This window comes from Saimiri boliviensis, chromosome 19 (genome assembly GCF_048565385.1).
Source record: "Saimiri boliviensis isolate mSaiBol1 chromosome 19, mSaiBol1.pri, whole genome shotgun sequence".
Classification (NCBI taxonomy): Eukaryota; Metazoa; Chordata; class Mammalia; order Primates; family Cebidae; genus Saimiri; species Saimiri boliviensis.
The window spans coordinates 3703483-3775571 of record NC_133467.1 but is presented as its reverse complement, the minus strand read 5'-3'; the positions used below and the strand labels follow the sequence as shown (position 1 = coordinate 3775571).

The 72089-nt window shown below is 34.7% G+C and overlaps 1 protein-coding gene across 1 annotated transcript; it reads left to right on the top strand.

Annotated features, from left to right (window-relative positions):
• The first annotated feature begins 28427 nt into the window (after positions 1 to 28427).
• RGS21 (regulator of G protein signaling 21) lies at positions 28428 to 59172 on the top strand. The gene is made up of 4 exons (XM_074390175.1): positions 28428 to 28491; positions 42089 to 42199; positions 46853 to 47019; positions 58969 to 59172. The coding sequence occupies exons 1-4, from the start codon at positions 28428 to 28430 to the stop codon at positions 59170 to 59172; spliced, it is 546 nt and encodes a 181-aa protein (XP_074246276.1).
• Positions 59173 to 72089: the final 12917 nt, after the last annotated feature.

Below are 72089 nucleotides of genomic sequence, written 5' to 3'. Positions count from 1 at the left end.
TTCAACCTCTTTCCCTCACGCCGCTGTAAGTCTCTGGTGCTTATTTGTTCCCATATTGATGCCATGTGTACCCAATGTGAAGTTACCACATATAAGTGAGAACATGCGGTTTTGGTTTTTCACGTCTGCATTAATTCGCTTGGGATAACGGCTTTCTGCTGCAATCACGTTGCTGCAAAGGACATGGTTTTGTTCTTTATTTGCCTGTGTGGTATTCCATGGGGTATAGGTACAGTATTTTCTTGATCCAGTTCACTGCTGATGGTAACCTAGGTTGATTCCACGTCTTTGCTACTGTGAACCGTGCTGCAATCACCATAGGAGTGCAGGTGTCTTTATGGTAGAACAACTTGTTTTCCTGTGGGTATATGCCCAGTAATGGGACTGCTGGGTCCAAGAGTAGTTCTGTTTTCAGTTCTGTGAGAAATCTTCAGTTTTCCAAACTGAAAAATACTATTTTTAACCTACTTTTATTTCATGACTTCTGCTTTCACTGGCTTTAATAGTATCTTTTCTCATTGGGAGGCCATGGTGGTAAAATCACTTGAGGCCCAAATTTCAAAACCAGCCTGGGCAACATAGTGAGACCCTGTCTCTATAAAAATAAAAAAAAAATTATCCAAGCATGGTGGCATGCATCTATAGTCCTAGGCACTCAGGAGATGAGGTTGAAGGATTGTTTGAGCCTAAGAGTCCAAGGTTGCAATGAGCAATGTTTGTGCCACTGCATGCCAGCCTCGGTGACAAAGAGAGATTCTGTCTCTAAATTTTATTTTTTTTTAAGTGTGATTTTCTAAATGTGGTCTCTCAATTGCTTTTGCTAATGAGAAACTCATCATCTCACATTTCACAGAGCTCCAAAAATATTTTCTAAGACAGGGTCTTGACCATTTAATTATCTTCACTTTCCTTCTGTCAAAATTTAAGTTTATTAATTTTCAGGAGGTCACCATAGGCTAAATATAAGCGAAATATTTCTGCATTCAACAGTTATTTTTCCTTTATGTTGTAAGAAACCTCAAGAGAAACATGACACACACCTAGAGAACAAGAAGGTAAAATTTTAAAGTAAAATAATTAGTTTTCCTAACAATTTTTACTTCTATTTCTATATACACATTAACAAATGTGTATATATAGTAGACATCAAGTTTGTGCGTGTGTATAGTATACACACGTGATATGTATGCAGTTAATTCTTGAGCAAAATGAGTTTGAGCTGCATGGATCCACTTATATCCAGATTTTTTTCTATAGAAGCTACACTGAGGGTGCCCGCTTCTCCTGCCTTCCCACCTCCTCTACCTCTTCCGTCTCTGCCACCACTCAGACAGCAAAACCAACGCCTCCTCGTCATCCTCCTCCTCAGCCTACTCAAAGTGATGACTACAAGGATGAAGACCTTTATGGTGATTCATTTCCACTTAATATATCTTTTCTCCTCTTAAAATATATCTTCTCTTTCTTATGATTACCTTAATAACATTTTGTTTTCTCTAACTTATTATGATAATACATTATATGGTACGTATAGCATACCAATTATGTGTTAATCAACTGTTTATGTTATCGGTAAGGTTTTCAGTCAACAGTAAGGAATCAGTAGTTAAGGTTTCAGGCGGTCAGAGGTTATACATGAATTTTTGACTATGCAATTGATCAGCACTCCTAACACCTGCATTGTTCAAGTGTCATATGTACATCTATTTATCTAGTTTACAGAATGTATGTATACTACACATATACAATTGCACATAAAATTTATGTATACTATTTGTAAATACACATATATGTGTTACATATACTTATACAGAACCATGTTTCTTACATTTATATCAATATATATCATGAAAAAATCCTAGCACCATTACAATTGTATTTTCAGCTTTCGAGTGCAGAAAACTAAGGGAATGTATATAAGCTGAGTCTCTCAGATCCCAACCACAGTAACAACTTCAAGTCTGAGAAGATTTTTCAGTATTCACCTTTTTTCTTCTGTATAGTCATCAACTCAGGACATCCCTCTAGATAATACAATGTTTCTAGAAATAATATTGAAAACTTTGAAAGGAGCACTTAAGTTTTTTAGTCTCTATAACAAATAATTTCTACATATATTTAGCTATGTTGTTATCACTGATGATAAGAAAACCTCATCAGAAATATTGAAGCTCCTCACAGGTGATCATAGCTGAGAAGAACAGCCTAAAGCTCTTTTTTTAAAGGTCTACAGACTATAGGTGAAGGAAATGATTTACATTCGTTCAAGTTTGAAAAACAAATGGAAAAGAGAAGATGTGATTTTTGGCTAAGCTTAAATTGTGTACTCATTTTCCTCCCATTATTTTAGCCATAGAACTTAAGCAAATTGTATTCTAAAAAAAAAATCTGGGAGAAGATGAAGTGAACGTAGTCCATACAGCTGCGTGTGTCATTAAGTGAATGTCATATTAGAACTAAATAAGCAACGAAAATAGGACCACAAGAATCTCATTTAAAATGCTTTCTTATAAGGAAGTTTCTCTTATTATCTACTGCTATTGTATGCACTTATAACACAAAATACAAGCAATCTGTAAGTATTTGTGGAATTAAGTAATACCTTTTTACAAAATATTATTGACAAGAAAGCAGAAATGATATATTTTCTACTAGAGAAATACTCCTTTCCAGGGAATCTGGCTATTTTAGTTGTTTTTCATGAAAGGATTCAGTTATCTACAAGAAATTGAAAGTAAAGAATTATCACCAGGAAGCATTTAAACACATAGGTAACAGGAGTCTTGATCTGACTTGTTTGGTTGTATGTGTATATAATACAGGGTACATGTGCATGTATATGGTATAAACACAGGCATTATAGTGTTTAATGACCCTTATTTATTTAAAAAAGAGAAAAAAAATAAAAATAGAGTTAGATTCCCTCAGAATTAAGAGCTAGCAAAAAGTTTGATCCTTATTCTAATATGCCTGATTGAAGCAGGTAAAAAAACAAAACACACTAAAAAAATAAAAAATATAATAAAAAAAAATAAAAAAACCTCTGTGTTCCATTGTGTTTCTCTCATGATGTTATCTTTAAAAAAATTTAGAGCTTAGTTTTGTGCTTGAAATGGCTTTGTTTAGTGCAGCATATCGAACAGAGTCATCTCACTTCGGCCTTCATCAACACAGTCCTGTTCTTTCACAAACGTAACATGATATAGACACCGGTTAAAAACGTAAATGAGTCAACAAGGAAAGCCTTCTGCCTACCATACAGAGTCTACAGGAATCTTTTACCTGGAATAGCCAAGTGTTCATGAAGTTATAGAAAATGTATCAGTGTGATTCTGTTAACAATTATGAAAAAAGCAATCAGTTCAATTTCCAAGTAAGTATTTACTGAAGTATATATAGCGTCTACACAGAAAAGTAGACAAATCGCAGTTATTTTATAAAGTGCACATTCCTATGTAAAACCATACAGATCAAGAGAAAATTGCCATCTTTCTAGAAGCCTCCCTCATGACCTCCTTCAGTCAATACTTCTAACGGTATCATTGCTTCTACCTCCATTGACTAGTTTTGACTGCTTTTGAATTGTATATAAATAAATTTAAATTATAATATTTACTTCTGACTAGGTTTTTGGTATACATATGTTGACACAGAGTGTTGTTCTGTTGCTCAGGCTGTATCATGACTCACTGCAACCTTCACCTCTTGGTTTCAAGTGATTCTCGTGCCTCAGCCTCTGGGGTAGCGGGGACTACAGGCATGCATAACCATGCTCAGCTAATTTTTTTTTTTTTTTTGGAGAGATGGTGTTTCGTCATGCTAGCCAGATTGGTCTCAAACTCTTGGCCTCAAGCAATCCTCCCATGCTGGCCTCCCAAAATGCATGGATTACAGGCATCAGCCACCCTGCCCAGCCTCAGTATAATCTGTAATGCATTCATGTTGTTACATGGGGCAAGAGGTCATTCTTTCCCGTTGCTGTTTTCTTTGTGTGACTATTTCACAATGCATATATTCTTTCTTCCATAAATGAACATTTGGGCTGTTTCTAGTATAGTATTTTTGCAAATAACATTGCTGATGAAATTCTGATGCATATCTTTTGGTATACACATGCATGCAATTGTTTTGGATAGATACCTAGGAATGAAATTACCAGGTCATAATGTTGGCAGGTGTTCAGCTGAAAAAGATACTTCCAACCAGTTTTCCAAGATGGTTCTAACAATGTACACTTCCATCAAATTGTGTGAGGGTTCCTGTTGCTCCACAAACTTGTTTTTCAATTGTAGACATCATGGTTGGTATATAGCGATTTAATTTTTATTTCTCTACTAACCAATATTGGTGAGAATTATGTTTATTGACTATTTAATATCTTCTAGGATAAAATGTGCTTGCTTTTTTCCCCCTTTGTAATATTGGGTTATATGCTTTCTTCTTGATTTGTAAGCATTCCCTATATATGCTGCATGCACACCTTCTGTCAGACTAAGTATTGCAAATATGTTCTCCGACTCCGTGTCTTGAACTTCCTTTTACCCAGTGAGATTGATTGATTGATTGATCGATTGGTTTGAGATAGAGTCTCTCTCTGTTGCCCGGGTTGGAGTGCAGTGACATGACCATGGCTCACTGCAGCCTCAACCTCCCAGACTCAAGTGAAACTTCCACCTCAGCCTCCTGAGTAGCTGGGACTACTGGTGCATGCCACCACACTGTGCAAATTTTTAAATTTTTGTAGAGACAGGATTTCATTTTGTTGCCCAGGCTAGTATCAAACTCCTGGGCCAAAGCAATCCTCCCACCTTTGCCTCCGAAAGCACTGGGATCACCATACCCAGCTGATTTTTTTTTTCAATTATTTTATAGATAGAAAAAGAAAGAGAAAGAAACCTTCTTTACGTAGCAACAGCTGGCCATAGAGAAAAAATAAGACATGTTAAGTTTCTCCTATCTAGTAGGAGTTCAATACATATATTTAGTTCTGTTCAATAAAATCTGTATCAAAGTATTTTGCCTCATTAGTTTTTGCAGTATAGTAACAGTAACATTCTAGAAGAAATAATCGATTAGGAGCATCTTTGAAATACCTCAGAGGTTTGCGAATTTCCCACTGACAAAGAATAGAAGCACAGTCCCAGTCTTGAGATTTTTGAAGACCTGTTAGCAAGTATTTTTTAAAACTATAAATCCACAGGAATATAACATATATTGTTTATTTTCAACATTGATTTTAACTCTGGAAGATACTATTAAGGAAATGAACATTGAGAAAAAATATTAAGTGGTAGAACAAAAATGGAAAAACAATCGTATCTCATTGGAGGTACTTAGGACTTTGGAACAAGAATATTGACGTTAAAAGCAATGTTCACAATCATCCTTAAAATATATAAGATGATGCATCTTTTGAGTAATGATACGCAATTGCCATTTATAATTTAAAAAATAAAACTTACAAACTGCCTTGGAAATTGTATTGGATTAAAGTGAGTCGACTGAAACCTTGATAAAAGTCTTCAACAGCAAGCATGAGTGTGAATAAAATACTATACGTATGAACAATTTCTTTTGCACTTTGAAAATTGCATGGTTGGAGGAATATATGCATAAATCTATATAAACAAAGCAACCATTTAAAAAAGTCATTTTGATTTGAATACTTCCTATAGCCCTTAAATTTCAATAGTTTCAGTATATTAGGGAATCTATTAACATTTCCTCTTGTCAACTCTATCACGTCATAATATATATAACTTCTCAAGGTAAAATAATAAAAAGGATCATTTAAGAAATGAGACACTCCTTAAAGGCTAGCCTTTTAAGAGCGGCATAAAACAAGTGTGTCTGCAATGATTTCACTCGTATGGTCAGCCACTGACATCTATTGGCAAAAATAAGCAGGCAAGCTTTGGTTAACTTACGAGAGCAGGTAAGATTTCCTTTCATTTCTGTGGGAACACAGTAGATGTATATGTTTATGGAATACATGAGCTATTTTGATAGAGTCACAGTTTCATTTTTTCATGCACACCCACAGGCTGTTCATTCCTCTTCTGCCGTCCGTTCTCCCTAACTTCTCTCTCCCACTGAGAACTGCTTCCTTCCTTGACTTTTTAATCTAGTGACCTCTTTCCAGTATTTTAATATGTCTAGATAATAATGCATTATAAAGGTGCCATTACGTCAGCTAGCCTCTGGGGGTAAGATCATTCATTTATACATTTAATAAATATTTTTAAGAATCTCAGCCGGGGGCAGTACTGGCTGTAATCCCAGCCCTCTGGGAGGCCAAGGCAGATCACAATGTCAGGAGTTCAAGACTAGCCTGGCCAACGTGGTGAAACCCTGTCTCTACTTAAAAATAAATAAATAGATAAACATTAGCCGGGCATGGTGGCATGTGCCTGTAATCCCAGCTACTCAGGGACGCTGAGGCAGGAGAATTGCTTGAACCCAGTACGTGGAGGTTGCAGTGAGCCGAGATCACACCACTGCATTTGAGCCTGGGTTACAGAGCAAGACCCACGTCTCAAAAAGAAAAAAAGAAAAAGAAATCTCTACATTCTATAAACTGTTTTAGGTACTATGATACAAAAGTTAACAATACAAAGAAAAATCTAAGTTTACCTGGAGTTTTTCATTCAAATAGTCAAGCAGTAAGAGAGAAAATAAACAGAAAAATAAACTAAATGGTACAGTACAGCAGTTGGTAATAAGTGCTATTATATGTTATGGGTAAAGTGGGGAAGGGGAAAAAGTCAATTAGGAAGGAGAAGCCACAGTGTGTTGGCCATGTCAGGCGTGCTGGTCAGAGAAGCCTTCGTTTGACATTTAAGTAAATCAGGTACGCTAGTAAGCCATGGGAAGAGCTGACGAAGGAATACTCAGAAAGAAGGAAAAGCCAATGTAAAGATGCTGGGGAGAAGGACGCAGGGACAAGGACGCAGGGACAAGGACTCCTGGACAGCTGGAAAGGCAGCAAGTGGACCAATGTGGTGAGAGGAAGCAAACAAGACGTCGTGTAATGGGAAACCGTATCAGAGAGCTGGATGGGGACACTTTCCGTAGGGATGCTCAGCCCTCTCCAGGACACAGCATTTTTTTTTTTTTTTTTTTAGATGAACTCTCACTCTGTTGACCAGCCCAGAGTACAGTGGCAAGATCTTGGCTCACTGCAACCTCCACCTCCCAGGTTCAAATGATTCCCCTGCCTCAGTAGCTGGGATTGCAGATGCCCACCACTACGTCCCATTAATTTTTTATATTTTTAGGAGAGACAGCGTTTCACCATGTTGGCCAGCTGGTGTCCAACTCCTAACCTCAAGCGATCTGCCCTCTTCAGCCTCCAAAAGTGCTGGGATTACAGGGGGAGCCACCGTACCCAGGTGACAGAGCTTTAACTCTGAGCAAGATGGACAGCCAGGGAAGGTGTGCGTGGAGGAGTGATACAATCTGACTTGCACTTTAAAATTATCCCTCAAGTGGCCACACTGAGAATACACCACAGGGTTAAAAACCAAAAAGCACAGAGCTAGCTCCGACCGCTGGAGTAATCCAGGGAAGAGGCGGTTTAGACTTGAACCAGTGTAATGAGGACAGAGGTGAGTGAGTCGAGACATGAGTGTATTTTGCAAGTGGAATCAAACGGGTTCGATAACTGAATGGAAGGGGCCATCAAATATTCTTTCATGGGGGCAAAGAAACGGTCTGTCAACAAAGCCAAAATGACTTCCTCTCTGCAAGTGCAGAAAAACAACAATGGGATAGCCCAAGATTATTCTTTACTTCTTTGCACTTAAATATGTGATAAGTTAATTTAATAAAAGACTCTCATAACATTCTGAACTGAAAACATTGAATTACTTTTTCATAAGATGTCTATAACCATGTGTGTTACAAATGGAAAAATCTATTATCTTTTCAAGTATATTTTAGCTACATTACAAAACACATGATTTCAATTTATCATAACATTATAATATTGTTTTCCATGAGCATTTGATAAATGCTTTTCAAAGCCTCTTCCTCAAGTCATAAGACATTAATTATTAGATCCCCATTTCCATTAACTATAAAATTCTAATTGATAAGACTACTTAAACAAATACAATGTGGCAGTCTAATTAGAGCATCAATACTATATCCAAATTTAGATCACCAAGGAGATATAGACCTTCAATAATAACATCTTTTGGTACTGTTTGTAATTTGGATACTTGATTTATTTCAAAGGTATCTGTTGACTAAGTTAACTGATAGCCACCTCTGCATCGATTATGAGATCCAGACATGCAATCAGCAGCTCCATATGAGACACTCTGGGTGGCACACTCTAATTTCCTTGTAATTCCTCCAACTGTTTTTATATATCTAAAATTGCCCATATATTCTCTGGCAAGCTATTGCTTCATCTACAATATTCAGAACGTCTTATAACAGTTCTAAATTCTGTCCTTCAAAACAATTCCTTGAACTTTCTGGCAAAATAATTTTTATTCAAAAGCCTATTTATTTACTGTTTTTATTATACCTTTCCTTCTATGATACTGTTTCCTTGGACAATTAATTCAAATTCATTCTTTCCTCTCTCTGAACACTATACTGACTTTAATTTTACATGACTAAATTATTCAATTCTAAGTGCAGCTATCTTGGAAATTAATAGACTTATTTTACAGAGTATTTCCAATTAAAATAATTCTGTTTAAAACTGCAGTGTGTGTGCATGTGTGTGTAGTCTTGTAAGGAGCATTCAAACTTTATTTTTCCTTTCTTGTTTCTGACCTTCCATTTTCAATATCCTTTGCCTCTCACTGGATTGTGAATGTGCCCTTTCCTTACGTCTGAAAATCTTTCAACCTTCACCATTCATTCTAAGAATCAGCAATATGTTACGTTTTTATAGAACCTTTCTTCCAGGGAACAGAGACTGTTTCATATATATTACCACATTCATCCTTAAAATTTCTCTCACAACACCCATAGCCCTGGCTAAACTATGCCTCAGTTGAAACCTCAATCTGTATCTTTAGTTCTTTCTTCCTTGACTGCCTTTCCTAGAAACTTTGTAAATCACACTTTTAGAATCCTGCATCTGTAGAAAATATGCATAATTCTATCATTCAGGTGACCTTTCTTTCTAACCCTGCCCTCAGAATTCACCATTTCTATTTCAAAAATCTGCCACAGGCTACCTAGTAGGTGTTAGGTTACTAACATCTTACTACTTACTTCTCTCTGTAACTTCTTTTTCCTTCATGTTAGTGAAACAATCCGACTTGATAACATTCTGCGATTACCTTCTTTTTTAAACTACATCACTTAAATTTTCTCTAAACTGCATTTGCGTCCCTTTTACACTTGATCTTAGCCAAAAGGCTGAGAAGCGATATCATGTTTTAAATTTTATTTTTAATGTTCAGATGAAACTTATGTATTAAACTAGTTTCCATAGAAGTAACAGCTAACATGTCTTAATTTTTACCATGTAGCGATCACTTTGATAAATGCTTAGATGGTACCTCATTTAATACTTACTGTAATAGGTATAAGAAATTAATCCGGCCGGGTGCGGTGGCTCAAGCCTGTAATCCCAGCACTTTGGGAGGCCGAGGCGGGTGGATCACGAGGTCGAGAGATTGAGACCATCCTGGTCAACATGGTGAAACCCCGTCTCTACTAAAAATACAAAAAATTAGCTGGGCGTGGTGGCACGTGCCTGTAATCCCAGCTACTCAGGAGGCTGAGGCAGGAGAATTGCCTGAACCCAGGAGGCGGAGGTTGCGGTGAGCCGAGATCGCGCCATTGCACTCCAGCCTGGGTAACGAGAGCGAAACTCCGTCTCAAAACAAAAACAAAAACAAAAACAAAAACAAAACAAAAAAAAAGAAATTAATCCTATTTCTACATGTTACTGGTAGAAAAATAAAGGTTTTAAAGGTTGAGTATCTGGCACAAGAATGTACACAGTGTGTAGCTGAACTCAGACTTTGACGTAAATAGCCAAAGTACATCTCTATTTGTCACACTGCATTTGCTCTAAACAATTATGATAAATTGAGAGTTAAAAAAACTGCAATATTACTTTTTCTCAGAATTCACCAATTGCCTATAAAAAAAACACTGTATTTGGGGACTTAGTTTTAGATTTGAACTGTTCAGAAAAGTAGTCTAAAATCTATTTACTTGTATGAGACAATCACAACCCCTATGTTAAAAAAAAAAAAAAAGACTTAAAAGTAAGTCATTTCCTCTAATCGGAATTAAAATAATTCATTACCTTCAATATGCATTTTTAAATGACATCAAAATTATTACAGAGAACTTAAGAGGTAAGAGCTGTTGTTCTATAGAGGATTCGTTTTCTATTTCTTCCCTGAGCTACCGAGTGCCCCATTTTGTTTTTGTTTTGGTTTGGTTAATGAAATGGCATACTTTCACAGTCAGGTATCAATTTACAAAAGGGATGCATTCTGAAAAACACGTCGTTAGGTGATTTCAATGTATGAAGATCATAGAGTTAACTTACAAACCTAAGAGGCGTAGCCTACCGCACATCTAGGAAATACGGTGTAGCCCATCGCTCCTAGGCTGTAAGCCTGAACAGCATGTTACTGTACTGAATACTGTAGGCAATTTAACACAGTAAGTAAGAAGCTGTATTTCTAAACATACCTAACTGTAGGAAAGACATAGTAAGATTGGAAAGTACTATAATCTTACAGGACCACCGTCATGCATGTGGTTCATTATTGACTGTAATGTCATGAGGAGGCACAGGAATGTATTAGTGAAATCTAGTCTATTACATATGGCCTAATTTATTACACAGTACCACCATTTCCCTTTCATTTATTAATTCTGAGACACTGATCAAAATTTCTATGTGGATGTTTCTTCTCATGAAGTTTATTTCCCTTTAGTCACTGCGTGTAACACACCAGGGACGTTAAGTACAGAGATACTGAGACAAAAAGAAAATTAATAACCTAACTTTCAGGATTGTTTGTGTAAAGCTAACAATTATGCTAAATATTTTTCTTTATAGCTGTATCACATTTCAGATACTACATATATAACATATATTTAACAGAGTTTAATAAAATGACAAACTACTTAGTAAAGGAATATATTTCTTCATGCAATAATACTTAAATCATATCACTACATTTCAGGATATGTGAGATAGCAAACAGTTAATTATTTGAACTAAAATCCAAAGGTCCAGAGTTAAAATGTGACAATCTATTTAGGTTTTTGATATGTCAGTGTTATAGCATAGACAATAAAACATATTTAATAAATTAATCATTAAGTCACCTAGACCATAAACTAGGATGCGCATTGAAGATGATCTCAGTGCAACAGCTGACGTTTCATCGATACAGGAAAGGCTCAGATAATCTGGACAGATGAAGTGGTTGTATAAAGTTCCTTCTTTCCCCACTTCAAGTATATCTGTCCAATTTTAGGACCACTTATTTAAAAAAGAGACCGTTTTTCGATAATTCCCCTTCCATGTCTACTTGCCTTGATAAAGATGTTGTTTATGTATTAAAAGTTATGTCTTGATTAGCTGAAATCATAAAATAACAATATGTAGCTTTTAAGTATTTTAAGTGTCTTCCAGATAAGCTTTGAATCATTGAAACCAAAGGCTATAATCCATGTAGATGTGAAACTAAAGAGAAATTTCCTATGCAAATATTTATACCATATGAAAGCCATGCAAATACTGCCTTCAGAAGAAAAATAAAGGCTTATTTTTTTCCCCTCAAACTGAGCTACTTTATCAGCATACAATTGCAAACTAAGGATTTACATATTTTTGACTGAAGAAAATTTACATATCACATGTATGTGACTTCACAACGTGACAATTTTAGGACACTTACACCAATAGGTACTAGATCATTAAAGAAAAGAGACAGTCAGAGTTACTGTTAAATTTGTTACACATTTGATAGAAACACCACCAAAATTCTTCAAATTAAAACTAAAATCTAAATACCTTGATTATGGAATGGATTCAATGGTGTTTAGATATTAAACTTAACCTCAAACATAATGTGGTTATATGAAGATTGGGTAGAAAAGAAAAATATATGATAGGAAGGTATGTTAATATAAAAAAGTTACCACTTGGAAAACAATTCATCTGAAAGAAGCACAGATCCTCTCATCCGTCCTGTTAACAAAGAAGGAATCAAGAGAGCAAGGACAGTGATTTCCCCTGCACTGCACCTGTGTGAGTATAAAGAGATTTAAAGTTTATTATATAAATGAACTTGTTACAAAGATGAAATTGATGACATTTAGAGATAAAGATGCCAAATATTAGATCCTATTCATCAAACTCAGTGAGTTTGGAATCATAAAAAGAAAAACTTTTACTAGCTATTCATTTGGAAGCATTTGCACAAAATAATATATGATCACACATTGTCAGATAACTGACACTTTGCCAGCTAGTTTGATTCAAATTTGTAAAAAAGATGAACAAAGGATATCGGACTCCACGGGAGGGGAGAAAAAAAAGACAAGACAGGATTATAGAACCCATAGAATTTTACAGCTAGAAGGAATGTAAAAAAAAAAAAATCTATCTAAAAAGCAACTAGAACAAGTAATAATAACATCTTTCTCAAGGACACACAGCTAACAGGTGGCCAATTACCTTACCTGAAAGTAATGGATTATATAAATAAAATGTGAGAAAATGTGAGATATACAGCATACAAAAGCATATTTAATATAATATTACTATTTTTATGTCTTTACTTATATATGGTTCAAATGACTTGAGGAGAACTTGACAGAATAAAAGCACTGCTTCCAGTGTTTAAAGTTCTAAAGATACATTTCAATTAGTACTTTCACTATTCTTCAAATTTTATTCTTAAAATCACTTTGAAAAATGCATCTTCATACCACTCCAAGTAAAATTATGTCTTATTATAACTTATATTAAGTTCTTTAAAATTCATTTATATAGTTTTAATTTGTAAGTTAGTAAAATTTTTAGACAACATGTGCATTCACAACTCGAGATGAAATGGCTTGCCTTGTTTTGGGATTTACTAGTACATGTATCACAGCAGTGTGTGTGTGTGTGTGTGTGTCTATACATATATGCATATAACATATAATAGTTTGTACCATGCCCTAAAATTTATGACACCAAATGCTGCCAACCCTTTCTTCTGCTTTCTAAAATTTACTATAGTCTAAAATATAAATATTAATATCTTCATCATATAATTGCTTTTTTAAGAAACCAATACCCTGTTATTTTTGGACAACATCAAAATATTGCCTTATCTAAAAAAAAAACCTAGTCATTACACTTAGAAATGTCAAGTATGCCTGTGAATTTGTTAACGGGACACTACAATTTTCTATTTGACTTGAAAATAAATCAAGCAGGCACAGCATTCTCAAAGTAACACTATTAATTACTTCTGCTAATTGCCTCTGAGCAATTGGGAAAGAAGTAAAGCAGTCTCCTCTGGTTTGATTTGAAGGACATGAGAGGATCTCACCCCATTAGACTGCCTCTAACGTTCACCCTCCTTGGGGCTGGGCTCTATCCCTCCCACAACAGCAAAATCTGTCAGAAGTTTTATGCTGAGCTCAACTCTCTGTTCTGGCCCTTCTGCAATGTTGTCGTCTCCCAAGATTTATCTTCTAGCAGGAAAACAGGGAAAAAGAATGTCTTATTTAAAGGAGATATTCCTAGGTCTGATATCATTTACTTCTTATTTCTGGCATAGTCTATCTTTATTGATGGGTTTTATCATTCAGGAGCCATTCTAGAACTTAAAATGATATTGATTAATCATCACACTCATCACTGCTCAAGCTTAGAGACAAAAATATCAAGTGAAAGCATAAAAACTTTTTATTCAACAATTTTTCAAGAAATAACACTTCCAAGAACTACTGCCAATCCATGTCATGATCACCATAAAAACCAGCTGGTAATTTTTACTTAGATGTAAATGAAAGATGGGAATAATTTTATGTGGTCATGGAGTCCATCTGTAAACCAATAAACAAAAAGAAAGGCAGAGTTAAATCCATGTTAAGAGTTCGAGAGTGGGTGTGATGGCTCATGCCCATAATTGTAGCACTTGCGGAGCCCAGAATGGGAGGATTGTTTGAGGCCAGGAATTCAAGACCAGCCTGGGCAGATTAGCAAGGTTCCCTCTCCACCCCTATCCCTATAAAAAATAATTTTAAAATTAGCCTGGTGTTCACACTAGTAATCCTTGCTACTTGGGGGGCTGAGGAGGGAAGGATCACTTGAGCCCAAGAGTTCAAGGCTGCAGTGAGCTATGACTGTACCACTGCACTCCAGGCTGGGTGATAGAACAGAATCCTGAATCTAAAAATCCAACAAATAATTCAATAAGCTTTTAACATGAGAATCCTTTCCAACTTTTTTAATATCAATTGTTTCAAAATGTTTGTTTTCTAGGAAAATGAATCCTTTAACCTACATGTAAATTTATATATATGTGTATTTGTATAAAATGCATATATCTTCTTCTGCTGCCTTAGATTATCTAAAAATAAGAAAACAAACAAGCAAATAAAAATTGATATTTGGGAAGAACTTTACATGCTCTTTGCTAAGGTTATGCATGCAATTTTCCAAAGTAAGATATATACCTGAGTAATCAAGCTACCTTATCTCTGTATTTTTAAAATAATAATAGATTCATTTAAATGAGACACTAGTTAATTACAAAAAAAAAATGAGCTTTAAATGATGACCAATATTAAGTCAACTTCTGAATCTGCCAGTTTTCAGTTATGATTATTTAGGCTACATTTCTGATTCTTTAAGGGTCATTTTAGTTACTACATAAGGCACCTAGGTGGATAAAATTAATTTTTTAGACATAAAACTTCTGCTACAATGTATGCTGCGTAGATGTTTAATAATTGATGGTTCTCTTTCCTCTATGTGCCTGTCATTTGACTGGTTCTAATCCCAGCTGTGCAATTCTGATAAGATTATTCAACTCTTCCTGCCTCTGTTTCTTCATCTAAAAATGGAGACCAAAAAAAAAAAAGGGGGAGCTGAAGGACACTCAGTTGTGTTTTACCTGTGGTTGCTGGAAGGTCCAAGCCTTTGGGTAAAGAGAAAAGATGATGGGTACACACAGTGAAGTATATTACAGCAATTAGAAGTAAATGTCACGAAGCAATATGGATGATCTTTTTAAAACAACAATACCAGATGAAAGAAATTAAGAAACGGAAGGGTAACAACACAGACTGGGGGCTTTCAGAGGTTTGAGGGCTGGAGGGGAGACAGAGTCAGGAAAAATAATTAATGGGTACTAGGCTTATATCTGGGTGATGGGCAGGCATGGTGGCTCAGGCCTGTAATCCTAGCACTTTGGGAGGCCAAAGCAGGTGGATCATGAGGTCAGGGGTTCAAGACCAGCCTGGCCAAGAGGATGAAACCCCATCTCTAGCACAAGTACAAAAATCAGCTGGGCGCAGTGGCAGGTGCCTGTAATCCCAGCTCCTTGGTGGGGCTGAGGCAGGAGAAGTGCTTGAACTCTGGAGGTGGAGGCTGCAGTGAGCTGAGATCGCACCACTGCACTTCAGTGTGGTGACAGAGCGAGACTCCCTCTCAGAAACAAAACAGAACAGAACAAAAAAAAAAAAAAAAAAAAAAAAAAAACTGGGTGATGAAATACGTTCAACAAACCCCATGACACAAGTTTACCTATGTAACAAACCTTGTACCCCTGAACTTAAAAGTTAAAAAGAAGCAAAATGAAACACATCACACAATGACATTTTAAAAATTAAAATACACGCATACAAATAGCAATATAGCTTCTGCAAGAATGCAAGCACACAAGATGTTGAACATCACAAATGTGGCACGGGAGGTGGAGAATCAGAGCACCTCAGATAGGAGAAACTCAATAAATGCTAATTCTCTAACACAGAGTATCAAAATATAAAGGAATGTCTATGTGTATGTGTGAAACTGTGTTGTAATAAGCTCTCCATGCTCTCCTGGTAAGAAAACACATTCAATCTAAAGCAGGCCTGCCAATGATAAAGCTGAAACCTTGCTTGAACATGTCTTTTATCATTTACTATGTTATTAATTTAACTTCCTACTGCTACATTAGTAGTTTCAGAAAAAAATAAAACAGAATAAGAAATAACATGAGAAGAAACAAAGCAAATTTAGAATTAGCTAATTGACTAAAAATATTTTTAAATTTTTTCAGCTTGGCTAACCTTAAATTAAACATTTGTACACTTTTATGTCTGGCCAAGAACAACAAGAAAAGATTCTAAAGCTTAATTATAATGCTTAAGGATTTACAGAACGTTGAATCCCCATGTCATTTATAAACCTTGCAATTAGCATATTTTTAAAGGATTGACTGTATAACAGGGAATATTATAATGACTCTATGTTTTTAATTCATCTAATTAAACATCTATTTTTGAATTTGAATTTTCAGTTTAATGAAGAAAAATCCTAATATTTAAATTCCAAAGCTAAAACCTCATATCTTTAAAATACGTGTATTCATGACAAAATTACTCTTTTATGTTAGATTTAGATTTCTATTCAACCCCATTTCTAATAAGCACTTCTTTAGAAACTGAAAGAATAATACACCTTGATTTTCCAGAAGAAACAAACTCTTTAAAACTGTCCATCAACTAATGAAACCACCAATTTAATTACTTTTCTCAATCTTCAGAATATAATATAATTTATAATTAATGTTATGACAACTGCCTAATAAACTTAAAATGATTTGACATTAGGGCTGAATTTTCATTGGAACTGGTGGAACGTTTTATAACTCAGGGATTTTCTAATCCCCAGGCCTACTGATGAAATCTATCTCTAATATAAAATCATCCTGATCCTTACTGTTTTCTGATTATAACTTTAGACAGCAAACATTATAAAAGTAAATAAATTAAAAAGTTACTGACACTTCATAAAAAGGAGCTAATTCTTATTGATTTTATATTAATGCCATTTTTACTTTTATACGAATCATTTGTCCATAAATATAATATGAGCATGGTTAGTTAAAGGGTGTGCCGTATGGATGTGCAATTAGTGTATATCAAATTCTTTTCTCATGAATCTGACATATTCACACTTTAATGTATTCAAAAGAGCCCTGACCTGAAGAGAATATGCTTTTTGGATATGTTTTTTATTTTCAATACTTGAAATAAACCTTTCATTTTGAGTAGTTCCTTATATTAGAATTGAAAACTTTGACTAAAAAATAAAAAAAAAACAGCTAAAACCACAAACACACCCACAATTTCCCCCAACACACACAGGGAGGTTACGGCAAGTACATCTTCTGCAAGTCTCATTTTTAAAAAGTAATTTGATGCAGATTTTTTAATAATATCTTTGTAAACACACAATATGTTCCCAGGAAATTAAAAGTGGAACAGCTAATTTAATACCCTGCCCCTTGCAGGGGACTGCGGCTGATAACTTCCAGGGAAATTGACAAGTACCCAGTCTTTCCCCTCAGGAATATACACGACTTCACCACAAAGGTTTATTTCCTTTAGAGTCTGAGAAGATTCATTTGAATACAGAAGCATGACATTCAAATACCTGAAGTTCATTATAAATTTTGTATCAGCAGAAGAAAACCCTATCATGGAAAGGATCAATTGAATCAATCAAATTAATTGTTTCAAACCTCAGAAAATTTTTTCTTACTCCCAGACCATCAGGCCCATCAAATGCCAAAGGAAGGCTCTCTTAAAGGGAAGAAATTTATAAATTCACAGATCCAGTCAATGGCACATATGCTTTTTATTTACTTCCACAATTATTTTCCCATTCTGAGGCTGGACTCATGATTTTCTCATTTTCTATGTAATCAATAAACATTCTCAAACATACTTATAACTGAAATGTTGGTTTCTGACAATGTACTGTGTGTTCAAACAACCCCCATAATTTGCGTCTTCTAAATCAAGTCTCCTCCTGGCATTACCTGGTTTTGCAAGTCTTCTCACCGATGCCAGACCCTCCCAGCCAGGATCCCGTGCTAGAGCACACCACTCAAACAGCCCAGCATCTTCTCCCCAACTTTGACTGCCTGGTGTCCTATTTGTTTACTCTTCTAAAAGGGTGTCTTTAACTGTCTTAAACTAAGATTCTAATAACTGCAAGAAATTTTCTCCAATTGTTATTTAAATTTCCTGATTCTGGATTGGATCCTGAAGTTGAAAAAAGGAAATCGGTGGAAAACCACATGAAATCTAAATCGTTTAAATATCAGTAATGTGTCACTATTGATTTCTGGTTTTAAAAACCTGCCATGATAATATAAAATATTAAGTGGGGTTAATTCATGAAGCATCTATGTGGATTCTATACCACCTTTGCAACTTGTCTGTAAGACTGAAACTATTCCAAAATAGTTTATTTAAAAAATAAGTGTTGTGTTTTGAAAGGAGACTTCAACGTATTGACACAAAGGATGAGAAAGATGGAAATTGCAGATATAGTGTTAGTTTTGCAACAAGAGAAGTTAGAGATAAGAAAATGCAGTCACTCCTAGTTTTCCCCCACAGAGGCAGTTGCCTCTTGCTGTCTTTGCATAAAGATGGGCTGTGGAGGAAATTGCATTTATTTGCATGGCGTCTGCTCAGGCAACTACATAATCTCAGATTTGCTTCTCAGAGAGATGAATCCTGTTGCATTATGGAGTATGGCCTCTAGAAAGGAAAGAGAAGCTGCCAGGTGAGCACTTAAGGCTCTGTGGCAAGAAGGTGAGGCAAAAGTCGTAATAGACTAGTGAAAGTAAAGAGAAACTGCAATGAATAAATCAGGAAATACGATGAAATTATATAGTATGAAGATAAGAGATAACGTCAAGAGTGAGGGAAGAGTGAAAAATGACTCCCAGGTTTGCTCGTGTTGCTGAGTGGACGATTGAAAAATTGACCGGGAAAGAAAGTTCTGGAAGGAGACACGTGGCTAGAGGGCACAGAGGCTGACAGACAGATGCTTAGATGCTTATGGAGACTGTAAGAGGCAATGGAACTGATAAGACGTTCAGGAGAAGGTTGAACTGCAGCTGAAGACTGGACAACCATCAGCCTGAAAGTGATGTGGACACATTTCCTGAAGATTACTCAAAAAGTTATTAAGATGATCCACGTCAAATGCATAGGTTCCGAAAAGAATAAAACCTGAAGTTCCAAATCACATAAACGCGGGGCCTAGAGGTGATAAATCAGGCTATTCATTAAACAGATTCGAGAATTATGCTAAGAATATTCAAAAAACTTGTTTGTAAGCAAAAAAAAAAAAAAAAAAAAAAAAAAAAAACCTGATTGTTAAAAACTAATTTTGCCTTCTGTAAATGTTTACACCAAGTTACATTGCTCATCCCTAAGAAATACCACACAGTTAGTGAAGAAGAGCAAATACACAGCTAAATAGAGAGCGAAACACTGTACATGCAATCATTAACTGTTTCCACAGATGCATGTTTACTTTTCTACAGTGATACCTGCATGGAAACAGCATAAAGAGTTTTTCTTTAATATTAAAGGATCAATGGGTCTTGTTACTAACAATATCTTTATGTTTTGGTTGAAATGAAGTTAGTAAAGCTCTAGAATGACCAATTCTACAAGATTCAGAAACAATTTTCTCATTAGGCAAGTTTTCACTTCAGTTTGATTTCTAATCTGCGTTTACATATAATTTTTCCTTGCTTAGATTTCTCTGTTGAAAGAGATCTATTTCACAGCAAGATAAAGCATTAGCAGTTGCACTTAACAATGATTTCATATAGCAGTAGTTATAAAACTGAACTGAGAATCAAGTTACAGAACATAGCAGTAGTTATAGAACTGAACTGAGTATCAAGAACGTGACTTCTTGTTCCCTTAGGAATAGTATTTAAATGTGAGTTTTGCATTGGAAAAAACTGAAATGATTATGCTGCACTTGAAAATCTGCCCATAAAACACCAAAAATATTCACAGAGGAATGTGTGTATGTGTGTACATGCACACAGATGCACACACACACACACACAGAATTCTAAAATTTTGGCATTAAGAAATCTCCATTCATAGAAAAAATTATATTTGCTTTATTCATGTTTATTAAACACTACTTATCCTTTCTAACTTCAACATTAAAAATCTTTATATTGAATCTCATCAAAGGTAAGCCTACAAAGTCGACCCCAGGGCAACAATTGTCTTAGTTACATGATAATCATTCAGAAGCATAATTGAAAAATAGGAAATTGGGTGAGTCTAAGAGAAGGCTGGAAAGGTGAGAGTGTTTAAGCCATAAAAATTCATTTGCTTATAACAGAGTTAAATCTTGGCCACACCTCTTCATTTTTAATTTCCACTATCCTTGGGAATGAGGATGATCTGGCTTGAAGAGCTAATTTTAGGTTTTTTTCAACTTCTATTTTAGGTTCACTGGATACGTGTGCAGGCTTGTTACCTGGGCACCAAATTACATTATGCTGGGGTTTGGTGTACAAATGATTTCATGACCCAGGTAGTGAGCATAATACCCAATAGGTAGTGTCTGTTTTTCCCATCTTTGTGCCCACATGGACACAATGTTTATCTCCCACTTATAACTAAGAACATGAGGCATTTGGCTTTCTGTGCCTGCATTAATTTGCTTAGGATAATGACCTCCAGCTGTAGCCACGTTGCTGCAAATGATATGACTGGTTTTTGTTTTAGAGCTGTGGAGTTTTTCATGGTATCTATGTGCCACATTATCTTCACCCAGTTGACGGTTATCTTGGTGGAGTATACATCTTTACTATTGTGAATGGTACTGCAGTGAACATATGGGTCCATGTGCCTTTTTGGAAAACAATGTATATTACTTTGGGTAAATATTCGGTAATGAGACTGCTGGGTCAAATGGTAGTTCTGTTTTTAGTTCTTAGAGAAACCTCCAAACTGCATGCCAGAGAGGCTGAACTAATTCACATTCCCCGCAGTGTTTAAGTGTTCCCTTGTCTCTGCAACTTTGCCAACATCTGTTTTTTCCTGACTTTCTAACAATAGACATTCTGACTGGTATGAGATGGTATCTCATAGTGGTTTGATTTGCTTTTCTCTAATGAATAGTGATGTTGAGCATTTTTTATGTGCTTGTTGGCTGCATGTATGTCTTCTTTCGAGAAGTCTCTGTTCATGTCCTTCGCCCACTTTATAAAGGGGTTGTTTTTTGCTTGTTGAATTGTTTATGTCCCTTATAGATTCTGGGCATTAGACCTTTGTCAGATGCATAGTTGGTGAATTTTTCTAGTTTTAAATTGTCTTGTGACACTAAGAAGAATTTTTATTTGATTAACTGGAGATGGATTCCACAGGAAGAATATGGATCTCTATAAGTTACCTTGCAAAAAAGAAGTCATATTCTATAGGGATGATTTTAATCACTTACATTATTAAGATAAAATATGGCTCTTCTAGGACTCATAATTGATACTTGAAAGCTAGGGATCCTGCAAATATTACAACTTAAGTATAAAGAGTATGGAAAGACTGTAGTCTCTATGGACTAACAAATGTAGATAGCCTTTGTGATACTAGATCTGTAAAAAGGCTTGACATGACTTTAAAATAATAACATTTCTTTTTATATTATACCACTTAATGACATAAAACTTATTTTAAAATACATTAAGCCATTATGAGATAAACAATGGTGTTGTATCCGGCATTAGTGAACTGGATAGAGAAAGAAAGAAGCCAAATTAGACTCCCTAAAAATATTTGTGTTCAAATTGTAACTCTACAGCTTGCTAATTTTCTGACTTAAGTAAGGCAAATTCCACACCTAAAAATACAGGTAACAATATTTACCTAAAAGTTATTTTTAACAACTTTGAATGACATAAGACAAATAATTTTATAAATTGAAAAGTACTTATGTATTCATTATGTTTGTCATGTTGCCTAATCAACACAGAAGCCAAGAAAGTTGTCTTTACTTTGATGAGTAAAATTCAAGAAATTGAATATGCAAAGTGCAATACAATTTTCTCAGTTTTAGAATATGAAAATGCACACAATGATAGAGTCCGGTTGAAATAAAAAATTATTTTATATGCAATTTGTATAAACTCAGTTTGTATTTATAATATACACAACTGTTTTCAAACACAATATTCTTCCTAAACTTTGGAAGTCACATCTCTATGTGCCTATCATTTAAGTCAAGAAGGACATAAATTGTACTGGACACTCGTTTATAGCAGGTAAAGAATGCCAGTAAATTAAACCACAGGCCTGCGTCATTCTCATCTTATAGACAGTGAGGTCAGAAGAGGTCTCCAAATGCTCTAACGTACACAGTGTTCCAGGGCGCTTTTATCCTTTGAGAGTGTTGTCAGGGATGGTGGAAGAATCAGCTTTGTGTTCTAACAGTTTTTCAATGAGTCCTAGATAAGTCAGCCATTTCCTTCAAAAATAATAATAGAATGTCTAGAAGCAGATGGACTTTTTCGATGTGCATCGAATAGCAGAGAAACTGTTTAATGTTTAACGGACCTGAGAAGCTGTATGAGTCCCTAATAAAGAGGTGGCTGTGGGTGTCACCAAGTGGCAAAGAGCAATGGGTGAAACGAAAATATGTGCAGTATACAATCCGGAGTGCAGGGAAAGATGGCAGCCTCCGAGCAAGCATCAGGAAAAGCAGTGACAACAAACTACTCCAGTAACAAGTGGATCACACAACGCATAAATCACACAAGCACAAGAAATCCAGAAAGTAAAAATCTGGTAATAATGCCAAATCGCAAAACTGTGTAAGATTTAAAATTATTGCATTTTTAAAGAGAAAGAAAAAACATTCCTTTTTTTTTTTTTTTGAGATGGAGTTTTGCTCTTGCTGCCCAGGCTAGAGTGCAGCGTCACAATCTTGGCTCACTGAAACCTTCACCTCATGGTTTCAAGCGATTCTCCTGCCTCAGTCTCCTGAATCGAATAGAGGGACTACAGGTGTGTGCCACCACGCCCAGCTAATTTTCGTATTTTTAGTAGAGATGGGGTTTCATCATGGTGGCCAGGATGGTCTCGACCTCGTGACCTCAGGTGATCCGCCCATCTCAGCCTTCCAAAGTACTGGGATTACAGGTGTGAGCCACAGTGCCCAGTCAGAAAAGAACATTTTTAGAAGAATTTGCCATTGGAAAGCCAAGTTCTATTAAACAACAAACTGAGCATTTAGCAAATATAAAAAGTCTGTTATATCCCGTGTTATATGCATGAAATAATGACATGAAGAATCATTTAACATGACAAAAAATAAAGACTCTGACTTCTATAGCAATTGAAGATTTATAATTCCGCATGAAATGTTTCTTATTTTTAAGTCATATTGTCTTATCAAAGTGGAAACCAGTAAGGTTGTCTTTACTGTGATGAGTAAAAATCCCTGTGACAGGCAATGTGAACAACATCCCACAGGCAAAATACCATATTCTCCACTTAAAAGAACAAGGCATACAGTATGATACAGGACTATTGGAATTAATACTAATTTCACAGGCAGAATGTATTAGCTCAATTTGCAGGATAAGAGGTATAAGAATTAGAGATAAAAATTAAACACAGATTGTTACCTGAAATAAGCTGATTTTATTATTTGTAGAGTAAGTGCTTAGTAGTTGAATTACTAAGTAATTGAATTAATAATTTGTCTCTATGGTTCACTATGTTTTCCTAAGTTCAGTGTTTCCAAGGTCTAGAAAAGAATCTTAACAAAACAGGCCATTGCCTATGCTATGTCATTGTATTACTTCCTTTAATCAAAAGGAAGTAATTTTATTTCATATAATAAAAACTCATTGCCGGAAAACTTTAGAGAAATAGGACTTGCAAAAGCGAATTGGTAAAGTGTGTCTCATGGGAACTGAGGCAATAAATACCAAAATAGATATTGTGCATAAAATTTGATTTAGCCATCTTATTTCTAAGAATTCACATTTCTGTAACTACATAGGTATAAAATATGTGTACACTAAGATGTTCACCACAGTATTACAATAGTGGGTAAAGAGAAATAACCCGTAAGTTTAATAGAGGATTGATTAAATAAATCAAATAATTTGCAGAGATAGCTATTATGTTCAAGAATCGTATTTATTGATATAGAAACATTAAAACGATATTAAAGTCTCATATTCACACCGTAAATATGATTAAATTCAATTAACTTACTCCTTTAAAATGTTATACAATTTAAAATTATTACTGATAGATCAACTTTACAATTCCATGAGCATATTTTCTTACTTTTTAAATGACAAGAAGAGAATCAGGGAAGTTAATATCACTCATAATGATGTATGTTATAAGTTGTTTGATACAATAAATCACAAAATTAATACTAACAGGTCTTACATAGACTTCTGTGGCCTAATATTGTCAAGTTAATCCAGAAATAAATTGATAACAACTCAGTGAATTCACTGCTACCGAGTATCTAAAATATACAGAACTGATCCCACTAGTATGAGCCTAAAATTCAATTATCTATTTTTTCCCTTGGATATATGTTAGCTTCATTATGAGCATAGGTATACTTCATTCCATTGTGAATTTTTCTTCTCTAGGTCATTTCTCTGAGTCTAACCAAGACTTCTGCCTTTCAAAGCTACATTTTGACTATTTCTGATTCTGATTTTACTATTTCTGATTCTATTTCTGAAAAGAGTACAATATCGAAGTGTCTTTTAATTTTTCTGCTTATTATCAAGAGAAAAAGGGCATCTATATAAACTGCAACTTATGTAAGAAAAATGAAAACATATAATTACCTAGAACTGTAACTTAAAAGAATATCTGTAACAAAGGACTTAAAGTATTCAGGTAATTTCATAGATTCTATGAAGAAGAGAGAAGTTTCTCAAATGAGATGTGTCATGCAATTAATATAAAACTGTAGTCAAATCTTTATACTATAATCTTACTGCCTCAGGCAATAGTACAAATGAGAAAAGGAGGTCAGCACAGGCACAAAAGAGTAGAAAAATTGAATCGTGCTCCAAACTTCAAAAAGCTACATGCACAGAATAGACACTCTTTCCTTTTCCATATTGTAAGTAGGATTAAATATAAGAGCTTATTGATTTAACCAGAGATATTCTAATTCAGTGATAAATTTCATCCTGTATGTATGTTCATAGTAAGCTAAAATCATGTCGTGAAGCACTCCCTAAAGGTTTAGGAAGAAAAATATACATTTTTAAACGTTTTCTATTTCTCTATCCAACATTTTTATTAATATTATATAACAACTTCCTTATGGAATAAGAAGGCTAAAAGAAAGACAAGACATGGTCACACACTACAAGTGCACAAGATAGACAATTACAAAGCATCTAATAGGTGTTAGGAAAGTTCAGAGGACCATGGGATCTTTTGCAATTTTGTGGATCCGAGATGGGAGGGAAATCATGCAAGCAACGCTTTGAAATCCATGGGTTGGAATTTAGACAACTGAAGACGGTAGGGTTAAATCACTGCAGAGGGAGTTTAAAATACAGACAGGTCCACACAATTGTTCAGAATTCAATAAAAGTATGGGGAAAATAACTTTCCTAGAGTAGAAGCTACATTGACCCAATTAACTTTGAAATAAAATCCAGAAAATCAGGTTGAAACCAGATTTTGGCAGACGTTGAAAGTCATCTTAAAAGGTTTACACAAAATTTGGTAAAGCAACAGAGGCATATAGGATTCTAGAGCAAAAAATAATGAGATCTTATGTTTTTCAGTAAGACTCTTCTAAGATACATAGGATGGACTGCAATGAGAAGAATCTGGAGACAGTACAAATTGTTAAGAGACACATTAATCGCTAAGAAGTCAGGGCGTGGACGAAGGGAATGTTGCTGGAGCTGGAAAGGTATAGACAGATGTGAGAAATACGTCATGAGACCTGACAAGCCATTATCTTCATGTGAAGTTATGTTAGTGATAACGCTCAAGTTTTTAGGGACTGTAAGTGTAGTTAAGTCAAAACAAAAAATAAGGATTGAACGACAGACAATGGAAAATGAATTCCGTTTTCGACACTTTGAGTTTGATGAGTTGAGGAGCAACCAAGTATTTCTGTGCAATAGCTGGGAATGTGGCGCTGAGATGCATTTTGGTAATTAATTAGGTGTTTATGATGCAGTAGATGGTATCAGTGCTTGTGCATACGGTAGTAACTCAAACCTATGGCTGATGTACATGGTCTGACTCTACTCAGCTCGACTACTTTAAGAAAGACTATGATAGAACACATGAGGCCCTGAATAAATAATAGCTCTACATTCTTGCTAAGGTCTGGCTGTAGGCAGCAGCGCAAATTTTCTGCAATTTATTTTCTCACTTGTTTCTGGATCAAAAAGTTGCAAGTGATGTGATAAAAAAAAAATTCTATTTTAAATAAATATGACTGTGTAAAATTTAAATTTATTTTAAAACATATTATTGAAAAAAAATGACAAACTTAAAACCTAATGAGTGGCACAATGAGAGTAACTTAAAAATTAAGGTACAGGTATTTGATAAAATACTATAAGATCACAAAAACGATGAGGTAGAAAAATAATAACATTTAAAAATATTTAGGACTTTAGTTTTTCAAAATTTAGATACAAGGGTCTCTACTTTTGTTAAAAAATTGAAAATGTATTTCTCTTCCCTTGAAACCATTTAAAAGTAATATTAAAGAAATGAACATTATATATATCCACAATGATGAAGATATTTGGAGAAGGGTCTTAAATAAAAAGAACTTATTTTTAATTCTGGGGACATTATTTGATGCAAAAAAAAACGCAACAGGGAAAATGAAGTAGAATCTTAGACTGAAGGTTTACCATAGTAACTATTGCTAACATAGAAGTAAAATTCAGGATGTTCATAATCTAACTGATAAGCTTAAGGTACAGAAAAAGAAACCCAGAACTGAAAAAGGAAATTATTTTTAAAATAATGAAAGAAAAATTCCCAGATCTGAAGAACATATAGCTCCATATTCAAAAGATAAATCAACTCAGTAAATGAAAAAGAGAACCAGGCAAAGAAACAGACTCAAAATATTTCATAACACCAGTAATAAAATCCAAAGAAATGAGAATTACATGGGATCAATAATTAGTAAGACTGGGAAGAAAAAGACAATGGAGCAATACCATCAAAATTATAAAGGGAAGTTTTTCAGCCTGAAATTTAATCCCTACCAAACTGTCTATTGAATATCAATAGGCAAGAACAAACCTTATTCTAAACGTCACACCTTATATTTTTAAAAAATGTTTGAAATGAATCATAGATTTAAATGTAACTCTAAAGTGGTTAGAACATAAAAGGAGAAAGTACTTGGGATCTAGGACCTGGTGAAGAGTCATTAGACATGACATCAAATGCATAACTTATAAAAGAAACAACAGTAAATTGAACTTTACCAAAATTAAAACTTTTTGTTCTGTAGGAAAAGCCTGTTAAGAGAATGAAAAGGCCACATACTAGGAAGTAATGTTTGCAAGCTGCATATCTGATAAAGCATTTATATTTACTATGCATAAAGAATTCTCAAAAATCAACAGTTCAGCCAGACATGGTGCCTGTGCCTCACGCCTGTAGTCCTAGATACTCCAGAGGCTGAGCCAGGAAGACGGACTGAGCCCAGCAGTTCAAGGCTGCAGTCAGAGAGCTCCAGTCACACCACTGCATTCCAGCCTGGGTGACAGAGCAAGATACACTCCTCCTACCCAAATCTCTAAAAAATAATAATAATTTTCATTACAAAAGAAAACTCAACAATTTAAAAAAATGACAACTAACAATTAGAATAAAGGGTACAATACAAGAGATGCTTCACTGAAGAGAACATATAGGTGGCAGCTATCACATAAAAAAATGGTCAACATCACGAGCTGTTGGGGAATTCAAGTTAAAATCAAGATGAGTTATCACCACAGACCTATTAGAACAGATAAAAATGTCTTTAATGACGAAAGAGAAATCTGCTTAGGATGCACAAACAGTGCACCTCTCTTACATTGCAGGCAACATATAAAGTGATAGCCTCTCTGAAAATAGTTTGGGAGTTTCTTAAGTACACATAAACACAAACACACATACAAACATACACTTAGCATAGGACCCAGCAACTGTAATCCTCCACATTTATTCCACATAAATGTAATGTATGTCTATACAAATACCTACACTGTTCACAGCAGCTCTATTTGACTTAGATCAAAACCCCTAAACAACCAGTTTCCTGAAGTAGTGAATGGTTAAATTCACAGTGACACACACATACTATGAAATACTACTCAGCAATGAAAAGGCAAGGACTAGTCACATGCGAAAAAATGCGGATTAATCGCAAGAACGTTACGCTGAGTGAAAAGAGCCAGTCTCAGAAGGTCATGTATGGTATGATTGCATTTTTATTATATTCTCAAAACGACAAAGAAACAGAGATGAAAACAGTTGAGTGGCTTTCAGGGGTCAGGGATGATAGAGAGAGGGTACTCTAAGGGCATAGCATGAGGGAGATCTTTGCCGTAATGGTGTAGTTCTGTGTCTTGACTTCATTGGTGGTTATATAAATCTACGCATGTGATAAAATGATAAAGGACAAACACATACACCCCACTGTCAGCTACTGGTTTGTTACAGTATTGTAATTACATAAAATGAAAACCACTGGGATAGACTGAGCAAAGGGTCTGAAACCTCTCTGTTCTGTCTTTACATCTTCCTATAAATATATTATTATCTCAAAACAAAAAGCTGAAAAAGGTAAAACAAAACATGTTGTGTAACTTAAAATATAATTCAAAATTATTAAGCCTTTGGATTTAACATATGGCTCTCTAAACACATCGTGATTATAAAAAGATGCATGTATAGCACTGTCTTTGGGTCTGCATGCCTTTGCTAACCTAGGCCACATTTCTAGACAGTGAACTTTTCAGCCTAAGTGTAGTAGAAAGTTTATCTGGACTTTAAAAGACCTGATCTTCAATTCGACGTCCAGTAGTTATTAATTTATAAAGTTTGCTTGTCATGTAACTATGAGTAAAAAATTTCAATGCCCACTTTAGGTTACCACCTTTAAAGGAGAGATGATATATAGTTACATACTATTACAGTCAAAATCAAATACAGTTCATGAAGTATTTTCTAACAACATTCCTCCATTTTTCTTTTAGAAGTGAATTTTAATCTATTCTGTTTTGTTCTATTCTATTCTATTCTATTCTATATTGAGAGTCTATATTGAATTTTATCTGGGGAAGAATTAGATCTTTTCATAGGACAATGAGTACAATCTACTTTTAAAGTTATATCATGAAAGATCACTGGACATTTTTCTTATTCCTAGCTTAAAAACTTGATAGAATTTTAAAAAGGGACCTCTGAATTGTTTTGTAATATATATAAGAAACTTATGACAGAAAAACTGAAAAAGACAAATGCTGAAGAGAGAAGAGCTGTTGGAAATGAATGAATTGCAAAAGTTTAAACAGACACTAGGCAATATGCAATATTTATGAATGTGTATATTTAACTTGTAAGAGAACAGTCCCACAGAATAAACAGCTTGAAGTATGTGAAATCACAGAGTTAAATTTGCAAAAACTACGTATTCCATTTCTCTTTTTCTCTTTCTCCACTTTCTTTCCCTTGCCCCCAGAAGATTGGGTTGACACGTCTTTTAAAATAAACCATAATCCACATGCCACTTATGTCATTACAAAGCTTGAAGCCTGCCTAATGAGTTTGCACAAATCCTGTTTTTAACATGTATTTCATATACTCTTCTAATTAAATATTTGTCACCACATCTGGACCTACAAATAACAGTATTAAGGTATGATCCTGTATAAACCTGTTCGTTGTAGTATTCTCACAGTGCTTAGCTTCCTTAAAAAGCAATCATTTCATGGGTCATCGGAATAACGCTTGTACTTTTGTTCTTTTGTTGCAACATAATTTGAAATTTTAAATTGTGAAAAAACATGGATTTTGGAATCCGTTAAACCTCTTTGAATTCTTTCTCCACCACTTAAACTAAGTAACTTTTGGGAAGAAGGAAATGACTCTCTGAGCTCATTTTCTCACATATATAAGGAGGATCTTAGAATTTTTATAAGAATGAAATTAGATAAAGTTTGTATGCAGTGTGTCACACATGATAGCAGTTTATAATACAGATCACTGTCATTAATAATTTTACTAATAATCTCTTCCTCACTTTTGGTACTCATTTTTTTCAGTATGTTCCTTAGTTTTACTCATTGTTTTTTTGTACCTATCCATTTCATTTATTCTTTTTGCAAATATTCACTAGACATTCATACAGTGCCAGGTACCATGCCATATACTGTGAGACATACAAGACTATATCTCTACCTTAGATGAGAAAAAAGACTGGTACACTGGATACTGCAGTAGGAAACATCAGTAGCAGCACAGTGCTACCAACTGAAGGTTATAGAGAGGTTGGTTCTTTAGAGAACACCAAAGGCTTGAGAAACGCCAGAAGACGGAAACCGGGTAGAGAATTCCAAGCAGAGGAAATTTCTTGAACAGGAATAATTATAAAACGGTGGAACTGTCAGGGAATAAGAGGCAGTCAGTGTGTCTGAGAGGGTAAACAGAAACAGGAACACCTGTGTTTTAGAGAAACCGTTTACATACTGCCAGGCCAGAATTTTAAACTTCTAGGTAAGCAGTGGGAAATCAACAAAGATGCATCCAGATTAACAACTTGTGTCATGTTCTTTAGCGTAAAGCGTATTTTCTAAAATTCAATTAATTGAAAATTAGTGTATGCATGACATTTCTGAATTTCCTGTAGCCAGTCTGTAAGTCAAGTCTAAGCACCACTAATCAGAAGATTAAAAGGCTCAGGCCGGGCACGGTGGATCACACCTGTAATCCCAGCACTTTGGGGGCCCAGGCGGGTGGATCACCTGAGGTCAGGAGTTTGAGACCAGCCTGGCCAACACAGTGAAACCCCATCTCTACTACAAATAGAAAACATTAGCCAGGCATTGTGATGGGTACCTGTAATCCCAGCCAATTGAAAGGCTGAGGCAGGAGAGTCACTTGAACCCGGGAGACAGAGGTTGCAGTGAGCCGACATTGCACCATTGCACTCCAGCCTGGGCAAGAGGGAAATTCCATCTAACAAATAGATAAATAAATAAACAAATAAAATTAAATTAAAAGGGTTCAAGTAGTCAAAGAATGATAAATTCAACGGAAGATATGGTTACTATCTGATTCCCTGCACATGTTAGATGACTTCCTGCATTCTTAAAACTGTTAAAAAAGAGAGTCTTCAGTAATAACCTACATATTAGGAGAAACCCATTTAACCTGTCAAAAAATTGAATGGTTGAATATCCGTAAGAATCAAGTCAAGTATTTTATAATACTTGCAAGAAAAGTGCATAGTTTTTAACTGTCTTTCACCTTCTCCATTTTAGAAAACTAAATTTCGCAAGTTAAGGGTTTAAAAAAAAAGATGTGAAATTAAACTGACCATGCAGCGGGAGATACCTTGTCATGAAAAAAATAAATAAAAATAATCTTGTTATGAGTTGAGGAAAAAAAAAACTGATTGGCTTGGTGAGAATTTTGTCTTTTTCCTTTTCTATTCAGATTAGTTTATAAATAGGAGGGTACAAGTTATCCATATTTGAAATTTGGATATGGCTGCAATATAACATAATTAAATACATTTTAATTTATACCATGGCTTTGACAATTTATTCTAGTAATATATCATAAAAGATATTGAGCCACTCCCTCATAAAATAGTCAATAATCTTGTATGCAATGCTTAAAATGTATTTGGATGTAATAGACCCATAAAACTTAAATTTGTGTTTCTTCCATTTTTTAATTAGGCATTAGTGATCCAAAATATTAAGAAAATCTTAACACCATCTCAAATATTGTACATTTAAAAAATGCTAGAATTTACAAAGAATCATTCTTCTCATTGTATCAACATTCGACTACCCAGACTGTGGTGTTACTAATAGAATCGTACTACCCCGACTGTGGTATTCCATTGAGCTACAAAAAGTTAATAAAAAAATTTTGGCTAAAGATGTAAATAGATTTCAGTTAATATTCTTTTTAAAATTATATTACTTAGTTTATTAATGTCTCCCATGACTGCTACTCTGCCTTGCATATTTTTGCATTGAATACTGAGGTCTTGACCAGACAGTAAAGACAGGAAAGATTAGCTCGGGACAACAGTTTAACAGATGCTGTGGATACACAATGGCAAGACAGAAATGTAAAACACAGGAGAAGAGGTCAATTAAATGATTATCTTTGTGTTTTAAAAAAAGTCAGCTACAGTAAAGGAAAACTGCAGCAGATCAAATAACAAACATGATGAGGACTGTGAGATTACAATGCGGATTTAAACATTCTCTACCTCCCAAAAGCTGATTTTTTAATTTATATAATACTTTCATATCATGCTATAATTTTAATTAGTTCATTGAGGTATATGAATTCATTAAAGTGAAAAATGATATTTAGTTTTAAAACATAAGAAAAGACATCTTTATTACATGAGAAATCTTGAACTTTGAAATATTTTATTTTACTAAAGCAGATTTTTCTTTGACTATCAATGACAGTACATGTTCTAAAAAAAACGCAAAGAAATACATACAGGATAGACAATCATGAAGTGTGACTAGCAAGTAATGCGTCCGATTTGTCAACAAGCATACCAAGAACTACACATCCAAATGAGCATTGTATTTCCAAGCAGCGACTTTGGGAGATCAGACACATTTCAGTGGTATTACCATTGCTCAAATCATTTCTAACTTCTCTATGAGAACTGCTCTCAGAAATAATTGATGAACCATACAAAACTCAGGCTCATTGCTTTATAAATTGAACCTCATATAGCAGTGACTTGAGGCAAAGAAGAATCAAGAAAATATAATTTTCTCTTCCCATTTGTTTATAAAAAGAAAATTAACTTTTAAATGATTTAGTCCTAAAATAAACTGCTTATGTAACTCTATGATATAAATCTAAGAAGACATTGTAAAAAAAAAAATGAATCTTTCTTTTCCTATTATAATTTGAATAGGAACATAATATAGACAAGTAACAATCAGTGCAGTTTGGTGGTGAACGGTTCTGCTCATCTAATCTCATTCTTGCTGGTCTCCTTTGCTGTGACCTGTGCAAGTGACCATCTTAACAGATTTCACAGCATCTTACTGCTCCTCATTCTCCTTAACCTCTCTTTGTCATCTGACCTCTTGATCAATCCTTCTTTTTCCCAAAAGTCTGTGAACAGTGTTTTTAAGGAAATTCCATGCCACTCTGGAATAAGCCAGCTCTTCTCTGGCTTATTGCATTAAATCTTCTTCCCTAGATCATGTCCCTTTTCTATTCTTAAAATATAGGTGTTGCTGTACATTCAACAGTCACTAAAGTATTTAAATATTTATTGAATAAATGAACATTTAGGCCCCTCAGTTCTCAGCTCCATTTTTCTCTGTCATTTCACCTGTTAAACTAAATTTAACAGATTTAACTATCATTACCACTTAAATACCAAGTTGCCCCCACTCAGTCTCACTCCAAACCTTCCCCTTTCTAAATAAGTAAAACTGAGCAAGTTATTTAACCTCTTTGAGTCTTAGTTTCCTTGTATTTAAAAGAAGAATAAAAATATTGACTATCTCATAGAATAATAACCAAGGAGATAATTCTCAGAAACTTTCTGACACATATGCCTGAAGCATTTTCAGTATCATTAGATTAAAATGCTCAATTATTTTAAATGTTACTGTTTTTTCCACAAATCTTTCATGACATTCTCACTTAGATGTCATACAATCTAAATCAGCATATTTTTTAAAAAATGTAAGCCTTATTTAGCACTTGCATCAAGATAAAATATGATACTTTTGCTTAAATTATGAAGTACCAGAATGAAATTTGTATTAACTTTTTTATCCTACCTTTAATAATGAAGTAGAAACAGCAGTAGTTTCCTAGGCTAACAGAGGAGACTCATGTAGATTTAAATGATCTATATTGTCTTTGAATAGGCCTATAAAAATACTATGACCTTTGACAGTAAAGTTAAGCAAACCATGTCTAAATGTTCTACACATTTCTAAACTTTTTTTTAAAATTGATTTTCCTAACCCTGTTTTTTTTTTTTTTAATACATTGGCATGACCATGAGTGGAAACATCATTCTTTCAGGCTACGAGATTTGAAAGCTGTTCCTCTGACCCTCTTCACCCCGTCTCCTCTGCACAGCCATAACCCCACTGATGTTTACTCTTCCATCTATCTACAGCCACCCTTGTCCTCTCATGCTTGGACCGGCTATACTTTTTAAAAGAGTTTCCTAAACTTTTTACTGCAATTTCCAGGACAAAGAACCACGTTACTTTTTAAACTAGGAAGCTGACTGCAGTGTCCAGTTCCCCAAAACATTATCGCTCTAAAGTGGTTTATGAATATAATTTCTGTCAGTAACTTGGCCCATAAATTGAAAATAAAAAGAAATATCTTCTGTGATTCTGTCAATTTCCCTTTACTTTTTAAATTAGTTTTGTAATTGACAAATAAAAATTATATATATTGATGGAGTTAAACGTGATCTTTAACTTTCCCACCTGCCTTTATTCTCAGTCTTACAATTATTCCACACACACGTTCATCATGTTAATTATCCAGAATTAACAATTTTATACTGTCTGATTAAAGTTTTGTATTCCCTCAGCACCCATCTATGATTTCTTGTACAATGTACGTATTCAATAATATTGCAGAATAAATCTCATATCTTTGCACAGACATTTCCATTGATTGCATGACAGTATTGTCCATAAGATCTCGCATATTATTATTTTAACCATGGTTCTGTGAATGTCAAATGAGGAGAAAGGAAACAAAATAAATAATCCTACATAAGATGTGTTGGCTTGTTATATTTTCTTTTAGTTTCACACAGTAACCTTGTGAGATAGGTATTATCAGTACTATCAGTAGCAAAGAGACTCAGAAAGGTCAAGGTTATTGTCCAGGATGAATAACCCACATTTGCATATGAACTTCTTACTCTTGTCTCAAAATGTATGCCTATTCTATTACTTACCTACCTTCTTTTAGGCAGGGTTTTAAGGAGGGGAGTTCCCTAGATGTATTCATTTACTATTGCTTTTGTGAAAAACTACCACCAACTTAGTTGCTTAAAACAACACACATTTATTATCTTAGAGTCCAGGGGACCTGTATTAGTCTGTTCTCATTCTGCTGATAAGACATATCTGAGACTGGGTAATTTATAAAGAAAAAGAGGTTTAATGGACTCACAGTTCCACTTGGCTGGGGAGGCCTCGCAATCACAGTGGCTGAAAGGCACATCTTACGTGGTGGCAGACAAGAAAGAAAGAGCCAACCGAAAGAAGAAAACCCATATAAACTCATCTGATCTCATAAGACTTATTCACTACCACAAGAACAGCACGGGGGAACCAACCCCATCATTCAATTATCTCACACCAGGTACCTCCCACAATACATGGAAATTATGGGAGCTACAATTCAAGATGAGATTTGGGTGGGGACACAGCCAAACCATATCAGGACCAGAAGTCCAAAATCAGTCTCATGGGGTCAAAATCAAGGTGTTGGCAGGGCTGGCTGCTTCTGGAGGCTTTGAGGAGACAATCTCTTCCCCTGCCTTTTTCAGCTTCTAGAAGCCACCTACATTCCTTGGTTTGAGCCCTTTCTCACATCACTCCAACATCTTGTTTTAATTCTCAAATATCCTACTACTAGACTTTAACCCCTCTTCCTCCCCCTTATAATTACATCCGGTTCATCAGGATAATCTAGGATAATCAACTTCTCTTTTGTGACAAAAAGTAATATATTCACATGTCGCAGGCATTAGGACACAAACATCTTTGCAGGGAAGGTTGTATACTTAGCTTGCCATGCTGGGCATAAGCTCCAGTAATGGTGCCTAAACTCACTGGACTACAGGCTGATGATATTTAGATGCCCCAACAGAATCTACATGCAATCTTTTGTCAAGATACATTGAATTGTCAAGATACATTGAACTGTCAATATACAATAAAGCATCACTCAGTCTAAGAAGAAAACTTATTTCCTCACCTGCCCATTGTATTATGAGGCTTAAGTTTGATAAGTAAAATGCAATTCTTAGTTTTTCTGAACAAAGAAAAGAAGATTGAAAGGAGTGGAAAGTGCACATTAAACAAGTAATAATTGTGGTTTGTGGAAGGATTTATGAGAAAAAGCATCCTTACAATTGCACTGAACTCAAAATAGAAATTTAAATTTTCGTTTTAACATTTTAATGTAAAACAAGCCTATTCCTGACTCACATTTCTTGAAGACTTTGCATTTATTTTTACCAAGAGGGTCTTTAAATGTTGATCGTTTATTTTCCAAACTGTACTATTTTCAAACATATATTATAAAATTAATACTTCATTATCCCCCTGAGCAAAACAAAAAGTCAAAATATGTTTAATGATTCAGTTTTTGCTTATCAGAAGACGATTCCTTAATAGTGCTTGAATTAATAAAAGAGATTGGGCTCATTGATGATTTCCCTTCTTAATGATACACTGACTTTTTAGGTCATTTCTGCTACTTCTCTCAGTCTCATTAGTCCAGGGCCACTCATACTAAGCATTTCTATAGATCAACTAGGGCACTTCCATGCTAAGTCAAAGAAAAGAACATTTTCCACCTTCTTCTCACTCCTTTCTTTCTTCCACCTTAAAAACTGTCAATCCTTCAGGAGTTTTTAATTGACACTGAGGGTCATAAACATATAACAGTTGAATTTTACTACCAAAGAACTCTATTGCATTGAGGTAAAAGCTTGACATATCATGGAGTTATAAAACTTTGACTATAATTAAAATCACCAATACATTGTCTTTATTTTGATAAATGCATTAGCCTTATTCCATTAAACATCTCATTGCATAAAGAAATATTGTCATAAAATGACCTGAGATCCACGGTTAAAAGTAAGAGAGAAATGTATGTTACTAAGCTACAAAAACTGCATAAATTTCAAAAAAAAACTGCAGTGTCTATTAGAGCATTTTAGTTCATGAATAAAATTGCTTAAATGGCTAAACACATATAATTGTTTAAGATAAGTATACTAAATATAAAGCCTCCCTCAGATTCTCTGAAAATCAAAGAACAAAGGAAAACAAAATGATCTTTTAGACAGATTAAAGACATAAAGGTGAATACTAACTATATATATATATATATGCATATTTCAATATGTATATCATAATATATATATATATTGATTTAACCTCCTGTGAACAATAGTTGTCTTGTAAATAGATTAATACGAACTTTAGAAAACAAACTTTCAAATGGAATTCATTTCAATGATGCCATGGACTGAGAGAAATGTAACATTTATTCAAAGTGTTGTTACTTAGAAGTTTAAGTGTTTTGACCAGCGAAAAGTTAATAAGAAAATGAAAAAAGCTGAGAATCGCATGATTTAAAGAATGCCAATTTGTAACCCCGAGGATAGGTATTTGCATACTAATTGTAATGTTCCTGCTGTCACATTACCTTCAGCTTGAAGATCACTCAGAAAGAGAAACCCGGCATCATCTGTGACAGACAGTGGAACGAAAAATGCCAGTGAAGTGAGTTGCTGTTTCCAGCTATTTTTATCACAGAAGATGTACAAATGAAGCATTTGAGTCTTCTTTAGTCTCGATGTTTATATCCTTCATTTATGATAAATACGCTAATTGTTGTCTTTCTTCCTGACTTTTTTCTCCTTTCTCTATTCTTCTTTTTGAAAACACGTCAAGAATTTGTGGCTCACTTTGGCAATTTATTCTTTATGTGGGCTAAAGAAAGGTTATAAAGTCAAGACAGACCACCGAGCTTTCCTTATGCAATGCTTTCTAAAATTATGAGCTGAATTAGAGATAAAACATATACGTGATCCTTACAAAAACTATCACAATGTTTATTGAAAAATTTTTATATGGATATTAAATGCTGGGTAAGGAAGCAGCTGTCACTTCCTGGAGCACATGGACTCCTTGCTTGAATTTTCCATTCTCCAGCACACTGCTAATTGAGTGTGAACAGCTAAGTTGTTGGATTCCACATTTTTTAATGCAATACAACTGGTTCTAGCTGGCACAATTAGCAAGATAACTGGTAGGTTTCACGCAGTTCCCATCTGGCCTGGCTCTTCTCCGGACATATAACATGGGCACTGCTAGCCTTGACGGCACCTGCCTAATGAAGAAAATAGAAAGGAAAACAGCCAAAACCCCATGAAGTACTAAGCGTAATTTTGGCTCAAGACACAGTGACTTTTCACGGCAAATCATACACAAACAAAAACCTACTCTGATTATGCATCGCAATTTTATGGGAAATAAATACACAAATGAGAAGAGCCAGACAAAACTTCTGTTAAAATTCAATGAAAGAGAGAAAAAAAGAAATGAGGACGTGGCCATTGGCCATTTATTTCAGATAACACATATCAAGTCAAAGTCAACCAAGTTAGTAGAGTTTAAAATCAATCACCCTCTTTTTTCTTCAACTTTTAATCAATAAATTTCTTTCTTAGCATATATATAGCTACATTGCTTGAAAACACAAGATGATATTTCTTACTCCCATCCACCGTAAGACATGTCCTATTCTTATTTGATAATACACAAGCTTTAAGAATCTCTCTCATGTAAATTTTCAATTGAGCAGCTAGTTACCACAATTTCACTATTATTTAGAGGAAATATATTTCTACGAGGTATGATAAATCTCTATTGCAGAAAAGTCACTTTCCAGATAGGTATTATAAATGTTCTAAAACATGAATAAGGTTCAAATAGATGTGAATTAACTCATCTCTCATATTTAAGGACTATGAGAGAATTTGGGTTAAAGTAGACACACTTGTGTTTCAGTTCTAACTCTGTTCATTATTGTTTGTGCGATATTACACTACTTACTTGTATATCTGAGCCTCTTTACTCATTGGAATAAAACAGACTGTTACTTTTCAAGGCAAAATGAGGTAAAGTATATGACGTGCTTAACACAATGTGGTATACATTGGAAACATCCAATACATTAATGTGCATTTTAGTGCTCTAATATTATATTTCAGCTTATTCTTTAAATACCATCAATTATCTCTTCCAGAGAATGACAAGAAACCCCAAATTTTACAAATTTAACTGGCAACAAACAAGCATTACTTCTTAAAATAGTTACATTTTACCTAATTTCTGAAAAGAAGTGCTGTGTGACCTCCAACTCTTTCAACATCTCAGATAGTCAAAATTTAACTGTCAGGATAAGAAATTGGCTAGAAAGAATGAGCTGAGGGCATTCCAAGCATTGTTACACGCCAGTAGAAGTACTCCTTCAGAGCTGATGAGCAATATTTTCTCTTTATAACAATGTCAGCATTTTGTGGACCTTAATTAATACGAAGATATCCCCATATCCATAATTCTATTATCTATAGTATTCCATGTGTTTATCTATAAAATATCTGTAACATTTTACAATGTTTCAGATTCAAATATAGATCTCTATATTTCAAATATATATATCTATAATATTATATCTCCATAATTCAGAACAGTAGGAATTTTTCTTTTATCCTTGGTGCCATACCATCTCCCACACTTTGCTTTCCTTCTTTCACTGCTTCAATACATTACTGAAGAAAATAAAAACAGCTATTATTTATTTAAATGCCGTCATTCTATAAATACTCCTTTACATCCAAAAAGCTCTTCGTAGATACGCCTTTCTGCTTTTGGCTTAAGTAAAACCCACCTGTCCCTAAAGGACATGACTTGTCCTGATGCCTTCTAGAGCGGATGCTGGCTATTCTCTCCAACCTTATATACCTCAGAGTTGAGAGTGAGGTCCATCATCATCCACTGATTCCCCAGCAATATTTTCACATCATTTTTCCTCTTCTCTTGCCCAGAACACCCTGTCTTTGAAGCTAATGCAATTTAGCGATACCCTTCAATAATTTTTTATCATTGTAATTTATCAGAATTTTGAAGGCCATTTACCCTCTTCCACTGAAGGCTTTAATATGTGCCAATAGTTGCGGTTTGGTCATCTGTTGTTTATTTGGTAATATGTTCAATATTTCATAGACCAGACACACTGTTCTTGGTGCTAGAAAATAACATTTAGTCCTGTCATCAGATAACTTACATACTAATGGGAATATAGACGTTTTCCTTTGAATGAATTTGTCTAGATCCTATTTTTCACAGTTTTTCCTGGAAACCTGTTCCTCATTAAAAATGGGCATTCTGCATGGCCAGGCTCCTCTCTATCCTATTCATTAGCATATGTTCCACAGGTCTAAGTAGCTTTTAATTTGAATACCCTGCTAACAACCAAATTTTAGTATACAAATAAGACTATGTTTAAGCATGTGGATTTTAAATGACCATATGATAACTTTAGAATTCCTACAAGATCTAATATTTGAGTTATATGAAATATAACATAAGCTTATTTGAGAACCAGGTTATAGAGTACACAAAATCTCTTCAACGTAAAAGTAAATCTAGGACTGTGTCTTATCCTCTACTTACGAAAGATGGAAACTGAACAACCCAATTTTTGTGTCCATTTGAATAAAAAAACACACACACACCATTTCCAAATGGTTTCACAGGTAATCTTGTGTCCACAAGATTTAGTAAGTCAAGGGAGAAAAGAAAGTCAGCTGCTTACAACTGGTGAAGGAAATTTAAGATTGGAAATGTGAGCAGTGGAACACAGTAAAATGAGTTCTTAGCTACATTGTCCTCACTATGTGTCCTCATTGAGGATGCCCATTATTCACTGAAAATGCAACTGCAGCTGCACCGGTAGAGGGAGTACAATCAATCCTAGCAAAAACCATAAAAACTGCAGCAAATTACAGGAAGTCATAATGCAAAAGCATAGGAATATGCTTCACTCTAATATATTTAAGATTAGTCACCTTGCTGCGCAAATACAAAATTTTTATAAGAATTACCATATATGAGTTTTTCTCTATTTTATTGATAATCTCAAAACAAACTTTAAACTGGGCCCTCTCTTTCTATAATTAAGTCATTTGCACATCACAGCTATATAATCCAACGTGTTTTTTTTTCTGGGCAGCAGATGCATTCTGTGGATAGGGGCTTCTTTTATCAGTATCTTTGTTCATTAAGAGGAATAATATACGATATATTTGCATCTCAAAAAAATTTCTATCTTAAACTTGATTTATTATTTCTACATCACATCTCCAAAAGTAACCCTCTGCAGAAGACTCTAGCCTATAAATTTTTTGACTGCTTTGGAAAAGATATGATTCTGTCTTGACAGATTCCTAGATTTAAATAAATCAGCCCAGAACTAGAAGTATACCAGTCTAAAGAGAAATAAAGGCTGCCTCAGAGTAGGAAAAGACTTTTTGAAATATTATGAACAAAATGTTTTCAAGGTCATCACATGATAGAAATTCTTAAAATGTTTTTGAACTTTTTTGAGATGCATAATTACGAAATCGGTAATTTTTATACTATAAAACTTAGAAAATAGTTTATTCATCACCATTGCTATCATAACTTTTTGACTAGGGTAATGCTACATAAATTAACAAATAATATACTCATAGTTGAAAAGAAATACACCACTGATACACAGAACCAGTAACTTTTATGCCTTTATTAGAATTTTCAAATGATATTAACACGGTCAGCTAGATTAATAAATAATTTGCTGATGTCAAATTACATCCCACTTCATGTCACTATAACTATCTACTGTAAAATAGCATTATATAACTTTTTAACCTTTGGCTGTTTGATTAATAGCCTGAAGTTTATTTGAATGATGTAATTCAAAACATACATAACTCTAATATTATTACTGGTTACAGAAGAAAAAGATCACAATGCTATTTTCAAGGGTAGATGCTGTTTCTACAGGTCCCCAACTACGGAAGCAATGACATGGTCTGAAAATATGGACACACTTTTAGCCAACCAAGGTAAGATCTAGCTTATAATAGGCTTAAAATACAATAATTAAATATAAATAAATTCTGAAAGTTGGTAACATCATACAGTATGAACTTAATGAAGTTTAAAATTCTTGACAATCATAAATTCATAAAAATCTAAAATCTAAATGGAATCAGGTTGGGCCTAAAATAAGTTTGTAGGAACTCTGTACGTTAAAACAAAAGGAAAATTCAAACTATCAAGAGAAGTTTTCTGGTTCCTTAGACTCACTTTTTTTTTTTTTAATACAGAGTCTCACTCTGTCAATCAGGCTAGAATGCAGTGGCATGATCTCGGCTCACCACAACCTCCACCTCCCAGATTCAAACGATTCTCATTCTTCAGCCTCCTGAGTAGCTGAGATTACAGACATGCACCACCAGGCCCAGCTAATTTTTGTACTTTTAGTAGAGACAGGGTTTCACCACATCTGCCAGGTTGGTATCAAACACCTGGCCTCAAGTGATCTACCTGCCTCAGCCTCCCAAAGTGCCAGAATTCAGGTGTGAGCCACTGCACCAGCCCTAGGCTCACTATAATTTTGTTTTTTGTTTTTGGTTTTTGAGATGGAGTCTTACTTTATCACCCAGACTGGAGTGCAGTAACGAGATCTCGGCTCACTGCAACCTCCGACTGCCAGGTTCAAGGGATTCTCCTGCCTCAGCCTCCCGAGTAGCAAGGACTACAGGAGCATGCCTCCAAACCCAGCTAATTTTTTTATTTTTAGTAGAGACAGGAGTTCGCCAGGCTGATCTAGGACTTCTGACCCCAGGTGATCTGCCAGCCTTGATCTCTCAAAGTGCTGGGATTACAGGCATGAGCCACCACACCCAGCTGGCTCACCGTAATTGGATGTATATCATGACAGCCTTTGGTACAAGTTGAAAGAAACATACAAACTGTTGAAAAGTTGAAAAATTAAATAAGTCACTTGATTTACATGTACTGTTGGCCCAAATAAAAAGTATTTTAAAGTACTTTATATCAACGGAGTTATTCTCATTTTCAGTGAATATGAAAACATACTTAAATGCATATCTGCACGTTAATATGTATATTGTGAATATGTATTTATAATTGATAGAATGGTTCAGTAAGGTTATTTTGGCCAATTATAAATACAATATCCTAGGCTTTAACCCAACATCTCAGTTGACACAAGTTATATACAAAATAATCATTTACAAAGATATAACTTCTGTTTGTGTTACAAATAATCTGTAATTCTATCTCATCTGAAAGGGGAAAAATGGCACTGTGAAACATAGATAGAAAATGTTTATAATATAGTATTATTTGTACAAATCAAATGGCATTTTAAATTCATAAAAATAAAAATTAGATTAGAAAAATGTAAAGCACATCAAGCTGAATAAATTCTTCATAGCTACTTATTTATGTATAAAGTTAGACTGACTTAGATGAATTTAGATACTATAAACATATTATTTCTTAGTGACTAATTTTTAAACCATAAAGATCAAATAATCCATGTAACTTCCAGAATCTACCTAAGAAGATATATTAAAGACATTAGAATATGAAATTGCAGTTTTCTCACTGTTAAGTGGTGTATTTTTTTCTCCTTAAGTGTATAACCAATGGGACAGATCAAGTTTGCTGAAAGCCTTACTAAATTATCTGTGTTGTGACTCAGAAGGCTCCAGAGTAGCGGAAGTCTACCCAACAGTGCTACACAGGAGAGGCAGGAGGGGTGAGATGAAGGCCGATTCTTTTCTCTGCACACCCTCTGGGATCTTATATTTCATGCCCACATGAAATAGAAAACTCATAGATTCATCTGAACAGTTGTTTGGTTTGCTTTTTATAATACCAGAGATATGGCAATAGCATGGATGCTTTCTAACGCTTTAAACAGCTAAGGACTTACCAAGTTACCTAGTTGTTTTTGTTGATTTGCAGAAGTATTTTGCATGCATTAAGTATACGCATAAACTTATTTTTCACCCCATAATGCTGACATTTTCCATTTAACACCCTTTGTTGACACTAACCAGTAAGCATTCCATTCTGTGGAGCGTGCCCTCCGATAATAATTTTATGTACCATATCACTTTGAAATCATTTGGCATCTTCTGAACATTCAAACTGAATGTATGGCAGAGAAGATCAACAAAATATCATGTTCAAGACAGAGGTAACTAGCCCCAGGTTTAGTTGTCTACGTTGTTTATTTTTTTCCATTGGGTCCTAAGCCAAGCTATGGGAGGAGGAAGACACTGTTAGTTGAGAGCAGCCCCTCATTAAATAAGTGGTGAACAGGAGAAAATAATAATTGTATGTTGATCTGTAACTTCCCATCTCTCTGGGATGCATTTAGAAAATCTTCCTAAGGAGAAGCTCCATATGCCTTGATGATGCACATATAAAATATTGCCAGGCATGATTCTACAATATTCTTTTCATATTATTAAATAACACTTTATTCTCTATATAAAACAGATCTGAGAATAAATTCTGTTTAAATCTCTGAAATTCATCATTGTTTGAACTGAATTCAAGAAAAATTTTAATTGAGTGTTACTAAGAGGATTTTTATAAGCTAAATTTGTGCCACAGAAACTTCTTGGATGTATTTTTAAATGCAAGGGATGTGAAGTTAATTGAATTTTTATATAGTGCCCATATATTAACCACATCCACACTCTCCAGTATTTCAACCAAGAATTTTAACTGGCACCTGATAACCTGTTGCAATGACTTGTTATTTCAACTTTATTTCAAATAACTTTTTTAAAATCTGTTATATCTATTTTAATCCAGTGTTTTTCGACACTTTAATCCTGCCCCAGGAAGTCCTTTTCCATCTTGATAAACTTCACTTTTGCTTTCTACAGGCAACAACCCATAAACAACAGTTCATCCTTTTGTCATTCACTTTTCTCTTATTATTTTCTATTTCTGTAGTCAATGTTGCTTATCCCCTGCTTTTCAAAAACATATTCCTCCCGTAATTTGGAACTTGAAGGATTAACTCTCTCCGCCTGCAGGAAGGGAGCAGCTGCTTGGAGCACATGCAAAGGGGGCCCTCCTGGCAGGTGGAGGAGAAAACCACCCACATTTTGGAAGGCAAATTTCTCTGAGTGGCAAAAGCGCTGACATGTTTTGCTCCTCGGAGAGATGTGCATTCTCACAGAGGCAGCCAGCAAAAGGGGACAAACGGTGACACTGAATAACATAACCTAAATACATTGGTTTAGTTTTGCCCACAGTGGGAATACCATAATGATCTTTCCGACCTGTTGTGTAACTAGAGGCATTTACCTTCTCAAATAAGCTCTGGGTATACCAAAGAAGAATGTTTCCTGGCACATTGGGATGAGGAAAATAGAGAAGGAAGGATCTAAACAGATGGTCACAATATCAAATACCTCTAGGAACAAGGAATGTACGTGTAAATTTGACTGAAAGTAAGATGAGGGGAAGAGGCGAGACTCACGGGAATCACGGACCGCAAGCCCTGCCTGTTGTTCTTAAATTTAAAAGAGCGTATCATAGGCAAGCCAAAGTAAGCAAGCCTGTGAGTGAGTGAGTCCATTCGTAGTTCCTGGTCTAAAGTTTCTGGAGAAGAGCTTGCTAAGGATAATACCTGGGAGGAGGAGGAAAACACCATGAACAGGCACCACAAGGGAGACTGGAAAGCAGCAGTGTTTTGCCTAAGGCATCATTGGAGAGAACCCTACATATTTGTATTTACTTTATGGAATTAAAATTGCTTACTGACACAGGAGAGATGCACTCACACCGAGCATCTTGCCAGTTACTTTCCTGGGTGTGAGACTGAGTTGGCTATGTATTTACCCAAACTAATAAATGCTAGCTCTTCTTTCTTTGCTTTAAGCCCAAACCAATACAATTTAACACTTTGGCATCAAAATTTGTTTCTGTACCAACTCATAGCAACAAAGATATTCTTACCCTGAATTGAGTATAACATCATTAATTAAACCTGGGCTTAGTGCAATTAATCTTTTTTTTTTTTCTTTGTGTGTGTGCGTGAGACAGAGTTTTTTCGCTCGTTACCCAGGCTGGAGTGCAATGGCGCGATCTCGGCTCACCGCAACCTCCGCCTCCTGGGTTCAGGCAATTCTCCTGCCTCAGCCTCCTGAGTAGCTGGGATTACAGGCACGCACCACCATGCCCAGCTAATTTTTAGTATTTTTAGTAGAGACGGGGTTTCACCATGTTGACCAGGATGGTCTCGATCTCTTCACCTCGTGATCCACCCGCCTCGGCCTCCCAAAGTGCTGGGATTACAGGCGTGAGCCACCGCGCCCCGCCGCAATTAATCTTAAAAGCAAGATCCATGGCACTTCCTGTGAAGTAACTCCCATCAAGATCTCCAAACTTCTAGATTTCACAAACAGAAAAAGAAAAAGTACAGGCTTTCTTGGTTAATGAATGTATTTGTAGAAATACATATTTTTTATGTTAACAATTGCTAAACCAAAGTAAATTTTCCTGAAACTAGCAACTAAAATACACAGTACATTTAGGTGGAATGATCAATATTTGCCACTGAATAGTCAGTAAGTGCTTATACTATACAATGTACTCATTTTGGTCATATTACTGCTCTGTATGCTATTACACAAAAGTTTTTTTCATATATTTCATAGCTGGTCTAGATGCTTTTCGAACATTTCTAAAATCAGAGTTTAGTGAAGAAAATGTTGAGTTCTGGCTTGCCTGTGAAGACTTTAAAAAAACGACAAACGCAGAAAAAATTGCTTCCAAAGCCAAGATGATTTATTCTGAATTCATCGAAGCTGATGCACCCAAAGAGGTGAGTGAACAACTTCAGAACAGCGAGGCGCCATCCCCCGACAGATCTGCCCCCAGTCAGAAGACCTTAAATCCATCTAGGGGATGATCAAAATGTCGCTATGTGTCTAAATAGAAAATGTCAGATTCCAATGGAAGTTCCTTAGATGATTCTCTTTTTTTCATTGATTCAGTATTTTTCAACACTTCCTATATTCAATACTTTCAATCCTAACATTTCTGTCTCTTTGGAGCAATACTCAGGCCCTTGAAAAATAATGCCTAATATCTCAAACAGTGCTAAAGCCAATGCAAAATAAATCCTACTTCAAATGCTGTTGAATTTCCAGTGAAGTTTTTTGCTTTTCTTTTGTAACACCAGAGTTAGACAAAGACAATATGGGTAGCATCCTTGAATATTTTTTAAAAAATTAATATGTGGTGATTAATTTAAACAAATTAATATGTCACTTGCCTTTATTTCTTTCATGATAAAATTGAGCCAAAGACGGGGGGGTGCTCTGTACCACGTGATCAGGACTCATCTGTGCTGCTTCAAGGTCAGGGAGCTAGAAAGAGCCTTGGAGAGAAACCTGCAATGACTCTGAACATAGCCCCTAAAAGTGTTTTATGTGTGGAATATCTCATTTACAGTTGACTGAATTTCCAGAGCCAAAACCATGATCATCTTCACATTCTTCTAAAATTTTAACAGTAAAGTTTAAGCAATTTACATTTGTAAACTGCTTTGGATTTCTTGCTGAATATATTATGTAAGCAAAGAGGGTTCATGTATAAGTAGTTTACAAACAGGAAACGCCATTAAACTACCAGTAACCAACATAAACTGCTAGGACCAGTCATCTTTCCTACAAGAGTGAAATGCTGATATCTTTATAAGTGACCATCACTACATATTCTCTTCCAAAATGAGGAGGGTTCATGGAGTGAGAGGATGGTTGTATTTACAGGAAAAAAGATAGACTAGATAAAACGTAAACACTCTCAGAAAACATGAGACGTAAGTTAAGTTACCCTGTTGCTAATAGTTCAAGTTTTAGATAGACATGAATGGCCACAGCATGTATTAGTCTAGTATTACATTCACAGTCACAGTAACAGATGAAGCATGGCCTGGAATTCACGGGGGATAAAGAACTTTAATTCCTATGGAGCTATTTCAACTTTTATTTCCAAGTCACCATCGAAAAATCAATACATAATTCAGGAACATTGACACTGTTGCACGTCAGATTTGTCAGGTTGATTGATGTGTCATTCCCTAAAATGCTTTGAAATTAACCCCACAGATATCGTACTTATTGTTATATTGCTTTGAAAGTCATATTTTTTCCTCCTTGATGAATTCATCTAATTAACAGTAGTTGCTTTAGGATAACATTTTGAAATGTTGTGTGTGAAAAATCTTCTAATAAGAAATGTCATCTTTTAATTACAGCTGAATTTAAAGTTATAATATATAATAAACTATCAATTTTGATAAAATAGTTTATTTCCCAAACTTTTTTCCACAATTAATTTATATTGTAATAATTTAACTAAATAGTATAGCTATTATTATGGGATATAAAACTCACAGCTTTTTATAGATTGTCCATCTAATTAATTTTGATAAAATAAAACATAATTAAATTTATGGCTGCTTTTCAGGTAATAAATTATAGTCTTTCTTTGAAGTGTTTCTAAAACTGCTACTATTAGATATTACCAAATTATTTGAAGACATGCAAGTATATATAAATATATATATATGGCCTATGTTTGTATATACAAATAAATATATATATATATATATATATATATATACACACACATATATTTGAAATACTTAGCCTGTTTTCTATTATTTACTATTAATTGTTTTCTATTCAAATTACTAAAGGGAGTTTGCTTGTTATATCGTATACCAATTGCAGTCTTTAAGGCATTTCTCTATAGTTCATCAGTTATATGTTGACTAGAGTGATACTATTAATATATTTATTCATTAAACTGATATTTTGAGGATTTGTTCCCACAGTGAAGTTACAGAGTTAAAGAAGAGACTGACACATAATAAAACTAGTCAAATACATAATCGGTGACATAATGATAAAGCTTCATTGAAAGTTGATTATTAGCATGGTAGGAAAGAGTGATTTCATCTACCTGGAAAGTTAAGGTTAGATTTGCAGTATGGTTCACACATGAAAAATGAGTCATATTTTAAGAAAAGAACAAATGAAGAATCACTATTTCAGCACTGAGAGCACCAATATGTAAAGCTCCCTAGCATTTTCCTGAAATTGCAGGCATTCTGATGTTGCTAATGTGAGTAGAGGAGATGCGGATGAGACTGGAGAGGTAGGCAGCAGTGGAGATAAAGAAATGATGGGAAGTACTCTAGATTTATTGAGTAGGCAGACTTGACAAGACTAGGTGACATATTTGAGATGGTTGGAAGATACGAATTCTACTAGTAGAAAATTAAATCAGGAAGGATATTTATATGAAAATATTCTCCATTTTTCTATGGTCTATATTCCATGGTAATTGTATAAGTGAATCTTGTAAAGAATCTAAATTATAACCAATTTCCTTGATAAAGAACAATAACAAGGTCATGTTACCTATGCCATATGCCTATTATGCCCCGTTTACTTTCTTTTCAACGTCTTACATCTGTATTTCATTTATTTCACTGCTAACATAACTTAATAATTCTTTACTGATGCAGTTGGACAATTTCAATTAAACTATGTAAGACTTACTAAATGATCCCCAACTATAAATTGACATTACTAATGGGAATCATAGTTTCCTACCTAACAGGCAAAGACTGCATATTGAACTTTCAGGTCTCTACGAGAGATGATCATTTAAGCTGGATTTTATGTCCTCTCCTTTAAATTGCTGCCTTCTCTCTGGGTCCCAAATTAATAGGGTGTTAATATGATGCAGCAGAAAAACTAAAGTTTGGAAATATCTAGAGCTGGGCTCGAATCCTGATCCCTCACTTGTGTAACTTTGTCATAAGCTACTTATGGTTCTGCCTCAGTTTCCTCATCTGAAAAAGCATAATAATACATTTACATAGGAAAAATGAGAATGATACGTGAGATCGTGTGTCTAGGGTTTACATCATGCAGAACAGTTTTTAAGGTATGTTAATTCCTTTCTTTCTTTAAACACGTCATGGTAAGTGCTATTGAAACTACTATTGAAACAACTCTTAGCTTATTTTTAAAAGCATATGTAGACAAGCAATGTTAAGACTTGAAAGACGTGTAAATGTGAACACATATTATAAAAATGGGTTTACAAATTGCCAGGTCCAAATTAAAAGAGCTGCTCATTGAATAAATTGTACCTAGATGGCTTCAGGAGAAAATACAGCAGAAAAAAAAATTATGACCCAGGCATTTTGACTAAGTGACTTGAAAGTAAAAAAAAAAAAATTATTAGGGAAGCAATAAATATTTTTAAAGTGTCTTTAATTTATACATACTTTTAATGTGGGAGTGGCAAAGAAAATTCTTAAATTTGTGTTTATTTTTTCTTCAACTTGGATCACTAATTTCAAATTATTGAATTTTCAATAAAATATTACCTTTGAGAAAATGATTTTTGAAAAACGTTAATATTTTCATATTCAGCTAAGAGATTAACATATTTTAAATACAGATATTTATGTCATCATTCCTCTAGATTGAAAAGTCATAGAGGATGAAAATATGTCATTAAAGATAAATTTTAATGTTAATTGTCATTCTATTAAATTAGAAAATAGAATCGAATGGTGGAATGTTTAAAAATCACGTTTTCAATTTCACACTATTGACAATCCATAAAAAACACATTGGTAGTTTCTTAAGTTTAAACAAAGCATAAAATGTTTAATTCTTAAATGTATCTACCAAATGTGAGGACACTATACCTCAAAAAACAAAGAAGAAATTATAGTTACAAAGGAGAAAACGCCTTCAGGGGTCTGTGCAGGACACTTTTAGTTTTTTTTTTTTTTTTTTTTTTTTTTTTTTTTTTGAGACAGAGTTTCGCTCTTGTTACCCAGGCTGGAGTGCAATGGCGCGATCTCGGCTCACCGCAACCTCCGCCTCCTGGGTTCAGGCAATTCTCCTGCCTCAGCCTCCTGAGTAGCTGGGATTACAGGCACGCGCCACCATGCCCAGTTAATGTTTTGTATTTTTAGTAGAGACGGGGTTTCACCATGTTGACCAGGATGGTCTCGATCTCTCGACCTCGTGATCCACCCGCCTCGGCCTCCCAAAGTGCTGGGATTACAGGCTTGAGCCACCGCGCCCGGCCGACACTTTCAGTATTTATGTCTAGCTTCTTTCTTGTGTCTTTGATGCAGCACTGTGCTGCTTACCGAGTCACAGTATCTCTCACATCAGTAAATGTTTTTTTCTCCGGCACCTACTCACATCCTCATAAGATAAAATCCCTCCATGGAAGGGAAGCTCCGCCTAGGCAGGAAAACAGATAATAAACACCTAAGTATAACACAGTGTGTTGCTGTGCTAGGCAGCTCTTGGTAAGGAAATACAAGAAAATAAAGTAAGTAGAAATTCTACCTTCAGTCTGGTTCTAAAGAACCGTCAATAGAGTTGGGTTAAAAAAATAACATGTATGTATAGAACTAGAGAAAATGGTAAAGCAGGGAATCGTTAAGTACAAAACAAAGACGAAATTATGTTTCTAGTACCTGGAAGGATATGATGATTGAACAGCAGTGAGACAGCAGCATATTGAGATAAGGCTCTTATTATGCATAAGAATAGTTTTAAACTGAACGTTTTATGCTATTACTGTAATGCCAAGGTGTATACTCCATTTTATATTCGTATTCTTTCTGTGCATTTTAAATGCGACTTCCTCCATATGTTGATGTTATTTTGAGTAGCTTATGTCTGTCCTATGGTGGCCACGGGCAGATAAAAGTGCTCCCCCCAACTACAGAATCATCTTTGGATACAATGTGTTTCATTATTTGTTAATTTTCTAAGTTTTTGTTCATTAATCAATACTGGAATGTCTACTCTCTGCTAAGCATTACGCTGGTGCAACTAAGAAAAAGACCGTCATGGTCCCTAAGTAGATCCTTCCCCATATTCTGCTAGGAAGATGCCAGATAAAAAATAATAATCACAATAAACTTCCACGAGTGTCCTAAGAAGGCAGTACAAGGTAAGGTGGTAGAACGCAACAGGAACATCCAAGCCTAGAGGATCAGGGAATTTATTTCAAAGAAGTAAGTGGTAAGTTTGGACCAGAAATTTGACTGTAGAGGAAAACGAGACAAGGTGAGAAGAGAGAAAAACAGGAGAGGAAGAGGAAGAAGGGCCCAGCAGGGGACCGGCCGGTGCCCAGAGCACCGGCCCGGCAGTGAGCGAAGCCTAGCACGCTGTGGGTTCGAGTACAAATGGAGGCAACCGCACCTTCTGGATCCCAGTGATTTCGGCATGTGTATTCACTCCACCGTATCGGGCTCTCCTTCAAAAGAAGAAAGGGAGACACAAAGACAGACGGACAGAGAGGTAGAGGTGATAAAGAAACTACAAACGACGTCTGCACAGAGCTGTAAGTGGCTTCCCTCATGGCTCATCACGTTCACTCTCTTAGCGAAGTATTACATTCATGCACACTTTAAGGCGAAAAATAAGCTGAGCCTTAGAGATAAAAGCCCTGCAGTCACTACGATCCACGGAGAAGGAGGTCTTCAGCCCACGCTTTAGGTTTAAATTTCTTCCCCTAGGCCCACCGCTCATTTTAAGTGTTTATGACATAGCCTGGGATACTTGACGTTTATGCTAAAGGCAGAAGCATAAAATTATCTAGTCACATACAATATATCTTCCTTTCTATCAAAAGTTTTCTCTTCTCATGTTCTAATTTGTGTAACTTCTTAGACTGTGAAGCCCAGATTCAAATATGACGTTAGAAGAAAAAAGTGTCAGAAGTATTTCTTCTAATAACCCACAGAATCAGTCTGTGCTTCAAAAAATAATTTCTGTGCTTCAACTCAAAAACCAATGGCTCAGGTGTTAAACTTCCGTGGCTCTGTGCCACTTAAATTGACCTTAGATTAGCATGTTGGCACTGATGAAGGAAACAGGTCAATCTGAGTCCCTTTCAGCTCCTCCAGCATAGCTGTGGCTTTTGTACAGCTATTTTTAGCAATCTGTACATGTTATGATATAATATGTGTCACCTCCTTTATCACCACAGAAATCGGAGAAGCATCTGGTTTCTATTCAATTCTGTCTTTGCTTTGACTACTTGTCTCATTAATCAAGATGGTTTTGAATTATATTGCTCTCATTTTTCTTTCCCAATTTAAGGTGTGAATCCTACCTCCCAACTGGTACCATTTATTTCTGCCTCCAAAGCCAATGACAACAAAAGCATCCAGTCTTGTGCAGGGATGAATTCCTCCTAGATGTTACAAACTATATTATATTCAACTTTAATAGCCACCTTTGAGAATACACTTCAGGATATTCATTTGCTTTCAATGATGCCAAAATGAAGTAATACTTGAGGTGTTAGCGGTGATTAAAAGAATCATGCAACCAAAAACATGATTATAGATGGCCTTAATTTGAATAGTAATTTTTAAGCTCTGTTGTGAATGAGGTCTAGATGCTGCCGGCTCCATTTTTGTACGGCGTTTTACTTATGCATGCACACACTCTTTGCATAATGACAGTCTCCTGCTACGCTATACATTCTAAACGAGGAAAGGCTATCTAATTTGAATGTGAGAGCACACAGTTGAAAACTTTTTATTCAAATTATGTAAAAATATATAAAGCACAGTTTAGGGTCACAAGAGAGCCAATAGGTACACTTTAAAATGTGTTCTTTCTGCTGAAGTCATTTGCTGAAAGCCAAAAGAATTTAAGACTGCTAGTGTAGAGAAGATAAATTTGGTGTGCATCACTTTCAGTTAACAAAAATCACATGCGTATTAAAATACCCTGGGTCTTCATAATAAAATTGTTTTTACACAACTACCTCAAACATGATTCAGAAAGCAGTCATTTTAATGCAATGGACTGCTGCCAGTGTTAGCTGTGTCAAGACCTTTTCAAAACTGATAGGATTTAAAAGTCTCTAAACGGTTGTGATGACACCTCAGCTGTCATTTTCTAAGAACCACAGCCCTGTGTCTTGTTTTCTAAGACTGGCGGTGTAGTGGAGTCAGATACCTAAGATATTTATGACCTTTTGAAAAATAAGCAAATAAAATATTGTTTCACAAACATACTATCGAAAGTCGTTGAAACCAAAGGGTATCCATAGAAACAAAATACAAGTAGTTGTTTATATCAATAGACAAAATACATATGGCACTGTTTATTTCATTAAGTGATAGAAGGTTCAGCCCATGCTCTGCAGTTCATAGTGTGAGAGGCTCAGCAAAGTCTCAGTTTCTCTGTAGCTTCCAACCGGCTCAGGAGTACCTTCAACACGCGGCTGGGGCTCTGGGTTTCTAGAGGGTCACCTCCTGATGGAGTCCCACCTTCAGTATACTTCAAACTCAGTATTTCATCTATCTCACTTTTAGAGAGAGAAGTGTATCCAAGTATCTTCTGGTAGAATCCAGCCAAAAAGCACATTTGAGAGGAGTGCAAAGTCAGGAGTGCAGTTCACACACATGTCCGAAGCAGTGACTTCATTAAAGGAATATATATATAATATATATAATATATAAAGAAATATATGTATATGTTTATGTAAATAAATGTATACATATGTTTATATATATATATATATATGTTCCAGTTTACCATTCCATGTGCAAGTCTCCTCTTTAATATTTGTTATATATATAATATATATGTATAATACATATTGTAATATATGTGTGTGTATATATATATATATATATATATATATATATATATATACATATGAAACTCACTAAAATTTCAAGTGAGTTGAGAAGAAAAGCTAAGGCACTCTGGATAGCATTGCTTCATACATCAACAGAATTGACTTCTAGGGCCATTTAACAAAATCTATTACTCCCTCTTAATGGAAATATCTTAAATTGGCTTCTAGGAGTGGATTTCTTTCCCCTGTACCGATTAATCTCTCACCATTTCTTTTCCTGTTTCTACTCATAATCCAATATGTATTATAAGGCGAAGAGACATTCCTTATCCATTTTCTGCTTACAGTCACTCTCCTGATGATCTGTTCCAGTTCTATGGCTATAAAGGGAATCTCAAACTTAACAAATTTAAATCTGAGTCCTGATTTCCTGCTCAAAGCTTTCTTCAACCCAAGCTCTCTCCATCTCTGTTAATGACAACTCTTTTCTTCTCTGTTCTGGCTAAATAATTTGTAGTCATCCCACGGCTCTTCTCTTTTTCATATACCGTTTATTCAATCCACCCGCACTTTCTGTCATCTCTTTCTTTAAACTATTTCTAAAATCCAGCCATTCTTAAAAAGATGTTCTCCCTTGCCCTAGCTCATAACTATTCAATCACAAGTCCCATTCATTCTACTTTCTGAATAGCTTTGATGTCTATGCACTTCCCTTTACTCTCTGTGACATCACCAAACTTAATTCACCATCAATTGTCCTCCTAATCTTCTGGAATGGTATCCTAATTTTTCTTTCCTTCATCCACAGCCAGCTATTACAGCACATGGGAGCCAGCGATGCTTTCTCAAACATGTGGTTACATTAGTCCCTTATTTAAATTCTCCTCACTGGCCTCAGAATAAGTAAAAAAAAAAAAAAGTCCTTAACAAGACCTACAATGTCCTACATGATTTGGGACCTTTACGCCTTTTGCAATTTGCCTTTCTTCTCAAAACCCACAGGGCTTCTTCCAGTTTACCATTCCAAGTGCAAGTCTCCTCTTTGATATCTCATAGTCATAATACTACTTGAAAAATGAGCTTAAAATTTTATTGCCTTCAGAAAGCTTTTCCTTCAGGAGGCAAATGTTTTCTTTGTGGCTGCTTTTTCCAAATCTGTCTTCTTGATTGACTTTTTACCTTAATCATCTTTTACCTTCAAATCCTACCACAGTTCCTAAGCACCTACTCCATAAATACACCAAATGAATAAGCTGAAAAATTACTAAAAATAAAATAGTTAGCTTTTCAAAAATGTGTTAGAGTTTATCCCCTGCAAAAAGGACAATAATGTCTATCTTATAAGGGTGTGTGATATTTAGCATAAAGTAGCCATATGAAGACATAGCACATCAGTACTAGTATTTAATTAAAATAACATTATTTACAGTTAAAATAATCATCTTGAAGTATCCTTATGATCATTTTAGAGTTGATGTTATTACTCAAAATACTTTGCCATGGAGAAGACAGAGTCACTAAGAAAATTCTAGAAAGAAAAGACTTGAGCAGAACTTGGGGAATATATATCTGCTCTGTTTATATTTTTGAAAGACTTGTGGAGAATAAAAACATTAGTAAAAGAAATAGAGAAAAGATGGTAAACAAAAGACAACTTTATCCCAGGTCATGAACTATTGAATCCATCTGTAGTGACAAATCTTTCTCTGATAATCATATTGAATACCTAACATTATCAGTAGCTTTTATATTCAAATCTGTTTAAGAAATCAATTTTCTGGCAATTATTATTATTATTTTTTTGACTGAGTCTTGCTCTGTCACCCAGGATGCAGTGCACTGGCATTACCTCAGCTCACTGCAATGTCCAACTCCTGGATTCAAGCAATTCTCCTGCTTCAGTCTCCCAAGTAGCTGGGATTACAGGCACGTGCCACCATGCCCAGCTAATTTTTTGTATTTTTTAGTAGAGACGGGGTTTCACCATGTTGGCCAGGATGGTCTCGATCTCTTGACCTCGTGATCCACCCACCTTGGCCTCCCAAAGTGCTGGGATTACAGGCTTGAGCCACCGCGCCCGGCCGATTTTCTGGATATTTTTAAACCAAAATTGAATATAATAAAAAGGAAATTATAATGACTTATTTTCTGTGAACAAGGAAGGCTTCTCAGAGGATATTCAACTTAAGCTAAATAATAAAGGAAGAAAATCTGTGCAGGATACAATTGTGAGGAAAGATGAATTTCAGATGGTAAAACAAAAGTTTTAGGTAAAATATTCACTTTGGGAACAGAAAGTAGTCCAGCTTATGCATATCAATAGGAAAAAATAGAAGTTAATTTCAAAATAACATATTAAAATCAGGGTGTGAAGAATCTCAAATGCCACAGTAAGATGTTTAAGTTTTACGTTATAGAAAATAGAGTTTTCAGCTGAATTTTTATATGATTCAGTAATACTATTCACTATATTCAGAATGGAAAGATACTGCAAAAAGCAGTATCAGATAAATGATAAATTCCCTAGCTTAGGGAAAATGTTGCTTATGAAACCCTAAGCTGGAGAAATAAGGAGAATGAGCAAGACCATTGTGAAATTAGGAAATAAAAGAATTTACACATATATGTGCATGTACACACGCACACACACAAAAGATAAGTGATCAGAGAAAAAAGAGGTGTCAAACAATTCCTATGTTTCTAGTTCGAACAACTTCAAGAAATATAATTACATTTACACAAACATGTGGGTATGATGTTTTGTCACTGACATTAAGCTGAATTGCCAAGACACAGCTTTATAAGACTACTGAATATCTCCAGAGAGCAGTATATCTGCCCATCAGTTAGCTATCAATTGCTGATGCTGGTAGTTCCTTAGTAGGAAAACAGGCAAATAAGAAAAATGATGAGAATAAGTCGGAAGTACAAGGTTAATATATTTCCATAATAATATTAATTAGCATTATTGTGTTGAAATTGAAGAGTTCTCTCTAAAATTTAAACATTATTTTAAACCATTTTTTCACTTGCTAATACATGCATTTATTGGGTCCTTACAGTGTCCCAGGCATAGTACAGGATGTACAAAATGTAAATATGTGTGTATTTATATTTACATATATATATATATATATATATATATATATATATATATATATATATGTTAGTGTAATAATACAGAAATTAGCCGAGCGTGGTGGCGCATGCCCGTAATCTCAGCTACTCGGGAGGCTGAGGAAGGAGAATCACCTGAATCTGGGAAGCGGAGGTTGCGGTGAGCTGAGATCATGCCACTGCACTCCAGCCCGGGCATCAATGGCGAAACTCCGTCTCAAAGAAAAAAAAAAAACTCTTTGAAACTTCATGACTATATTTTAAGTTAGATAACTGTGATATAAACTTTTCTGCTTCTCAGAACATATCCTGGAATATGTGGGTTCCTAGTATGTCCGCAAGCAGGTTTGGAGCATTTTACGCATTTGCAGGTGAATGGTGTGTTTCAACACAATCTCCATCAGACCTGCTGGAAACGCCTGTGAGTGGTAATGCCAAGGAAACAGGGCCATTATATATAGATACATATTCTGTGGGACAGATGGGAATCAGTGAAGAGTGGATGTTATCTGATCCTTTATCAAACAGAAAGAAACACAAATCAGAAAGAAAAGCAGTGTTGTGAGGAACAAAGGAAAATATGGAGAACGGGAATGAGTTGCTGTATTACAACCTAATACACTCCAGTAACAGTTCTGCCTACTAAAGCCACATTTTATGTGTTCATGTCAAAGTATTTGGAAAGTAAAGGAAGGTGGGAAAAGAATGTAAAGTTGTAAAACACCTTGATTGCTTTTTCACTTTGCCTTTTTTAAAAAATAAATCTCAAAATAAGGTTTTACCAGTGTTCCCTGTCAGTGCTACCCTTCTCAAGCAAGGGAAAATAATTAAACCAAGCATATAGTTTGCATTCTAGAAAATGAATACATGACCCTTCTGCTATTTTGCATCAGATTCCCTTTGTGTTTAGAAATAATTTTAAATAATATGGGTGTATAAACTGTGCATTCTTTGATTAAACCAATCCAATGATATGCAACTTTATTTCCCACAGATTAACATTGACTTCAGCACCAGAGACCTCATCTCAAAGAATATTGCTGAACCAACAGTCAAATGCTTTGATGAGGCTCAGAAACTAATCTATAGTCTCATGGCCAAGGATTCTTTTCCTCGATTTCTAAAGTCAGAGATTTATAAAAAACTGGTAAATCGTCAACAGGTTGCAAATCACAAAAAATGGCTCCCTTTTTTGTGAGGAAGGTAAATGTTAAGTGATTAATCACTGTACTTCATTCCAGGCTGCAATATTTTAAATATACAAGCACAATGCATGCCTTTTATTTTGTTTTTAGGATTTAGAAAACATTTTTTTACCCAAACAGACAAATAACGTTTTATACATCAAGCCTGAAATGTCTAACTCATTTGTTTAGAATGTATTGGTTTTACCAGCTACTTAATTTCCTCATGGGGGAGTGCAAAGAAAGTTTATAGAGATATCTGAAACTGAATATTCTTCTTACATTATAAATGTGAGAAATTATAGGTATCTTCACGTGGCAGAATGGAAGACTTCTGAGCATCACATATGCAATTTTAAATACCATTGCTTTATTCAAAAATCTCACTTTTGTAAAAAGAGAAATTCCGAACCAAAATACAAGCATTCATTTAACATATTTAACTGTTTTGTTTTTCAACCATTTATTTCTAACTATTTCTAATAATGTGGTGGCTATGGAAACTGCTATATCTCTCAAATTATTTTTTTTTAATTATGGGAATGTATATGACTGAATGCACCATGGACCAAACTTTTCTGAAATATATCACTTGGTTCAACTCAACGGCATCATATAGGAAATGTGATGGGTTATGTAATAAAAGGGCCTCAGGGGTGGAGAACACTGATTTTTTTATATTCATAGAAATACTAAAGAAAGAGGTCCTAAGAAGCATGGATACATCCTTATATGATGAAGTATATAGCAAGTCACAAAATTTAAAAATTTGCAAACGTATCTACTCGATTGCGGGCAAGTACCTATTCACTCCTTCAGCACTGATACTTGTTTATAAAACCCAGTTTTAAAAATGCATCTATTTTTAGATGTTTCTAAAGTTGTTTCATTCCATATGTAAATATCCTGTGACAAATAGGAATAATTTCATTTCAATATGAGAAGCTGTAAAGATTCCACACATCTCCCTTGTTTCCATTTTCTTTGCACAGATTTATTTATCTGTACTGACATTTGTATTTTTAGATTGTTTGAACATTAAAAAATACAGGAAAAATAGCATGACTTATTTTATCTTTTCGCAAACTACTCATTTGATAGACAAAATTTTGTCTCCCCTTCGTCATGAAAAATAAACATTTAAACATATGCAAATGGAATATTCCCTGTACATTTGCAAATTCTTGAAAAGAAGGCATAAACAGAAATTGGTTGTGAAGTGTTCAGTGTGCCTAAAGGTGCACTTAGTGGAAAATAGCTATACGTTTTAACATTTATTCTAGAGATTCCAACCTTATTTACTCTCTATTTAAATGGGAAACTTTAAAATTACTCTCGGAGAAGAAATAGACTTCTGAAGATAAAAGGAAGCTTAGAAATCAAAATCACATTCCCACTTTTAGATGTGAAAAGAAAAAAATTTCAGTTATTTCCTAAGATTACCAGGCTGGTAAGTGACCAAGCTGGTCAGAGCTGTGCTTTTCCCACAGGGGCTCCCTGTTCTGATAGAACAGCATGGTCCCCTCTCCAATTTACCACTGTGCTGAGGTCTGAAATCTAAATTCCAACTAATCCTCAGATACCCAGACATGATCCCTTTCATCAGGTATTTGAATTTTCTCTTTAGAGTTTACAACTCTTTTCTTGTTCCCATAGAGCAAGACTTTATATTTAATGGTTGCCTCTCAAGTTTTCTCTAATGATGTGAAAGAAGCCACAAATCAAATTTTCACTCTTAGAAACAGTAGATGCTTGATAGTACCTAAAAATATACAGCAGGAGTCAAACGGTTTGTTGAAACTGGATGTTAAATAACCTCTAATAGAATCCCAACCAAAGACCTTTAATAACAATACCTACCTCCTCAGCTCACTTCCCACCCTAAGTGACAATTCTAGGTATTCTGATTTAATAAAAGAAAAGAAAACAATTGCAGGTTTTTGAATACTTAGAAGTGAGGATTTTAAATAAAATACCAGGTGTACATCTCACACAGGTGGTCTCTCTCACACCATATGTTATTTTATTTCACAAGTTATCACTGATGAGTAATTTTATGGATAAAATTTTAAGTAAAAAAGATTAATCTGAAAGAAATGAATAACAACATTAACATTCCTGAAAATGTATTTAAATATTCAATGACTGTTTAATGTCATTTCCTAAAAACTTTTCCATCAACTTTAAGAAACGAGGTGATAACATTTAAAAACTAACCTAAGCAGTGAAACATGAATACAATTACAAGATATTTAAATTGAAATGAACTTCAAATTATAAAAGTTTTCAAAGCACAGTGTTTTCCAGTTTCAGATAGTTCCTACAGAATGTGTTTTAATGCAATTTCTGCTTGCCCTCCACTCGTCAGACCTAAAGAACTAAAATGATGCATTTCTAAGAGAATCTTACATTTTTAACAATAAATTATGGAGCTACAATCTATGAATTTATCTAAAATCCTTTTGAATTTATTTGTATTTCAAGAATTAATAATTCCATCAATAGTGATTCTTTTAAGTTTATATATGGTTTCTTATATTTGCCTACAAAAGGATCTATTTCTGCCTCAAGATATAATCAACAGATTTTTTTTTTCTAATACTGTATTGTAAAAATCTAAAATCTTTAGGGCATTGCAAACACAATCTAGTCTTCAACTTTACCTTCCCAAATTTGCTTTTGTTTTTTGGATTTTTTTTTCATATGTCTATATGTAAAATTCATTCTACCCAACCTTCGTTGCTTTAATTACTTTTCTTACATTTTTAAAAATTCTGTGTGGTATAGCAACTATGGGTACTCAGGATATTGTTGATGAAAATATATATTGATATAATAAAAGCAGAGAAAAGAAGTGTTTTCAGTTTCTTTTCCAATATCCTTTCTAATGAAGCTTGGTAACAACCTGGACTTTTATACCATAATAGCATTCTGGGCCATAACTTTGGAAAATGGTCTAGACTTCTGTCCTGGAATTTCAAGGAAAGCTTAGGTTCACCATCCTGGACTTGAAATTTAGATTGAATTTTCTTTTCTTTGTCTATATGGAAGATAATTAGTTATTATTCCCAATGATGTAGGCTACACCTAACATAAATAAATAATAACAATTATCAGAAAACTTAAGAGATTTATTCCAAAAACAGAAAATTCTCCTTAAAAATAAAAATAGACAATTTGGTCATTATCACTAGTCTGTACACATTTATTTTCTATGTAAAAATTATATCTTTAGCTTTCACTCACACAATCCCTATTTAACAGTTTCACCCCAATTATATCAAATGTGGGCTGGATTTGCTTCCCAACCACACAGCCAGGTAATTTATTTCATGGTGATGCCAATTAATTTAAAGTGAACTCATTTCATAACTGTGAAAAGGTGGGATGTTGTCACAGCAGTAATCAATTATTCCATGAATAAAGAGTCACACAGGCTAGCTTCCTCTTATTGTTTTGGCAGATTTGCATTGCATTTTAATGGGGAACGATCAGGAATGAATTTTAAGTGATAACTTATTTACTTCACCTGTGCCATTTTGGAGAAATTTTTATATGTTCTGTATAAATACTACTTATAGAGTGTGTTTAAGCATATAATGTCTATGCATAATTAATTCTAATAATAAATGAACATATAGTAGTGTGTTTCCAAGTATAACAGAAGATGGAAAAATAACATTTTCTTTAAAATGCTTTTTTTTAAAGAAACGACATCAGCCTTTCTTTTCCTTTTGTTTAAGAAGAGAAACAGGGATAGAGATCTGGAAAATTATATATATATATATATATGTATCCAAGAAAGTTTAATCAGGTTATTGAGTAGTCAGTGAGTATTTATGATTTGTGTTATATCTAGAATAAATCAGCTATGAATATCTCTACAAAACAAAAATTGCTTTAGTCAATGTATGTTGTTTTCTTGGGTGATGATTGTTTAATTATCCCAGGAAGTCTCACATTAAAAAAATTTCATTTATTTCTGTTTTCACAAATAATAATTTTGAAGCAATTAATTCCTTATGAATATGGTTTGAATTCTTTGTTTTAATACTTTTATTTCTTTTGCACATTCAGGAAAATGAGTTGCAATATTTAGATCATTAATGTTGTGAATGATGGTGGCTTAGAGATAAAATATAAATAGCAGGCTTTACAAAAAATAATAACAGAAAAGTTAAATTTTTAAAATTTGGATATATTAAATATACTTGCATTTACTTCTTACAGATTCTAATTAAAATATATTTATAGTGTCAGTTTTAGATTTAAGTAAATAACTATTTTGTTCATGCTACCTTAAAATTGTTGGTTTTATTGCACTTTCCAAATATGTCACATTTACTTCAAAGATATAATCATAAATTCAAAATTATAACAGTTTTTTCTTACATATTATGAGGAAAAGATAAAGAAAATGCCTATTATTTGGTAGAAAAAAATAAATGTATTAATTCCTCAAAGTAATGTTTAATATCTGAATATGAATCTTTTATGAGAACATAGCATAATCCAACGTAAGTGACCAAGAACACTGTAAGGACGATGTAAACTGTTGGAGTTAGGACTGACCTGCTAAAAATTTGCTTTTAAAGTATTGTTTGCTGTCCAACAATTCTCAATTCTTTTGCAGATTTGTTTGTTTTTAACCTAGAAGCAATCTTTTAAAAGAGTAAATAATACCTAACACTAGAAGATTAAAGATTTATTGAAAATTTCAAATCATGAGTTGGAACTGTATTTTAAACTAGATAAAGCCATTTTCCTTACTCCTGAGTTCTAATTTGATTGCACCGTGGTCTGAGAGACAGTTGTTACAATCTCCGTTCTTTCGCATTTGCTGAGGAGTGTTTTACTTCCAGTTACATGCTCAATTTTAGAATAAGTGCCATGTGATGTTGAGAAGAATGAATATTCTGTGGCTTTGGGGTGGAGAGTTCTGTAGAGGGCTATTAATTCCATTTGGTCCAGAGCTGAGTTCAAGTCCTGAATATCCTTGCTTATTTTCTGTCTCATTGATCTGTCTAATTTTGACATTGGGGTTTCATATCCAGCCAAACGAAGCTTCAGAAGTGAAGGAGAAATAAAATCCTTTATAGACAAGCAAATGCTTCCAGTTTTTGCCCATTCAGTATGATATTGGCTGTGGGCTTGTCATAAATAGCTCTTTTACTTTGAGATGAATTCCAATGATACCTATTTTATTGAGAGTCTTTAGCAGAAAGGGCAGCAGTTAGGATGGTGATCGTTAAAAAACCAGGAAACAACACATGATGGAGAGAATGTGGAGAAATAGGAACGCTTTTATACTATTGGCAGGAGTGTAAATTAGTTCAACCATTGTGTCGATTCCTCAAGGATCTAGAAATAGCAATACCATTTGACCCAGCAATCCTATTACTAGGTATACACCCAAAGGATTATAAATCATTCCATTATAAAGACACATGCACATGTATGTTCACTGCGGAACCGTTCACAATAGCAGAAACTCAGAACTAACCCAAATGCCCATCAACGATAGAGTGGTGTGGCACAGATACACCATGGAATACTATGCAGCCATAAAAAAGGATGAGTCCATGTCCTTTGCAGTGACATGGATGAAGCTGGAAACCACCATTCTCAGCAAACCAACTCAAGAATACAAAAAAAAAAAAAAAACCTCTGCATGTTCTCACTCATAAGTGGGTGCTGAACAATGAGAACACACAAACACAGGGAGGAGAACATCACACACTGGGGTCTGTTAGGGAGTGGGGAGCTAGAGGAGGGATAGCGGGGGTTGGGAGATTGGGGAGGGATAACATTAGGAGAAATACCTAATGTAGACGACAGGGTGATGGATTCAGCAAACCACCTATGTAACAGGTACAGGTACCCAAGAACTTGAAGTATAATAAATAAATTTAAGAAAGCCATTTTTCCAGAAGTAGTTTTTGTATTAAGTGGTAGAAGCCAGTGGAAACTAAATAGTATCATTATATAGTAGCTTAAAGTAAATTTACAACTTTGTTGAAAAATCTAAGGTTACGTATATATATGAATATACACATATATCTACGTAAGGAACTCTGTGTCTGCTTAAATTTCTGTTTTTTGAAAATGTTAATGACATATATCAACTGACTATTTTTAAGTCTATGTAAGTTGTGTTTCACAATACCTCTATTTCAAAAAGAATTAAAGCCTCAGGAAAAAAATAATAAAATGAAAGCAGCATTAAACAAATCAGAAGATTTATTTTCTAAATGAATAACTTTGAAAAAAGAGGCTAAGTATATGCTTTATTCCACAATTAATTAAAATGCAATCATTAGCCCTCACAAGTGAATGGACCCTTCTTAAGTAAAGGGTGAAAGGCTATGACTATACATGCGCAAGAGTTTAATACTGTCTGCCTAGCTGAGGTGTAAGAATTTCTCACTGAATTAGCACTTGTTAGGTAAGCAATGTGGAAAGGCAAAAAAGATTTTCAGAAGTCTTTCAAAAATGTACAGTGAATTGAAAAGATAGCATTTGCCCAGCAGCTCATAGTTCAAAGTATTTTCACAGGAGAAAAGTCATTCTATTTTCACATAAAATAGACAACTAAGCTACAGCTCAAATGGTAATTGCAGGATAATGTACATGGATGTAAATACTGGTATTCATATCACTATATATCAATGTATAATTGTAAAGTCATGGACTAGTTAAACCAGAGTCCATAGAGATTTCACAAGGAGAAACTATAAATTGATGTGTGAAAAAATCCAAAGAAGAGAAGGAGAAAGCATGGGCAAAGCATGCAAAAAGCACACGAAAGCGCAGCCAATCGGGAGCCAGCACTCAGAATCTTCCGGCAGGTGCCTGCATTCGTTACTCGGGAAAGAAGAGTTCAGCTATTTAGAGCAAAAAGTACCCTTGCGCCCCCATGCCTTCCGAATGCTTCACAAAGTGCACCCTGGATCTTTGGGTTGATTAAGGAGAGAAGACTCTCCCTGGGAATGGGCTTTTAAACTAATTAACCCCAATCAGCAACATTATCTACTCAATTATTTATGTACTCACTCATCACTGGAACCTATTTATAAAACTCTAACAAATTTTATTTAAAAAGCATTTATTTTGAGATGTTCCTAAAATTGTTTCTTTCTATAAATAAATATCCTTTGATAAATACGAAGAATTTTATGTCAGTAGAAGCTGTGAAGATTCAGCAGATCTTCCATGTTTCCATTGTATTTGTACAGATTTACTTATCTGTACTGATACTTCTATTTTGATATTATTTGAACAATTAAAATAGAGGCAAAATAGCATGACTTATTTTGTTTCCAAAAACAATTCATTTGATAGGGAAACCTTTGCTTAATAGGCAGCACACGTGTTTTCTAAACTAGGTGCTTCCAAGCAGAGGCCTGGTCACAGCCAAACACGCCAATCTTCTGCTGTTGCTTCACCCACACTTAATTGCACGGCAATTATTCAACAATCTACCTTTGTTATATCTTTAACAAAGACGTAGCAAAGCATTCAATTTCAACTTCATTGAATTAACTACCCCCCTGCATGGATTTCATCTCATATAGTATTTAATTAAATCATGCAATACAATAATTAAAATTTGCATAAAGAAGCTTGAGGAAAAAGAGAAACATGACTGTCAGTTGATAAACCTGCAACTCCACCTGTATGAGCAGATGAGCACTAACAATCAGAATTCACCATTCCACAAATAAGATCATTTAAAAAATGGAGAATCATAAAGTGAACTCTAGACTTAGATGATAATAATGTCTCGATATAGGTTCGTCGACTGTAACAAACATACTTCTCTGTTGGGGACATCGATAACGGGGAAGCTATGCATGTGTGGGGGCAGGTGCAGGAGATCTCTGTATCGTCTTGTGAATTTTGTGAACCGAAAATTAGTTTTAAAAAATAGTCTTCAAACAACATGGAGGGAATGGAACAACCCAAAGAGGTTCTTAATTGGAGTTCTTTTAAAAGAACATCTAGACTGACTTTTAAGATGAGCAAATAAAGTCCACTTACTAAGACCATGTTGTATTAAAACTCTGAAGAGCTGATAGTTAAATAGGAGACAGGCAAATTGCCCATTTATTGTTGAAGCTTAAATATCTAAAAGGTGAAAAGGTGACTCAGATACAAATAGAAAATAAATACATGTCATTAAGATTATTTTCTTAACGAGGGAACCAGCAAGATGTAAAGCTTTTTCAAAAGAGAATGAGAGAGACTCAAGAACTTACAGCCAATTAAAAGGATGCTGAAATATTATTACAAAGTGATATATGAAAATGGTAAATGTCTTAAAGAGTAATATCACTCTATCCTTTAGGGTTTGGGTTTTTTGTTTTTGTTTTTGTTTTTTTTTGATGGAGTCTCTCTGTCTCCCTGGCAGGAATACAATGGCAAGATCTCGGCTCACTGCAACCTCCGTCTCTTGGGGACAAGCCATTATCCTACCTTAACCTACCAAGTAGTTGGGACTACAGGCACCTGCCACTACACCTAGCTAATTTTTGTATTTTTAGTAGATACAGGGTTTCACCATGTTGGCCAGGTTGGTCTCAAACTCCTGACCTCAGGTGTTTCACCTGCCTTGGCTTCCCAAAGTGCTGGGATTACAGGTGTGGCCCATGGTGCCTGGCCAGGATGTTTTTTTTAAGCAGACAGAAATCATTGCCTCACTAGCAGACAAAAATCATTTGTAATTTATTAATCTACTAGTTATCATCTACCTTCACTGCCTCTGAATCCTGATCAATAGTACATAGCTAAATCAAACAATGCTTAATTCCTTTAGAGCACGGGTTGACAAACGTTTTCTGTAAAGGCTCAAATGGTAAATATTTTAATATTTGTGAATTACCTCAAGTCTCTGCCACATATTTGTCTTTGTTTCTTTATCTTAATTTTTTTTTTTTTACAACTTTTTCAAATTGCAAAATCTATTCTTGGCTCAAAGAATGAACAAACATGGGCTTTGGGTTGGATTTCACCTGTGGGTTAAAATTTACCAACCCGCTGCCCAAGGCAATAAAATAGTCTCTGAGTGAGTCTGTGGCACAATCGTCTATTGTGATATTGGAAAAATTTGCAGTCTTCCCTTGTCTTATTTCCAAATTGTGGATAATTTGTTAGCTATACAAATGAGAAAGCAGAGGGGAAAAGAGTTGAGCAGCTAAATGCCCCAAAGCAAGCTGCATAGCTGGGACGTGAGTCTGGCATTACACGGCTTACTCTTTCATTTCTCTTAATCACATAGATGCACACACAAGCACATTCACAAACATACGGTTTTGATAAACTATTTTTAAAAGAATTTACTTCACTTTCTTATTCCGTTTACATTATGATCAAAAAAAGATACTTAGTAAGGAATCCAGTTGCGGTCGTTTCTCACTGTCATGTTGGGTAGTCGCAATCAGAAGCTGTTCTGAAGAAGTCAAGGTGCAAGAGCAAAAAGCTAAAAGGAAAAAGCAAAGAAACCTGGAAGGAAGAATAAAAGAAACTAAAGAAAATATGTATGAAAAGAGTACTGGAAACAAAAACCAGAGAGGAATCAAGAGAGAAAAAAGCACAATACACAGTAAAGCATATCCTTGAGAGTAAAATCTACTAAACTATTGATTCTTGAGAGTAAAATTTCATTTCCACACAAGACAAATAGCCAGTCCCTGATAAACCATCCAGGTAAATCTAAGAAATGTAGGGCGCTGAAAAAAGAAAAGCTATGAAATACATATAACTCATTAATCTCAAACACATTTCTCACTATTAACATTATAATTAGCAGATACTACTATAAATTAACATTAAAATATATTACATTTGCATAAGAAGAATACTATTATATCACACTGCATTTCCATTTCTTGGGTAATTCAAACTTCTGAATATACGATAACAATATGATTATGCTGAATTACTTTATTAAATCTATAGCATGAAATAAAAGATATTTAAATCTTTATTTAGGTATTTAATTTTTTATTTTATTAAATGTATACATTATACAATTGTATTTCAGTTATCTAAAATTGTTCAAATTAGGCTTCACAATAGTTTTATCAAAATAATCTCAAACCTAGAAATAATTAACATTTCATAAATTTAAAATAATATAGCATGAATTAAACATAACTTTTAATATATAATCATAGTTGAAAAAGATTTTATTAAGTAAGAGTGTTTCATATATCTGCTTAGAAAAAATATAATTTCTTAGGGACATGCAATATAAGAAATTAACTGAGGAACTTTATGTAGAAAGTATCTGAAAATTTTTTAATGCAAAACTTTTAATTTAAGATGACTTTCCTCTCAAGACTAAAATGCTAAATTTAGAATTCTAAGTACCAACTTTTTGACAAAAAAGATGCAGTGTACTGGCTTTCAAGAGCTATGCAATACATTATGTAAATATAATTTTACCCTTGCTTTAACACTGAATAAATGTACATACTATATTATAATGAAGCATTTCTTCCTAGTAGTATTCTGAACTTCCATATAACAACTCAGACATCAGTAAAGAGTTAGTGAACATATGTTACAATTACGTGTTAAAACCAAAGCATAATTAATTCTACATCTCAGTGCTTAATATATCTTACCTTATCATTCTTACTTTGAATGATATATTACCCTATTTTCAAGCTAGCAAGTTAGCCTTCTACCATTTCATGAATACTGACAGAAGACACAGACTACTAGAACTGGAAAAAAGATGTTATAGCTCACAGCAATAGTAATATACACTGCAATTAGTAATATGAATTACTAGTAAGAGTAGCCACAGCATCAGCAACTTCAGCCCCAGTTTCCACAGGATGATGCTCAGATGGCCAGGTGATAAGCTGCTGACTTTGCAAGTCAGCAGCTTGAGTTTCAAAAGAGAAAAGCTAAGCTTAGAGAATCTGAATATTTTATAGTGGGCAGTAAACATGCCTGTCTTCTGCTCTGGAGAGAGATACTATGCCTTCCAAGGCTGTTTGCTATACAAACATTCTAGAAAAATTGCACCAAAACCCAAGCGGTCAGCGCCTCTGCTAGCAAAATATGCAAGGATGTGAGACGTCTATCTATGTCCTAACAACCACCGAAAACGTGGAAAACAACTAGTCTTATTTCAAGAAATATGGAAAGAATGCTCTTTTTGCTGAGTGAATTGTAACCGCAGAGGTGCATTTGACCTTGCAGAAAGACATTCCTTGAGTGCAGGAGGTAATAATCCATAGAGAAAAGATAATAGTCATCTTTTGACAGAGAAGATCGTCTCAATAAAAAGACATTGAAGAACATTATTTTGTATGAGAGGGGATTTTTCTCTTTGGGAGCTCTTCAACCAGCTGCCTGCAAATGGTTAAGAGAAATGCCCTGGGAAAGAGGCGTTTATTTTCTAAAGTTGGTAATACTTTGGGCTAAACAGATTGCATTTGAAATAAGTGTCACAAGTGAGATGACTCAACTGAAACTTTACCACTCCCAGATCTACTGTTTGCTGTCTTCTAACAAGAAGTCCTCAGTGTAAATCCTAAATTTACTACACGTAGTTCTAGCTGTATCACACTACGTGTGGTTCCATATCATAGTTACGCAACATTGCAGATGAGTGAGGCTGCCCACTTGGAAGTCAGCTTCATTTAATGTGTTGCTGTATTCCTGAGAGCCCTTTGCAGTAGCATAACAAAGCCATAATCCTCTTTGTTTAAATCAGTTTGTGTATAGTGGGGTTAATGCGAAATTCTAGTATTATGCAAATTTTGAAAATAATTAAACACATTTTCCTCTACAAAGGGCACAAGACAGCTGCCTATCAATTTGCTAATCTATCAAGGACACAGATATAATTTATGCATGTACTAAATATACTACAGTAAGAAGTTGTAAGAAAAACTATAATCAAAACAAGGCATTAAATTAGTTTTCTTTTTCGTAGTTCACATTTTTAGAATTTATACTATCTATGATCCAACACTAACAAAAATCTCCACAAAGTACAAAGATGTCTTAAGTAAACTGATACATTGATGCGTAATATCTAAGAACGAGAACGAGTACTTGCAGTATGTTTTTATATATTTGATTTTGCTGCTTATTTTGCTATTATTTTCTTCCTGCAGAATTTTTACTCTCGCCTACCTAATCTATTGTTGGAACATAAGAATAATCCAAATTGACAGATAATGAATGGAAAAAGACAGTTACTACTCCAGTCTCCACATGTATTCATCCATCCACTCATCCCTTTGCTCAACCATCTAAACGGTCCTTTCAAGTATTAAGCAATCTAGGAAATAACTGTTAGGTTGTTTTCTAACGGTGATGGACAGAAAAGTGAGTAAGAGGTAGAGACTTATTTCAGTGGGTTAAATAATGTATTACTTTCACTGATCACATTATAGGGAAATTATTACAGGAATTCACTGACAGATGGCCCTGGCAGGATGTGTATCAGATGAAGTCAGGCAGTGGGAAGTTGAAGAGAGAAAAAAAGATTGGGTGTGCGTGCCAGTGTGTTTGTTTGGAACAGGAAGAGCCTCAAATGAAATACGAAAAAAAGTTAGGCATTAACTGATCCTAAAAACCTACCAGACAGAGGGATGGGGTATGAAAAGACATGGGGGAAACTCATAACGACCTCTACTTTCTTTCCTCCATACCTTTGGAAGCAAAGGCATGGGGAAAGGAAAGGAGAGATACCCAGCAGCTCCACATTTAAATACATGATTTAGGCTTATCTGTTGGCATTCATTGCTCTCCTTAGGACTACGGCTGAACCTGAATGTGCAGATATGGTATCCTTAGATATTCGACCAGTTCTCTCTACGAGCTACACATAACAAATCAAGATTGTAGAGAAAGAGAACTTCGCTTTCTGGTTTTGCTTTGTGGCCTCCTGATGTGCCACCAGTTA

Excerpts from the sequence above, each read along its gene's own strand:
- RGS21 (XM_074390175.1), top strand. The coding sequence starts at position 28,428 with ATGCGGATTAATCGCAAGAACGTTACGCTGAGTGAAAAGAGCCAGTCT. Across the intron at positions 28,492-42,088 it reads GTCTCAGAAGGTCATGTATG|AAGAAAAAGATCACAATGCT; the intron begins GTATGATTGCAT and ends TACTGGTTACAG. Across the intron at positions 47,020-58,968 it reads AAGCTGATGCACCCAAAGAG|ATTAACATTGACTTCAGCAC; the intron begins GTGAGTGAACAA and ends TATTTCCCACAG.